Here is a 71551-nt window from a genome sequence, read left to right on the forward strand (position 1 = left end):
TCTAACCCAGCGGCCTGGGACGCATCCCTTTCAACTAGCCCCCAGCGGGGGGGGGAGGGTCCAGTGCTGGCATATTGCAGACTTGTCCCAAGGCTCTCGGTCATAAATGAGTAAACTGAGACCCAGAAAAGGGCAGCGCTGCCTGGGGTTACACCATAAAAGAGCGTGGCCGAGAGGGACTCTCACCCAGTGTTCCATCCCCTGGTCCGAGGTTCACAAACTCAAATGCCTCGGGGACTGGAAAAGCAGAGAAACGACTTCAGGCAGACCGCCTCAGTCTGCTTACCTTGCACGCTGCACATGGCAGGACCCAGCCTTCCTGCTCCCGAGTGCCAAGGCCAGAACAGGTCTCCCCCAGGCACAGCCGTACTGTGGCCAGTGGCCCAAGGAAACAGGCCGTACGTTCCGAATGGCGGCACGCAGAAGGCGGGCTTTTGCAACTGGCAAACTTGGGTGCCCATATCAGCTTCATATACTTTTGACTGGAGCCTCTCCCAGCCTCAGTTTCCCTCAATGTACAGTGGAGACCCCACAGAGACTTCACGCCCGTGGAATGAGATGCAGAAGCAGTTCCCTGATCCAAGGCCGTGGCTCAGCCCAGAGGGGCCCCTCTCCTGGTGTCCGCTCTCTGTGACTGTGCTCTCCACACCCTGCCCACTGCCAGGGGCTCTTACGTGCTGCACACACTGCCCACGGCCCATTTGGTACTAAGAGCCCTTTACACCAGCTGGATCGCCTCTCCCACCCCCGTCCTGATTTCCTGCTGCATTTTTCACTCAAGCTCTGGCTTTTTCTGGAGGGGCCGGACTCTGGAACAGCAGCCTCTCAGCCTACAGTGTAAGGACGGAAGGCAGATTTCATGTCACATACAAGCTCTGCTAGGTTGGAAGCGGCTGCCTGGAGCACTCTGGCCTGAGAGGAGCTCTGAGACAGGTTCCTATCCAGGGGGAGGAAGTGCGGCGATCGATTGGTGATGTCTGCCTTGGGCTCAGTAGTGGGGAGGGAGGGCTCATGTGCATGCTATTTACCACCCTTCGACCAGTTGCCCGGGCGGCAACCCTGGCAGCTCTTCACAAACCCTCGTTCTTATTCACTCACTCCTCAAAGCCACGCTGTGAGGTCGCAGGTCGTACCCCATGGGATAGATGAGAAAAGCAGAGACACGGGGAGGTGAGGTGACTCACCCAAAGTCCCCCGTAAGCACCAAACGTAGGACCAGAGCCGGCTTTGCCTGAGTTTCCTTCCCACGCTTTTCCTGCTGGCCTCATTTCTCCCCAGCCTGGAACGGCCAAGGTCCAGGGTCAGGAGGACATGTCACGGCATCCCCAGACATGCCCCGTGCAGCGTTTGGGTCCTCTCTCCCTAAGCTTGTCCACTCATATCTAGAGAGAGCGCAGGCCTTGGTGTCTCCAGACCAGCCTGCATGGCCCTGGGAAGCGTCTCTCCGTGTCTAGGCCTCAGTCTCCCCATTTAGCTGGTGTGGGAATTGTGTTTTCTATCAAATCAGTGGACTGGACGATGGGATCCAGCAGGAAGTGCTGGCCTCGCAGGAGACAGCTCATAGCTCTTACCCCTGTCTTCCTCCTCCCTCCCCTTCTCCAGCAGACCTGATCCCTGTGGCTCTCAGAGAAGGGCCTCTGACCCTTCTCCAGCCTCCCCCGGGGGCTGTGGCTCGTTCACAGGCCTGCAAACAGCCCCATGAGCAGCGTCCTGGTGGCCTGCAGGAACCTTACACCAGCTCACCCCCACCACCCTGAGACTCTGCCAAGGCCACCACCCCAGGACAACATTCCTGTGACTCAGGACAGCGGGGCCAGCCGCTGCTCTGTGCCGGTGTCCACAGTCAGACGCCTTTCCTGCATGCCCAGTGACTCAAACGGGTGCCTCTGCCTGGTGAGCCACAGAGGCTGGTGGCACCTGCCCGGAGCTGCGTCACCTGGCGGGAGAGTGGGATGAGGTCACGTCTGCACTGGGACTCAGCTGTGGTGAAAGAAAGCTCTTTGCACATGTGGCCGAGCCTTTGGTTATTTATTTATTTTTGTTTGCAGCTCTCAGCCCAGCTCAGCAAACCAGGTCATGAGGGGGAGAAGCTCGTGTCTTTCCTGCAGCCTGATTCCCATGAAAAGGTCCCAAGTTTACATTTCTGGGGTTCTCAAATAAAAGCACCACCCAGGTCGGGAACTCACGAAGCCGAAGAATGTCTTTGGACCAGCAAAGGTGATAAGCCACCCAAAGGAGTTGGAGGGTGTTCTAGGGACAAAGGATGAGATGGCAAGGGGAGAAACAGATCGTTAGTTTAGCACCTACTATGCCCTAGGCACTCTGCTAGACAGTGAGCTCATTTATTTTCCAAACAATCAGCGCGGGCTGGTGTGCTCAATCCCATCTGCACAGGGAACTTGTAAACATCGCCAGCGGTTCTGATTTAATGGTTCTGGGTGGGTCCCAGGCCTGGTATTTTTTAAAGCTCCCCAGAGGATTTTCATGTGTAGCCGGGAGTAAGAACGGTGGCCCAGTGCGAGGCTTCTCAAACTTCTCCGTGCACAGTAATGAGTCTTATGGACCCTGTTAAAATACAGACTCCAGTTCAGCAGCACCGGGACAGAGGTGTATTTCTGTTCGGCTCCTGGGGGTTGCTGCAGCTGCCGGTCCTTGGACCGCACTTTGAGTAACAAGAGCGTATACACTGTCAGGTCCGTGTTGGGTAAGACTTTCGTCTGTGACTCGCTGGATCCCAAGCACCACCAACAGCACTGGAGGAAGACAGCCACAGAATAAATATTTGTCAAAGGCATAAAGAACTGAACGAGAGTCGAAGGTGGGTGCTCTGTGGCCGCCCTTTTATGCAGCGAGAAAGCCAAGGTCGATGCAACGCCGGGAGTCAAATGGGCTTGGGCAGGGGCTGACCTGCACGAGCAGGTGCCTGCTGGGTGACAAGGGGCCCAGGGATGACAGAGCAAGGGCTCAGGCTCTGGGTGTTGCCTCCCTCGGGCACCCACCAGCACTGGCCCCAGGAGTGGGGGCTGAGCCGGGTTGGGTGACTGAGCACAAGCCACTCAATGTCGCATTCACTCCCTTTCTCATCTGAAAGGTGGGAACGATCATATTTTTAATTCCAAATAGTTATTTTGAAGATTCAATGAGATGATGCACAGACTGAACATTCGATGATATTAAGAATTATTGTTTACGCTTGTAGCTATGATAACAGCTCCTTCTCTTTCTTTCTTTCTTTCTTTCTTTCTTTCTTTCTTTCAAGTTTTGTATCCAGTAGCCACACACTCTGAGGTATTTATTTACAGGTGACATGACACTATGTCTAGGACTTGCTTTGGACATTCCAGCAGCGAGGGAAGGAAGGAAACAGAGAAGACGGAAAAGGAGGAAGAGGAAGAAAAGAGAGCCAGGAGGGATAGATGTTCAGTCATTAGGGAAGCTGGGTGAGGGCCCGGACTTCATTACCACCCTGTCTGTTTCTGATTGCCTTCGAACATTTCCACAATCAAAGGTTCCGAATAATAAATTAAAGAGTGATGAGGCAGGTCACATGCTTGGCTCGGCTGCTGATTCATAGCAAGTGTTCAGTGAACATCAGCTCTTGTTTCTCCAAGGTGAGCAGGGCTTGGAACACGAAGGTGAGGCAGCCGGTTGGGGGGGGGGGTGCCTAGCAGGTGTGTCCCCAACCCAGAGCCATGTGCCTGGCCGCCCTGTGTCAGCAGGAGCAAGACTGAGGTTTGAGAGCCAACCTTCAGCCCACAGGACCACACAGCTAGCAAAGCCGTGTAAGTTTGCTTCCAGAACAATTAGAATCAGAGGCGGTGGTAAAAATAATAGCCGAGAGAGGAGAGCCTGGGTGGCTCAGTCAGTTAAGGGTCTACTCTTGATTGCAGCTCAGGTCGTGATCTCATGGTTCGTGGGTTCGAGCCCCACTTCGGGCTCTGTGCTGACAGCATGGAGCCAGCCGGGATTCTCCGTTTCCCTCTCTCTCTGCCCCTCCCCTGCTCTCTCTGTCTCTTTCTAAAATAAAGAAACATTTAACAGATAAAATAAAATAAAATAAAATAAAATAAAATAAAATAAAATAAAATAAAACAAAATAAAATAAAATAAAATAAAATAAAACAAAACTAACAGCCACTATGGAGGACCAACTATGCCAGGGCTTTTGCATCCATTTATTTAATGCCCACAAAACCCTGAGAGGCGGATGGCATTCTTCCCGCTTCGCAGATGAACAAATGAACACCGGGCCAAGGACACATTGTCTGCCACTGGGCATGCCCAGCATGCAGGGGGGCAGTCCCTCTGTCCCCCTTTCTTCATCTGCATTGTGTGTTTTGTGGCTTACTTTGGCTCGAGCTGTCACCCCGGTCCCAGCTCCCATCGGCCCCTCCCGCCTTCCCTGCTCTCAGCTGTACCCAGCGCCTGCACACCCAGCGTCAACAGCTCTGACCCGCCTGCCAGGTCCCGGCAGGGGTGCCCAGGCACTCCAAAAGCACAAGCCCCTCTCCTCTCCCCCCCCCCCCCCAGTTCCCTGTCTGAACCTAACAGGGTGGGATTTCCTCCAGGTCCAGGGGCCTGGCTGTTGCAAGTGCAAGGCTGCCTGCTCCTCCTGGCTGCACGCTGCGTCCTGCTGCAAATGCCACCGTGGATGGCAGCCGTTCTTTGCCCAAACTCCAGCTCACCACCACTATGCAGCCTGGGAAGGGAGACCTCAGCCTTCCCCAGGCCTGTAAACACTGAAGCCACACACGCAGCAGGGCCCCCGCAGCCAATAAATCTTGGCCCCAGGGTTCTCTTAAAGAGGCAGAACGAGGGACAGAAGGCAGGCTGGGCCCCTAGGTAGCTGCGGTGGCACTTTTTGTAGCCAGCGCCCCCACCCGCCTCCCCTTATCCCAACCCCAGGAGGCAGAGAGAGAAAGCAAACGTTCATCTCGCACTTTCCGGCAAGACTTTTTGTCTTGCTTTATAACATTTAACTTTTTTTTTTTCCTCTGCTGCTCACCCTGGGGACAGGATACTGTGGAGACCTACCTGTGGGGATGAACACAGGGTTCGTTTTCCGGAAACTGGAGCCCCTGGGCTGGTGGAGGGAACCAGGTGGGAAAACAGAGGTCTTGGGCTTTGCACCTGGCCAGGCTCAGGGAAGCCGAGGCGGACAGTTGGGGTCAGACGGAGAAGCAAGCCCAGGACAGATATATGTTATCCAGAAGCAGCGTCTGTCCTGAGCAGGTACAGCGGTGGCTGGGGAGGACACGGAGGCCCACAGTGCTGGCAAATGACAGCTGGACGCGGACATAGGGACGGCACCTGTTCATTCCACCCTGGGAAAAGTGAGGCCAGTGAAATCCTAACAGGTGGGGCCAGGGCACAGCCTCGGCTAGTCGCTGCTTCTCCATTAGAGGTGATCTGGTTTGTCTGTTCTTGGCTATGAATATAGCTTGATGTGAGGGCTGATGTTTAATCACATTCCCCTAGACATGCCGTGTCCTGTTATTTCTGGAATCGGGTTCCCATGTGTCTACACACCCACTAGACAAAAACCTTCCCAGGACACCCAGCTCAGCATGGACCTCAGCAGCACGCAGCCTGGCAAGCAATCTGTGCGCCCTTCTCGGTCCGCACCTGGCACCACGTGCTGGGGAAGACGCGCTAAGGAAGTGCACGATCTGGTAGAAGCCGAGGGCTGTCAGCCCCACCCCGGCTCTGTGTCCTTTGATTATCTGTGTTGCGCACTGGGCAGACTTTCACTATTACCTACAGGCAGAGGACAGAGGGGCCAGGTGAGCGAGACAGAGCATAGAGGATGCTCTTCCCGAGAGGAGGGTGGCGGGCCTGGGGAGAATCTGGGATCGTTTGGATTTCAAGGATCCAAGCTGGAGGGCAGAACAAGAAGTCCCTGCAAAGCCAAAGAGCCAGAAAGCCCCAAGTGTGGGAGTTCTGAGGAAAGGGAGTATGAAGACTGTGCCCGAAGGGGAGAAGCAGAGAGGAGGTAGCCCGGTCCCACACTGCTTTTCCAGCCTTTGAATCCATCTGGGAGCAATGCCTTTTGTATAACTACCCTTAAATCCCAAACTCGCATTTTACAGATGAGCCAGCCGAGGCCACGGTGGACAAAGCGACTGCCCAAGGTCACCCGGGTAATTGGGGTCAATCCAGATCAGGAAACGTGCCCCTGAGCTTTGTCTTGGATGCGTGATTTTATTATCCCGGTATAGGCAACTGGTGAATGCGGAAATGGAGTGTGTTTGCTTGTGTTTTGAGGAAATGATTAACTTCTGACCTACTGACCCAGGTTACCCCGTTGCCAGAGTGCGATCCACCGGGCAGGTCACCTGGGCCAAGGAGGCCTTGAGAAAGGGCGAGAGCCTCTGTCCTGAGCCAGACTACCTGCTCGGGCCACCCTCTGTACCTTGGCACCATGGGAGCCCGTGAGGACACCCGTCCCTTGCTCGGGGAGAACATTAAGGCCCCGAGAGGGAAGGAGACCGGGCTGATGCCACACAGCTGATGGGAGACACGCACAGATGTCCCCGGACAACGGGACACACAGCATGTCCTGGAGAAGAGGAGAGATGTTCCCTCCAGCAAGTAGCACTGGCTCCCCAGCCTGGTGTGGGGGGAGGGGTGCCCGACACGGGAGGCTGTGACTGCATTGAGCACCCTGAACTCTGGTGCTGGGTTTTCATGCCTGACCCTGTTCATGCTTCACTACAGCCCTGCGAGGCAAGCATTGTCCGGCCCATTTTACAGATCAAGAAACCGAAGCTCAAAATTACAGAGAAAGGACACGCATGTTAACAATGTTACAGTTAAGGCTTCCAACCCAGTCACCCTGACTCTGGAGACCTGTTTCTTTTCTTTCTCCCTCCCCACATGGTCCCCGCCCCTAGGAGTTCTTCTTCCAACAAGAATGCCCCAATAGTGGGGAACTGGCCCCCTATTTAACTGCTTTCTAAAAGTCTGTGTTTGGGGCGGCTGGGTGGCTCAGTTGGTTAAGTGGCCTACTTCAGCTCAGGTCATGATTTCGCGGTCTGTGAGTTCGAGCCCCGTGTCGGGCTCTGTGCTGACATCTCAGAGCCTGGAGCTTGTTTCAGATTCTGTGTCTCCCTCTCTCTGACTCTCCCCTGTTCATGCTCTGTCTCTCCATCTCAAAAACCAATAAACGTTAAAAAAATTTTTAAAGGTCTGTGTTTTACAAGTTCTATGAGCAGGAAGACGTCCCATGGAGATGGGTGGCCAGGGGCTGGGGAAGGGGGGAGCAAAGCCACCTCTTCCCAGGCCTGGGGAGAAAGGAAGCCTTGAGAGCAAGTCAAAAATGGATGACTACAGGGTGGCCTCTGGGTTCTCATGCAAACAGAAGGTCCCCAGCTTTGTCTCCCTCATCCCGTGCCCCGTGTTCCTATTCTTACAAGAGACAGAAACGTCTGAGAAGGAGAAAAAAAAAGTGTCCTTAGACATGTACGATCCCCCATGCCCAGGGAATTTTCAGCTGTGACAACAGACGCCATCCAGGACCTTGCCAACGCTGGCAGTTTCTCCAGCGTCCAGCACGAATAACTTCCTCTCATGACCACACAGTGGACACCGGAGCCCTCGAGCGTACCGTCTCCCAAACCTCAGTCATCCTGTACGGCCCCCAGGGCTTGCTGTACCCAGCCTCTAGCCTTTACCTCCTGGCTGTTGCCGCCTGATTCGTTTCCATCAAGTGAATGTCATTTTAAGCTTCCAGAAATGCGTTTCAAATGCATTTCGTATCACCATCATCAAAGAGAAATGTGTCTTTTTCTAAAACATTAAAATAAGTATGAAGGTAAAAAAATAATTATGAAAATAACAAAATTTTTAAAAATATGAAACAGGGGCGTCTGGGTGGCTCAGTAGGTGACGCGACCGACTTCGGCTCAGGTCATGATCTCGCGATTTGTGAGTTCGAGCCCGGCGTCGGGGTCTGTGCTGACAGCTCAGAGCCTGGAGCCTGCTTTGGATTCCGTGTCGCCCTCTCTCTCTGCCTCTCCCCTGTTCACGCTCTGTGTCTCTCTGTCTCTCTCAAAAATAAATATTTAAAAAAATGAAAAAAAAAAAAAAAGAAAATATTTGAAACAGTGTCTGTGTACCTGCCCACACCACTTTGTTCAGCCTGGGAAAGCTGCTTCTGTTCGACCCTCCCCCACCACCCAGCCCCTCTGACGCGTCGGCTGCATCAGTGCTCAGGCACCCTCACGACAAGGACTCCATCACATATCTGTCCCCCTGTGGACCTGCCAGTCCTGGGCCAGAGCCTCCTCATGTCCTCTGCCCCACGGCTCCTCCTCAGGACCGTCTTCAGCACCAGCCAAGTTCAGCTGGGGGAGCACACCGCTGCTCACCACGTGGGGACCCCAGGGCCACAGACTGCGAGGACGGTGGGACGCAGTGCGAGCCACTTACTGCCCATGGCGCCACGCTCAGCCTGTCATGAGGATGCGTACAGCAGTTCGTCCCCTACAAACTTCTTTTTTTTTATGTTTATGTATTTATTTTGAGACACAGAGAGAGTAGGGGAGGGCAGTGAGAGGGAGAGGGAGAGAACCCCAAGCCGGCTCCACTGAGCTGTCAGTGCAGAGCCCGATGCAGGACTCGATCCCACGAACTATGAGATCATGACCTGAGTGGAAATCAAGAGTCGGCTGTGTAACTGACTGAGTCCCCCCGGGGAACCCCCTCTACAAACTTCTTAAGGATCCGGTTCCACCGCTTAGTTCCAACTCAGATGTTCTCCCTAAAGCGGCTCTAATGCGAGCTCTAGAATTCCCTCCACCATCTAGACTCCTGCAAGGTGATCCTCGGTAAGACTTTATTTGTTTCAGTTTGGGAAGCACAATTCCCTTCTCTCTGTCCTGCTTTCCTGAAGCACCAGCACCTTACCCTGCCGTCTCCTTCCCGTTCCCACTGTGCTTGGCAAGGGAAACTGGTGAAATGCTTGGGTGAATGAAGATGCCGTTGGGTGAGCCACCTCACCCCACATTCTTCCTATGGGCTGAGGCTTTTCTCACGCACGTTGTTCTGCCATGTCCCACGGCAATCTGGTCAGCTGGGCTTTCAAAATATTCCCAGACGCCTCTCCTTCCCACCAGCCACTCTGCTCCTTCCTGGTCCAAGCCACCATCACGCCCCTGGAGCAGAGCAACCTCTTCCTAAGGGGTCTCCCGCTTCCACCCTTGCCTCCCACACTGCCTGTCTTTACTCAACACAGCAGCAAGTGTCCCTGTTAAAATGTAAACGAGATCACGTCTCTCTTTGGTGTAACAAGCTTCCGTACCTCCCTATGCTGTTCAGAGAAAAGCCTAAACCCTAACAAAGCCCTACCTGGCTTGTCCCTCCCTGGTCTGCCTCACCATCTCACACCTTTCTGTTTTCACCTCCTGCTCCTCTCTGCCTCGCCCACTCCGTCCCAGACACAGGGGCTTCCTCGCTGTTACCGACACACTAGGCACATTTCTGCCTAAGGACTTTTCTGGTGCTGTTCCCTTTGCCTGGAGCCCTAATACCCCAGGAAGAGGCCAGGTAGACATGTGGCACCTCACCAATTCCTGTTCTGCCCAGATGGATCTTAGTGGCTCCTTCTCTGGACATCTTACCTGAAATGGCATCCCAACCCTGTCATTTCATATTCCCCTGCCCAGATGGAGTTTCTGTCGGAGTATTTAGCGCCATTTGATATTAATATGTAATTGACAGTTCAGTATCCATATCTCCCTACCATCTCCTCTTAGCCTGCCCCTCCCTATCAAAATATCAGCTCCCCAGGGGCAGGGATTTTTATTTGTTTTGTTCTCTGGGATATCCTCACATATGGTGACCCATTGAATCCAGGGATATGGGGACTAGGGTGCCTTTTTTTGTTTTTTTTTTTTTTGAGGAGTCCGAGGCTCAGAGAAGTTAAGAATGCTGTCCGAGATGATATGGCTGGGAAGGGTTGGAGCTGTTACAGACACTCTTATCTATCTATCTATCTGTCTTCCGTCCCACTCTCCCTCTCATACTCATGATGATGATTCTGCCAGACATGGTCTTGTGTGCTTCAGTCCCTTTGCAAAGCAGGAGAGGCAGTTGCAACCAGATTCCCCAGGACTTGTTGGTCTCCCCACATCATGGATTTCCAGGACAAGAGGCTCCTTAGAGGAAGCAACCGACAAGGGCCAATAATTCAATGCCAGCTGCTGGGAAAGTAAGGTTTTTTGGTTTTTTTTTTTTTTTTTTGCTCGTTTTGCAAGAAAAGAAAAATGCCATTTGGCCTCAGAAAGATGTTCTTGCTGCCAAACACATGATTTTTGCACATGGTGAGGATGTGTGATTTTTACATATGTATTTTTTTTCTTTTTTCTCTTTTAGTAAAAACAGATTCCTCTTTGGCAACAGGGTGAAAGAAAGGGAGTATAAGAAGATTGCCATAGAAAACCATTACTTTGCGATTGCAGAAACCAAGAGCCAAGAGTCTGGAATTGCCATGGATGAAAAGGAATAAAGAAAAAAAAAAAGAGGAAGTGAGGCAAAAGACTACCAGCGTTTATGAACCAAGAGCTAGATTTGGGAGTTGTGTCCATCCTAAAGCACCCCAGGTCTTCAAGAGTACTTAGATATTTCTAAATTCTGAGATGGCAAAGAAAGGGCAGAAGTGATGCCACTCTTCCCTTCTTTGCCCAGGGCAGACATTAGTAATCGATCACAGCATTCTTTCTCACTGAGCTGGGATGCAGACTCGAGACTCTAGGAAGCATCTACTGATTGATGAAGGTTGGCAAGTAAGATGAAACAAGGTTGCTCTTCTGCCCTAACCAACCCCTTCATTTTACATGAAGTGATTGAGACACAGAGAGAAGAAGCAAGCAGACAGAGGTTACACTGAATGTTCACATAAATAAGTCCTCTTTCGGCTTTGCTGCTGCCTCCCAGGCTAGGGCTTACTTCACAAAACTCCCCATCTCCCCATCTGCCAAGTCCCTTCACAGAGGGTGAGAAGTTCTAAGGCCCCTAAGAGAAGACTCAGAGAATTATGTCTGAGAGCTTAGGTTTCTCACCTCTCCGGACTCCCATCGGTATCCATGCAACAGGCCATTGCTCTCTGCACATCACCTCAGGTCAAGATGGATGCCCAGATGGATGAAAATCTCCGTTCAAGAAGCAAGGCTGGTCGCATATCTGTGAAGATCATTCTTAAAAGGGAACAGTTGATAACTAGGAAGGCTCAGCATTCCCCCAGGACACTGTCACCTCTCTGGAGACAGTTCTTGTATATTTTTCCTGAGTCTAAGGATAAAGTTTTCCATTAGATTAGCATTTCCAAAGTGTTTTATGGGAAGCACATTCTCAAGATGTTCTAGAAGATTTTCCACAAGATAGCATAAAACTAAAATACAAATAACATAAAATAGAAAAGACATGTGGCCAAGTATATTGGAGGATTTCAGCATACCAAACCCTCTGGTGGAAACATATTACATCTTAGACTCTAGAAGGCCCCAGACGTTCTTTAGTAAAGTCCTGTATATTGCATTTTTCAATATGTGTTTGTCCACAGAAATCTGTTTGCACGCAGAGTTTATTAAAGTTCTACTGGACCTTCTTTAATAAAGACTGATGTAGAGGCACCTGGGGTAGCTCAGTGGGTTGAGCATCTGATTCTTGATTTCAGCTCAGATCATGATCTCACGGTTCATGAGTTCAAGTCCAGCATCAGGAGTGCCGGGCATGGAGTCTGTTTAAGATTCTCTCTCTTCTTCTCCCTCTGCCCCTCCCCGCCCCGAAAAAAAAAAAAAAAGACCAGTATAGATGTAGCACAGTAGAGGGGAAAGAACAGAGGAGTCCGATTCAGAAGAACTACGTCTGAATCCTGGCTCTGTGTCTTTGATATTTTATTTTAAAGAGTTTGTACTTCAGTTTTTAGGTAATATAAAATCATCCAGATTTAGTTTAGATTTTTAAAATACATTTATTTGTTAGAGATAATATAGATTCATTATAGAGAATTTGGAGAACATAAAAATGTATAGGAGAAAATTAAAATTGCCCATAATTTCACCATCTAGAGATAAGCACTAGCTAAAATTTTTGATATATCCCTTCAAATCTCTTTAGTTTATTAAAAGAATCTGTAGACATTCACTTTTTAGAAAAACAAATCATATTATAATATGCATAATTTTATATTCCATTGGGTTTTACTTTTTGGTTTTCACGATAAGAAAAAAGCGTGATTAAGCAAAATATCCAACCATGTTCCGTGGGAGCATGAGCTTAAGTGATGTCGCAGAATTATATCCTATGGATAATGTCTGGAATCCTTGAGGCCAGATGTTTCAGAAAACATTATTATTTGGACTTGAGAAAGTTAAGACCAGGCAAAAATGATACATTATGAAGCACCTACAGTTGAACGTCAACAGCAGCCTGGAACCAAATGCACTATGTGAGTCTGAAAACATTTGAACAATCCCACTGAGATAAATAGTGTCTGTAACAAACAAAAATTCTCCTTCTATTTAGTCCAGGTCAGATTTCTGTCACCAATGAACTTGAAGCAAACTTACACAAACCTGTCAGCTCTTTGAGCTTTGTGGATTTCGAAATTGCACACATTGAAATGTAGGCCTGTGGTGTGACTGGCAATCAAGCCAACCCTTCATTGTTGACTGTTTTGGGTTGTGTCCAAGTTTTCATCATTGTAAGGAAGACTGCAAAGAGCAAGACTGTCTACAATTTTTTTTTTGCATATTCATGATTGCTTCCTCAGGATATGTTCCTGGAAATTGAACTCCTGGGTCACAAAGAAATAATACTTTCAAGGTTCTCAATGTATCTGCCAAACTGCTCTCCAGATAGTCGAACAATTTACGTGGCGAGCATCCTTGTATGAGATGGGCAATTTCACCACCCAATAGCCACACTGAGTATGATCACTGTTTGAGGAACGAACTCCACTTTGAAGAGCAGAAATTCCCATCTCTGTTTGAGTTGCATTCCCTTTACATTCCTCTTTTTATATTGTCTTTATATTTTCCATGCAAATCTTTTTTTTTAGATGTATTTGTTTTTGAGACACAGAGAGAAACAGAGCACAAGTGGGGGAGGGGCAGAGAGAGACTGAAACACAGAATCTGAAGTGGCCCCCAGGCTCTGAGCTGTCAGCATAGAGGCTGACGCGGGGCTCGAACTCCCGAACCATGAGATCATGACCTGAGCCAAAGTCGGATGCTTAGCCGACTGAGCCACCCAGGCACCCCTCCGTACGAATTTTTTTATTGAGATGTTCATATTTTCCCCTTTGCCTTTCAGAGCTGTTTGTAGATTAAGTATATTAAAACACAATGGAAATCACATATGTTATAATACTACCCTAGTTTTGTCATTTGAATTTTATCTATGCTGTTTTAACAATTCCCCAAATTTAAAAAATAAAACATATATACGTGTGAAATTGAATAACAAAATGCTTAACACCATGTAAGAATGTCAAACAAAAGACCTTACCTGAAACTCAGCCTCCCAGAAATAACCTTACTACTGTTTTAGCATAAAATTTCCTAATATGTTCTGCTTCTTTCAAACAGGGATGTATCATTTTGTGTATAGCTTAGCCTGGTTTGCTTTCACTTATTTTTATGAATTTTGTTTCTGGTTTAATAAATATTCTGTAACTCAATTTTTGTGAATACATAGCATTCCATTGCATCCAACCAGCACTTACTTAAATATTCCCTGGTTTCAGACATTCAGGTTGTTTCCAATTTTCATCATTATTTGTAATGCCCTGGTGAATACCTTTGTCCCATCATCTGTTCTCATGTCCCTAATAATGACTTTGTAATGAATTTCTATACTTTCTGGGACAAAGAGCAGGTATATTTTAAGTTCTTTTCATTGTTTTGTCAGTAATAGATATAGATTTTTTAAAATTTTAAGTAAAGTGGTTTTCCAAGAAAAGAATCATCAGGGTGCCTGGGTGGCTCAGTTGGTTAAACCTCTGACTTCAGCTCAGGTCATGATCTCGCGGTTCATGAGTTCAAGCCCCGCATCAGGCTCTGTGCTGACAGCTCGGAGCCTAGAGTCTGCTTCGGATTCTGTGTTTCCCTCTCTCTCTCCCGTCCCCCACTTCAACTCTCGGTCCCTCTCAAAAATAAACAAACATTAAAAAAAAAAAAAAGAAAAGAATCACGCATAATTTTTCCACCCAGAAGCAGGTACTATTGGAAGTGTTAAACTTCATCTATACCTTTTCATCTGTGCATGATGTTTGTATAAAAATAACAGGGATTATGCTGGACACACTGTCTTTTATAGAAAATCGTTCAACTTTGCTACATCGTCAACATCTTGAGTACAGATGTAATGTTCAACCAACATACTCTTACTGGTCACATTATGTTGTTTACACATTCTTTGATTTATTTCATCATCTTTCTTTAAGAGTTTCAGGGTTAAGGTGATTTGGGGGTTTTGTTTCCCAAATTCCTGAAGTTATCTGTGCACTGTGATAAACACCATTGTCGTATTCTGAATTATGTCCTCAGGACACATATTTACATACGGTCGCTTCCAGTGAGGTCAGTGAGTCAACAATATGTCCATTTTTGAGGACATTGATATATACTTGTAGATTGCATCATGGTCTTTGACCCGATTTATGCTCCGTTCCTCAGTGTGCAAGACTGTTTTCCAGAACCCTGACAACTATAGGGAATTATCTTTTAATTAAAAGTATTTGGTGAAATGTGGCATTTTACTGCTGTTTTAATGTGCATCATTTTTTTTTTAAACAACAACATCAAACAGTCTTTCATATGTTTACTGACCATTTGGCTTTCTCTTCTGTTAATTACTTATCACGTTTGCCCGTTAGAGTGTTCGTCTTTTTCTCATTGTTTTGCAAGCTTTCTTCATAAATTAAGCTTCTTAACACTTAATATGCTGTGGTTGTGGCGTATTTTTCTAGTTTTACATTTGCTTCTGATTTTTTTAGTATGTTGTTAGCATATAACAGGAGGAAACTTACATAGTCTGACCTACCAAACTAGTCTCTGTACCATCTTCTTTCAACATCTTCCTTAGAAAGACCCTCTCTGGTCCCAGCTTCTAAAAAGACTGACCTACATTTTCTTCTAGTGCCTTTGTGACTTTATTTTTATATACATATCTTTAATTCACCAGAAATTTATTTTAGTTTATCACGGAGCTAAGGATCAGAGTTAATTTTTTTCCAACATCATTTATTGAATAATCCATCCTTTCCACAAGGATTTGAAATGTCACCGTTATCACATACTAAATATTTATACATACTCCAGTCTGTCTCTGGGCTTGCAGTTCTGTCCCATCGATCTCTCTGTCTATTCTGGGGCTGAGGGGAGAGAGATTTCTGGGGTAGAACAGGCAGGACTTGATAAGTGATTACACTTGGGAGGAGCTGAAGAGGCCTTCAAGGTCTGAGACTGAATAACTGGACGGATGGTGTGGCCATTAATCAGGAAAATGGAGATGGGGGAGGGCTCGCTCTGTCCCAAGTCTCTCCTCTTTTCAATCCATCACTCACATTTCAGGGGGAATAAATTTTTTAATACATATTTATTTAATATCTTGGAAAAATAATGCATGCACGAGGTAAAAAATATTCAATCAGTACAAAAGGTTTACAGTGAAAAGTCTCCCTTACAACTCCCCTTAAATTCCCCTCCACAGAAGCAACGCTGTTAAGAAATTTTGCGTGTATCTTTACAGGATTGCTTTCCTTACATAAAGCCTAGATAGACAGACCCCTCCACGCATGCACGTTCACACACATCTTCTGGACAGATAGAACCATGCTACAAACGCCATGCAGCACCTCGATTGTTGTACCCTCAATGATTTATCTTGGAAATGGTATCATATGAGCACACCTCGTTGTTCTTAATCTCTACTTGAAGTTCTACTGAATGATGCACCATCATTTTTTTAACCCAGCCTCTTCAGAAGGACACTTTAGGAATTTGTTCCGATTAATTTTTCTTCTTGAGCATAGAGCTGACCATGTTTCTCTTCTGTGGAAAGTTCTCCCCGGCTCTTCCTTACCAACAAAACACAGCTGAGAGCTCTGGGTCTGAAAACTGGAATATTCACAACATGGCCTCCTTTCCTGTCGAAGCTCACCTCAAGCCATGTCTCACCTTGGCCCTCGGACTCACCACCTCAAACTTCTTGGAAGCCCCTCCAATTCTCTATGCTTTTTCATGTTCTATGGCCTTTTAGATGCAGTCTCTGTTGTCTTAAAACTCTGCTCTGCCTTGTCCAACTTGGTGGGGGGGGAGCTCTTACTTTTCCTTCAAAACTCTGCTCCATATCCACTTCCTCTGTGAAAACTCCTCTTAATTCCTCCTCACCTTTGTAAACATATGTACTTGTGCATTTGGGCACATACATGCACACACGTGTACCTGCACACACACACACACACACACACACACACATACACACATGGACCAAATGAGTTATGTCATCCTCGGTGCTCTCAGGGCATTTTCCTCATGCTCCTAATGCCCCAAACCTTGCTATGTTGTAACTACTATCATCCTTTGCAACAGGGGTACTTGGGTAGCTCAAGAGTTAGCTCTTCTGGGCAGACTCCCTTGAGCCCTCCCTTACCAGTGACCATTCTACCTCTCACTTCACTCTTCTACACCTATCACAGGATCCATGGAACTTCATTTCTAAAATTTTCATGGCCCTTTCTTTCCCTGTAGAGTAGAAGATTGTGAACTCCTAAAAAATACATCATTATCTCCTTGGTTGTTGCAGTTCCCATGGTCCAATGCCGTGTCTGTCAGGTGCCCAGCTGGGCACACTCAACTTTGATAGAGTAGGGAGGCCATGCTGTTGGTCATGTCAGTGCCTGTCCTGACTGGCCAGGTGCCCATGCCCCTGCCATTACTGGACACCACATTAGCACTCCATAAATGTTGATTGAACAGTAACCATTATTTATAGGTCTATAATTCTCATTAGACTGCCTCTGATTCAAAGGCAGGATGTGTCATGTTTGTTTTTAATTCCTCCAGGACCGATAGCAGTGCCTGACTTGTAGTAGATAGTCAGTCCGTGCCTGTTGAAAGACTTGAGCGGATGCATACGTATAGAAACAGAATTGCTTTGGGGTCATGCTAGCAACTAAGCATGGCTTCCCAGCCTCTTCAGTTACTGCTTACCACTGTCTTAGGAGAAGGGCAAAGTCCTTAAAGTGGCCTTCAAAGTCCTGCATGGTCTGGCTCCTGCCTGTCTCTATGAGTTAGGGTGGTGCTCAGCTGTGAGTGGTAGAAACTCCCAAATAGCTGTCACTTGAATATGACAGAAATGTCTTTCTCTCATCAACACGAAGAGACAAACGGTCGTCCGGGCAAGAAATGCAGGTCCTTGGTCGTCAGAGACCCAGACTTCTCTTTTGTCATTCTGCCATCCCTAATACATGATTCTACAGCGTGGTCTACGATGGCAGCTCGGGCTGCGGACATGATATTTGAGCTTCACCCAGAGGGAAGGAGTAACAAAGAACGTTACCTTTAAGAACATTTCCCAAAAGGTGCATGTAGTACATTCCATTGACTGGAGCTTATCTACATGCCCATGGCTAGCTGCAAAGGAGGCTGGGAAATGTAGTCTTTATTCCAGACTCTCTTGGGCCCAGTTGAAATAAAAGGCTCTCTAGTGAGAAATGAAGAGGAAACTATATCCTGGGGGACAAAGAGAAGTCTTTTCTATACTTCTCCACCCTGATCACAACCATGTTCCCTTCCATTTCTCTTCTCACCACCTCCTTCCTGCCACGCCCCCCGGTGACATGAGATGTCTGTTCATGTTGTTACCTCTCCCCCCTCCCACTTCAACCTAATTCACTTCAAATCATCCATCTGAATTCAATTAAACCTTTATCTGCATAAGAAACATCTTCACTAAGTCAAAACATCATTCATCAGATGTCAAAGGGGTCATGTACCTCCCCTTTAAAACACCTGTCATAATCCCAAGTTTACATGTAGCTGTGAGATTATTTCCCTAACATCCACCTTCCTCCCTAGACTGTAAGCCCCACTGGGCAGCCATCTTGTCTGTCAAGCACAGGGTCTTGTCCATATTCGGTTCTCGATAAATTAGCAGGGTATATTGATTAATTAATTGTGTGTATAGTGGGCCATTTGAGATACAGCTCTGGGGCCAGGGAAATATGTCAAGCTACAGACATTCTTGCACAGACATGCATAAAATTATGGGAATAGTTAAGGTTCTTCAGAGTAGAAGAGAAAGAGACAGAAGAAAACACATACCATTTATATGTATTCCATAGATATATATGGCAGAAAGCTAGAAAGAAAGAAAGAAAGAAAGAAAGAAAGAAAGAAAGAAAGAACAAGAAAAGAGAAGAAGAAAATGTTCATTTGCCATGCCTTGTGATGGGCTCATCATTTGAGGTCTTATTCTCCTTCGCGGCAGCCCTGAGACCTAGTTCTTGGTGCCCCGATGAAGAGGGACAGACCAAAGCTTAGATAAAAGGTAGTGTGACTTGTTCAGGATTTGGGCGAGGGCCATCTGACTCTAAGTCCATACCTCTTGATGGGGATTCGCCACTGAGAACTTGCTCCCGAGGAGAGAGAAGTTGAGGAGAGGCCAGTGTCTGAATAGCACAGGGTACAGAGTCCTAAAAGTCCAGAAGAATCGGAAGGGCCTCGAGCAGAGAGGCCAGTGGCTGGGCCCATTGGAAGTCACTGTGGAAAAGTGAGCCCAGAAAAGTTGTGACAGTCCCCCGAACGATGAAGGATGGGCAGCGCCCATGTGTGTGTCTCTGGGGTCTGTATCTTCTAGAACAATTTAGTAGTAAAAAGAGCAGATGGGGATGAGACTTCAGCTCTAAGGAGAGAATAACCAATGCTAGCTAATGCAGTAGAGGAACCCCGCATCTCAGTGGCTTATCCCAGCAGAGGTACACTGCGTTCCTTTTATAGTCTGATGACAATCCTGGCGGCTGTCCTGCACGGTCCTTTTACAAGTAGTGACTCAGTGACCCACGCTGCACCCACCTTGCAATTCCATCTCGGAGACCTCAGCGTCCAACTGCATGACAGGAGAAGGTGCTGGGTGAAGGCTTGCCTACTTGCTCTTAACTACCTCCCAGCAGAGGTGGGATCTCATTTCTGCTCATTTTCCGTCGGTGAGAATTAGACCTACAACTGCATGGGGTCTGGGAATACGCTCTAATCAGGTGTCCTGGGGGAAAAAAAAAGTGGCTCCTTAAATACACAGAATTGTCTCTGCCACTCAAAAGCTTTCTAGACTACAGGATAATTTGGCACCGTTATAAGCAGAGGTAGAGGGACTGGCAGAGAGGGAGGTATGAAGGCAGGAGAGAGTGGGTAGGGCCTGGTGAAGGGCTCTGGCTGGAAGAGAGGAAGGTCCCTTCCGAGATTGGAGGGTGGAGAAGGTCCAGGCCCTTCTCAGGAGCCTATTTGCATGGCAGGGAAGAGCTCAAGCTCTTGAGCCAGACTTTCCAGATGAAAATGTTCCCTTCACCATTTACCAGCTAAGTGACCTTGGGTAGGTCGCTTAACCTCACCATGCCTCGGTTTTGTCATCTGTGAAATGGGAACCTGTGCCGTATTTGTGTGGATAAAATAAGTTAAGTTACGGAGTATGGACTGGAGTACTAGACATATAATAATAGTTCCAGAAATACCCTAGATCCATACAGCCATTCATGTGTGATACATGCGCACACGTGCTTTGATCCAAAAGGGTGCACCCACAAATCCCGGGCATCTACTGCTTCCCGCTTGAGCCCCGCACGGTCACCCATCAGAACGCGTAGGTGGCCTTCCGGTGCACACATGCTCATCCTTCATTTAAACAGGCTCCTCCAATTGAGCACGTGGCGGTTTCCGGTCCTTAATGACGCTCATTGTGTAAACAGTGCTAGAGCGAGCATGCCAGGACTCATGCCTCGGAGTACATGGGAAGGTCGATCTGTTCTAGAGGTGGAATCGTGGGGTTCAAAAGTACATGTGCTTCACTCTAGAGACCACTGTCCCCAAACTGTCCTCCATGAGGTGGCACCTTCCTCAGTCCTCCCCGGAGCCCTCGATGAGGGTGCCTGCTCCCCTTGTGATAGATGTCTGTTTAATGAGTAAGCAGGGCTCTTTTAGCCACTTGACACCCTAAAGTCTATGAAAATCTTAGGGATATGGAAACACACACACACACACACTCCAAATTAAGAAAAGACCACTGCTAGCTCCAAGTGAGTATTTAATTCGCTCCCCAAACTGGGAGGTGGCTCTGTCCGGAGACAAAGAACAGAGGCTGGAAGAGGCTTGGGCTGCCCTTGTCCTCCTCTGTGCTCCGGCACCACGTGACCTGGGCAGGACGCCTAGGCTGCGTGAGCCTGAGACGCTGCCTCTCTAAGATGGAAATACAGACAAGTCCTAGTACGTGGGTACCTAGGACCATGCCTGACACATAAAACGTCCCCTATAATGTCATCTACTAACGTCTTATGTCAAGAAGGCACCTGCAGTCAAATATTGCATCGTTATGTATAAATTATATCTACTGTGGGATGCAGGTGCAACTTCATATCCTGCTGTGACGAGGGGCGGTCCCCCCGCAGGAAGGTAGTTCAAGCCCCCAAAATGGCTGTGTGGGTGAGTGAGGGAACAAACAAACCAATGGAAGTGGAGAGAAGATGACAGGTGCTTGGGGGCGGGGTAAGAGAACCCAATGTCCTGTGGCTCCTGCTGAATGCAAAGAAACCCAGCCATGTTCCCATCTAAAATAAGGGCAAAGACTAAAGCCACAAGGTCTGGGGAGAAGTTCCCACACGTGCAGACATACACGTGAGGAGCTCGAGGGCATGGCAGATGCTTCTGGTCACACTGAATCACATGTAGATAAAGTCACTGCATTTTCTGCTCTCTGCCAGTTCTCCTTCTCAATGTCTGTTCCCCTCTTAGGCAAGCTCCCCAAGGACACGGATTTCTGCCTGTTTGATTCCCTGGTGTGTCCTACGTGCTTAGGAGCGCCTGGCACATAGAAGGCTTTCAATAAACATTTGTCAAGTGTGATTCAACAAAATAGGAAGTTTCATTTGGTAGCTAATATGTCTCTAACACACCTCCAAGACTTTTGAACAAAGAGACAGAGGTTCTTGGGCTCAGAATCTTCCACAGCAAGAATTGAACCACCTTGCTTGGGGGTCATTGTGTTTATTATGGCTATCTGTCATGGTGGTCATGGGCTGCTCATGAATGTTCCAGCTCTCCTCCTAGGCTCATGGTGGGATTGCACCCCAGCCCACTTTAGATGCAGGCAGGCCAAGTGCCTTGCCTTGGCCAATGAGATATGCCCCAAGGTGACAGGTGTCACTCCCAGGCAGGACTTCCAAAGTCAGTGCCTGGTTTCCATCACCTTCCCTGCATGGGGGGCTCAGTGGCAGGGGAAGCAGGTGCCAGCCCGGGCTGGCTTCAGCCTGAATATCTAGGTGGCTTTGAGGAGTCAACCTCCCTCGCCTACCATGTTTGCATATATATCACTAGAAGGAAATGCCTTCTTGCCATCAGCTAGATTTTGAGGTCACTTACTGTCATAGCCCAATCCATCCTAGTTCTGGCCATCAATTCTGCTGAAGGACAGGGAATGCCCACGGAGTGGCCGAGCATGGAACCAGTGGAGGACACGCTGACACAGAAACAAGAGACTCAGGGGACCCAGAATGCCTCCCGATAGAGGGCAGAGAAGGTCCAGCTGAGGGTGGAAGCATGGGTAAGACTCCTCAGGGGAGGGAATCCAGCCTGGCCATCGCTGTAACCACCCTCCCTGAGGCTCCAAAGCAGAGCCTTGTCCTTACATGTGCCTAATACAGTTTGCTGGATAAATGATGGATAAATGGATTAATTTTAAGAAGCCCAATGCAGTGATTAGCATTTGGACCTCTGACAATGGACAGATCAGGGCTCCAAACCCAGCTCCATCACAAACTGCACATGTGACTGGGAACCAGCCCCTTAGGTGACCTGAGATCCAGTTTCCTCATCCCAACAACGGGGATGATCTTAACACCCAATAGTGATATGAAGCATCACACGCAAAGTGTTTTGCTTATAACACCTGCCAGTAGTGAACACCAACGGGTTTCAGCCCCGACAATGTGACCCCGGCCAGTGATGTCTTCTTCAAAGTCCCTTCATTGCTAAATGGACATAATGCTATCTAGTTCACAGGCTGGCCATGGGCATTGAATGCGGTGACATAAAGAACCTGGCACGGTACCAGGGATGGTCAGCCCTGACGTTCCCTCCCTCACACGTTCCTGGAGAATTCCATGGGATGCAGGCTTGGAAACAGGATCCTGCCACACCCACCAGGGTCCTGTTTCCAGGTCTCACGTCTCCAAAGTAGCAGCTCATTATGACAGATGAAGCCATCCAAGGCCATTAATGGAGGATAATGGGTTAATTTGTTACATCTCTTGGGGTCAAATCGAGAGTTGAACCCCACAGTCTAATGGCTTTGCTCGGGCTCTGTTAAGAGGCTGCGTGGCAGGATGGGGTACTTAAAGGTGATCTATCTCTCGGGGCTGTTGGAGCAAAGGTGACGGATTCTTCCTCGGTGCAGCAGCCCTGGGGATGCTGGCGTTCACAGGCAACAGTGAGCTCAGGGCTGGAGAATTCAGAACAGGCATGGGAGGTTCTCAAGCCTAAAGATCCCTCTCTTTACAGCTACAGAGCTCTACCCTCAGTCCCAGCCGGACCCTTCACCGACACACTATTCACCAGCCGTTATTGGTCCTGTCCCCCCCTCATCTAGAAGCTGCTCTCTTTTCCATTGACATTATTGAGCACCCACTGTATACCATGCCCGGCATGTTACCAATGGCCGTTTCATTCAGCCCTTCTAGAGACTGTGAGTTACACAGCGTTGACCTCATTTTCTAAACAAAGCACTGAGTTTGGGAAATGATCATTAAATGACCCCAAATCAAGGGAGGGAGATGACGCATGTTCTCATCCAACCTCAACATCAGTTCCTCTCCTATCTCATTACCATGCCTCTCCAGGCTCTAAAGTAAAGAAAGCCCGCAAGGATGACAAACCGCGTGTTCAACAAGGAGCATGGGGAGGGCCCAGGGGTGGCTCTGAGGAGGGGATCGAGGACACGGTCTGATGCCCACGGGAGGAGAGGTGCCGCCGAACAGATCTCTGCATCAGGGCTGCTGGGCTCGCCACGCTAGAGGTTTGAAAGCTTCAAGGCTGAACCCCCTCGTCATGAGAGCTCCTCTCCAGGAAAGAAAGTCTCTGCTGTGCGTGACAAGTGCAAGTGACACCTCAGAACTTGAAAGTATCAAGCTCTGGAGCCCAACCCTACAACTTCCGGGGGAGTCAGCAGTTTCCCCGAGGTGTCGAGCAGGCTGCTGGGAGAAGTCCTGGCCGCCCATCCTGGGCTGCCATGGGCCCTGCGGAGGCTGAATGGGATGGCCCCGTTCTGCCCCTCTGCCCTCTCTCGAAAGGGAGCATTCCCTGAGCGCCCCCGGTGGGGAAGGGGGCCCAGGCACTGCCCACTCCGGTCTCCCAGCACCAGCCTCTCCAGCCCAGTGCTTCACCCGGGATATGGTGGCAGGTGTGCTGGGAGGAGAGAGAGGCTCCAAATCTCCCCACTGTGAGGGTCTGTTCCACCGCAGTGCGCTTCCTTTCCATCCGTGCACTCCCCAGCACAGGGACGGCAGCGGGTTCCGTGTAAAACCCAGTAGCTTGGAGGCAGGTGTTAGGAAGGGCTGAGGCCACATCAGGGTTTGGCGGAGAGGAGCGCCATGATCCGTTCTCCAGGGCTGGGGACGGGAGAGCGCCTGTGCCGTGAGCTGAAGCAAACTGCAGGGTCCCGAGACCCCGGTCCTGCAGGCGGGTTCCAGGAGCAAACTGGGGAGCCTGCAGGGGGTCAGGCTCCATGTTCTCCAGCCGTGTGGGAGTATATAAATCCCATCTGTGGAGAAACATCCGCATTTCCCTCATAGGATCTGAATGCAGTTTACTAAGGTCAGGTGATCACGGGTTCGCAATTTACACAAGGTCAGTATCTTTCACACAAGGTCACAGGCGTCTTTACACAAGGTCAGTACGACTGGTGGACGGAGGCAAGAGCTTGGACCTTAGTGTCAGACTGACTTCATTTTAAGTTCCACTTCTGCCATTTCCTCCCTCTGACGTGTGCCCTCTGTACCTGCGAGATTCTCCCCTGTCAATAGGGCCCAGTGAGAGAACCCAGCCTACAGGTCAAGGCGGGGATCATGCGAATAACACAGGTCAATCACTTTGCCCAACGCCCGGTGGATGTAGTGTGCTACCAATGATCACTAATTACTACAGTTTTAACAAAATGCAGCCCCCACCCCCCACCCCGGGAGCCTGGGTGAGTGAAAGGGTGGTCATAACTTGTGATCGGCCCGTTAGCTGTGCCTCGGCAAGTGGCCACCTTCTCAAGAGTTCAAAATCACACGTTTAATGAAGCCACGGAAGCATCTTTCCTACAAACATGCTTGCACTGTGTGGCTTAACCGAGCTTCTCTTCAGAGGGGAAGGCGGTGCGGCCATCTGCTTACCTGCTAGGGGCCGGCCATGCCCACCGCCAGCCTTGGTTAACCGTGTCAAGGGGCTTCATTGTTATGCCCCTGAATCCAAACTCTGCCCCCCCAAATCACCCCTGAGACTGAATCCGGGACCCGAATCCAGGAGGTCCCCCCACTACTCTGAGCCCCAAAAGTGCGGCTGGTGGGAGATAGCCTACCTGTTCCACTTGGCAGCTTTGCCTGCTGAATACCAGAGCTGCTGGGAGCCAGTGAGTGGGAAAGGCACCTTTGAAGTCCTCTCTCATGCTGAGCTGCAGAAAGCGGCTTGTTGTCTTATGCAGAGAGCAGTTGAGGATATCAAAGGGAAGACGGTATGTTAAATTTTGAGTGATCAATGTTTAATAGTCGGACTTGTAAGCTGTCAGGAGTGATGCTGAAGGAGAGATTCCCTGTGAATTGCAGGGTTTGCAATGTGACGGCAGCGGGGGGGACCAGCCCTCAACAGTCCCCGCGTGTGAGCAGGGAGAGCCACAGAGCTGTGGTGGGGGCCCACACCCTACCACGCACGGACTTGCTCTGCGGGCTTGACCAGAGTGTGGGCATGATCGGGAACGAGGGGTGAGTGGGGGTATGGTCTCCATCTGCCCCAGACGCAGTCCTTCATGCACCGGTTCATTCATTCAGCAGATATTTAAATGCAGTGGAGGGGCGGGGGCGGGCTTCGTTGGTCACGTGCCCAAAAGAACCTAAAGATCTAGCACTTGCCAGGAAACATTAATTTGCTTTTTCACTGAAACTTCTCTGGAAAATCCCAGCCTGCCCTAAGGCATCAAGGGAAGAGGCAAGTGTCACCTCTGTGCTGAGGCAGGAGGCAGGTGGGTTCCAGAGATGGTGATGCTGGGATAGAGTTGGACCGTCAGCCTGCAGGTAAGCCCTGGCTCAGTAGGCTGGTTTTCCCCTGCCTTCTGGACATCCGAACATCCGGGGGTCTCTGTCATTTACCCAAACAGCTCGGAAGGCAGGAGAGAGCCTGCGTCCCCTTGCCTCGTTACCACCAAGCCCTAGCAGATCTGGAATATGTCTTCCCAAGACCACGAGAGAGGCCCTGTCCCGCCCTTGCTGGCTGCCATCACAGCCGAGAACATGAGAGCCTGAGTCCCAGGCTCAGCCCTATTCCCTCTGGAGCTCACTTTCTTGTCAGGGAGGCTGCGGAGCTCAGACAAGGCTGTGAGTGGGGAGGAGCTCTCCCTAAAAGCTTTTTTGGCTGGAGAGCAAGAGACAGGTCAGGGATCCCCCGCCGCAGCCTTCTTCTGTTCCCAAATTCGGGCATCCTGAGAGGATCTGGAGAGGCTCAGAGCGGGTTCCAGGAGATCCAGTTGAGGCCCGGGATGCGGAGGGAGTGAGTGGCATGACGGCGAGCCGGGGTCCCAGCCACCTGCATCAGGCAGCGTCGCCGGACCTCCGTGGGCCCCCACCGTCTCCTCCGCAAAACGCAATTTCACGACTCTGGGGGATTAAAGATTTTATTCACTTCTTTTCAAAAGCCTCGGAATTCTTCCTGAACATCAAATAACTGCTGGCAAACACATCCTGATGAGTAACGTGGAGTGAAATAGAAGCAGATGGGCCCGCTCGCTCTGGCCTGTGCTCTGGAGGAGGAAGGGAAAATCACATTTGGAGTGAGGCTGGGCTCCAGGCCACAGGAAGCCCATCAGCAGGGCGATGCAGATTTCCAGGAGGGAGGGGTCAAGGTCCCCTAGAACTTGCCAGGAGATGGGGCCGTGCCGCCTGCCATCTGGCCTTGTCAGGAGGAAAAATGAGGAAGGGTCCCGGCAGCTGTACTCGGGGGTACCGACCGTGCTGCAGTGGGAGCAATGACCCCGAGGGGCCCTGGCATCGGGACTGGGGTCGTGAGGCAGGGAGCCAGGGAGCCTCCCCCTTTTATTTATTCCCCGGATACGTTCAAATCAGCTAAAGCACAGCATTTCCCGGGCCTCTTTCAACTGGGGGATACCCTGAGACAGATATGGTCAATGAGAGCAGCAGGTATCTGAAAAGGGACGTCTGGAAAGCTTGTTTCCCTTCTTTAGACACCACCCCCTCCCCCTTGCCACTTCCTTGACCTCGAGGAGCACGGACTTGACCCCACACACCAAAGATGGTGGAACAGGAGGAAGAAGGTCAGACACCTTCTTCTGGAAGAGACACTTTCTCTTTCTGGAAAAAGTGTTGATTGAGAAAAATAAATTAATGTCCACCTAGGCAGATGTCCTTTGGATATTACATGACACCGTTGCAAAAGCAAACCCTACTCCTGGATCGGCGGCCCCTGCGATTTACAGGATTACAGGATCCCCCCACCTTTGCTGGTCTCCCCTCCCCTCCTGGAGCTCAGCTTCCCTCCCCAAGCCCTCTCCAGCTGCCAAGGCCCCGCTCCAGGCCCAGCTCCAACAGGAGGTGGCCCCTCTGCAGACACCGAGGCCTCAGGCCATCTCATTCCTACCCCACCTGAGACCTCGGGCCGTGACCTGCCACCCCACCTCCAAGACCATTCCACGCTAATGTCCTATCTCTTCAAGCAGAGCCCGGACGTTAGACTCATAGATCCTTGGATGTCAGGTAACAGCCACGCAGTTTATCTGGGAACGAGGGGTTTCAACATGGCATATTATGATGGAGAACATTGAGGGCAAACCGGGATGAGTTGGTTCCCCAAAGATGTCAGGGCCACACGACTGGCATGTCTAGGTACCCAGAGAGCCAAAAGCAGAGCCCAGAGTGGTAGCTGGGGTGCCTACTGCTCTAGGGTCTTGCCTCTCCACCACCAAAGCCGAGGTTGGACCGGTGCTTGTCCTTTCTTCTTGCACTGTTCCCTCCTCTCCTGCCTCCCCCAAAGTGCCCTTCATTTCCCCACCCAAATCATCTTTCTCAAAGATGGATCTAATGACCTGTCTCTCCCATTGAAAACACTTTTGCTGGCTTATCTCCATTTGACATTCAAGACTCTTGCCTGCTGGCTCTAACCTGACCTTCAGACTCATCTACCACTTCTGCCCTCCTGCGGACCCTCCACCTCCCCGTGTTTCACCCTCAGCTCCCTGGAGCTTTCCCCTTTCTCAGAGCGGGGGGGAGGGTGCCCCTTCATAATCCTGAGCCTGTGCACATGCTCCGTCCCCGCCCCTTTCCTCTGCACCCCTAACCTTGTCAGCCTAGCTATTGCTGCCCCTCCTGCCTCTCCCTCAAGGCCCAGGCCATTTACCATCTCCTCTGTGGAGACTTCTCTGACCGCCCCTTTCGTAGGCCGAGTGCCTGGGCCACCTGGTGTTGTGACACTGGGCCCACTGCCTGTCCCTGTTTACTTACCTGGTACCAACACCAGACCTAGGTTCCTGAAGAGCTGTCAACGTCATGTCCCCAACACCTGACTGTATCTGCACATAGTTGGCTTACGGCCTGTTGAATGAATGAATGGATGTATGGATGGATGGATGAATGAATGACTCGGTTTCCTCCAAGCAGGGCATGCACTATCTTGATTAAACAGCCAATAGTGTGCAACTGTCATATTTTGCTGCCCCCCTCCACATTCCCTCATTAGCAGCACCTTGATTTCCTTCTGGAATGTGCCTCTTCCCCACTGTGTGTGGTCTCGGTGGAGGGGAATTCGAGGCTGCTGCCTCCCATTACAAAAGTCAGCTCCTCGTGTCTCCCGGCCCACTCCAGGGAGTAAGCACGTGTCCCGAGCGCTCTTCTGGGACTTTGCATCTGGAGTGAGCGACGCAGAGCGTCAGCCAGGCTTATTGGTTGCTGACAACAGAATTCAGCTTGGTCAGATCAAAGCAGTAGGGCGAGGTGGGGGGCGTGGGTTTACTCGAAAAGGGGTGAGGTAGTCCACAGATTGGCCGGGAGTGCCAGGAACAGGCACAGGGATAGGCAGAGAGGCCAGGCCACAGCTGACCACAGCCAAAGTGTCCTCACGAAGCTAGTCCGATGAGGACACCGAGGCTGCATCACTGAGCGCAGGGGGCCACGCAGGGGGCACAGGTGGCGCCATTCTTATCAGCAGTGCCCTGCAAGGGGACTTTGCTGCTACATTTGCTGCCCCCAATCTCCCGCTGCCAGCAGAGATGCGCTTGGCCCCTGTTTCATGGCCTGGTTCGTTCCTAGCTCAATCTATGGGAGAGGGGCTTGGCAGCTGACCAACCCGGGCACGCACCCGGGCCCTAGCTGCAAAGGATGCTGGGACCGCACAGATCCACAGTGGGAGGCTGACTCTGTCGCTTCCCCCCAAGACTTTGAAGGTAGGGAATTTGCCAAGTCTAGGAAGGAGGGGGTCATCACATGATGGGCAACAGAAAAGAATGACAAAATCCACCGGGCCCAGGGACAGAGAAGAAGGTTGGAGGTCACGCATCTCAGCCGTGGTGGCATGGTACCCAGATGTTCCCCTCTACCAGGTGGTGGCTGTGGTTCCTAATTCGGGCCCTTGGGAGAGGCCTGGGCCACCCCCCCTCCCCGAGTCTGCTTCTCTGGGCTCCTGTCACTTCTGTGAGCTCCCGACATCCTGCCAATAAATTCCTTTTTGCTTAAGTTAACCAGTGTTAGTGTCTCCCGGCCGCAGCCAAGCAAGGCTAAGTGAAACCACATGTAAACACGAGTCCGTGCTGCTTGTAAAACACCAAGGCAGTCCCGATAAGGCCACAGGCCTTCTGACATCCCCCTCTCCAGCATGCTCCCCAGAGGGAACCACTGGTATGTGCTGGGTATGCCTGTCCCAGAGTTACTGGCCATGCTTCTGTACAAGAGTATGTGGCCCTCCTAAATACCTCCGGGAGATAAACTTCTATTTCGCAGTGCCTACGATCTCTCCAATTGTAAGATGTGCCATTATTTGACGGGCTACCAAGAAGGAAAAAAAAAATTGCCAATGAAACATGTTAAGATCTATCAGTTGTAAACTGCATCTTGATTGCTGGTGTAAGATGTGAAAAATATGTGTGCATTAGAGTAGGGGAAATACGGTCACAACAACAACTCACTTACCCCTTCCCACCTAGGCACTCAGGCAAGTACTTTGCTCGTGCTGACTCAGTGAATCGTTTATTCCACGCAATCGTTTCTTGAGGCCGAAATAGAATTCGCCATATTTTACAGGTGAGCAAACTGAGGTATAGAAAGGTTAGTTTATTTGCCCAAGGTTACCAGTCTAGTAAGTGGCGGGACCAGAATTCAGAGAGATGCCAAATGTAGAGATTGCTGGCTTAACAGCCAATGCGACGGCGTTCTGCCAGTGAGTGCCTGTGCGGATGTGCGTGCGTGTGCGTGCGCCTGTGGGTCTACGTGTGCACACGTGCGCATCGTGTGTGCCTGTGGTTGTGTGTGCATGTGCACGTGTACAGGCGTGTGTAGTTTTTAGTTAGGGAGTATCACATTGTGTGTACCTTCTGCACCTTACCTTGTTCATCCAATACTCTCCTGATGACCTTCCTGTATCATTACATAGGTGTCTTGCTAACGGCTGAGATACAGACAAGGCCATAAGGCCTTCGCCGTTCTCCTGTTGATGGGCATTAAGGCTGTTTCCGTTTCCGGCTCTGTGTAACAAGGCTTTAACAAAGGTCCTTGAACAGGCGTCCACGAGCCCATGTGTGAGTGTTTCTCTTGGGTAGATAATAGTGGGATTGTTGCATCATAAGGTACGTGCATTCTGAAGTTTAATAGATAAGCCACGCCCCCCCCACCAAAGCCACCCCCCTCATTTGTACTCCCGTGAGCAACCACCTCCAACCAGGGGGTGCCTGCATGTGATTTATATCCTAGACTTTTCCTTCCTCACCCTCAGGGGCAAGGGGCTGTCTCAGACCTCACCCTCCTTGGCATCTGAGGCTTTTACACTGCTGACCTCCTCCTCACCCCCAAAATCGCGCCCTCCCTTGGCGTCCAGAAAAATCCACCTCCTTGATTCTGCCGCTGTACATTGCACATCTCTGTCACCCGCTCCTCACTTCAGCTGGCTGGTGCCCGGCCTCACTGCCATGTTGCCTGAAAGTGAGCTGGCCCAGAGGAGGGGTGCTGGATGGTAAAAGGCATTCTGAGGCGGCAACAGAGGGCATCCGTTGTCAAATAGGTCTGGTGGACACTGGAAAAAGTAAGGTTGCTGCAGAACTTCTCAGGGCCTTTATCGGCGGGCCAATGTGCAATGGCAATCTCCACTGAATGCAGGAGAACTACAGACGAGCAGCCCCGACCGGCTCTATGTACCAGACAGCAGGCGCGTGTGCTGAGCCAGCCAGGAACGTGAGCCGTTCAGGGCTCTCCTTCTTCCTGCTTTCCACTGCAGCCCAGGCCCCCTGGGCTTCCACGGGACCCTGTCCTCTGCCCAGGTCTGCCTGTACCACATCCTACCCTCCACAATCCTCCCTGGGCAATGCAGAGGAAAGAGATTTGGCTAGGAGCAGAAGACTGGCCACCTGAAACCCTTGAACCGATTATTTAACTTTCACTGTTCCTCAATTCCCTCACCTGTAAAAGCGGGGGGGAATACAGTACCCACCTTAGGGGTCCTACTGTGTAGCTTAAGTGCCTTCATATGGAGAGCGAGAGCAGGTGGAAGGTGCTTTACACAGCGAAGAAATAAGACCTTTCCAGACAGCAGAACTGGATTCCCAGTCTGTCCATCTCCCACCGTCTGTTTGTCCCTGTACACACTGCCCTCTTCCTCGGGATCCTATTTCCTCGTTCATTCCTGGAGGCAGATGAGCCACACCAGAAGGTTGGGTAAGTCCCTACCTTCAAGGGCCCCCAACCTGTGTCTTGCTCAGTGCTGAGTCTCCCAGAGCCCAGCGTGGAAACTACCACAGAGCACTGCCCAGTGAGTGTGGGGTGAGCTGGACTGAACCAGGGGTCCCTAAAAGGAGGAGGAAGCACTGACCTGACAGATCAACAGGATAGTCACAGCACTAGGACAGACTCCAAGGGGGAGGGAGGGGTAGAGATGTGCCAGGCCAAGAGTCTACCTTGCATATGTTGAACGTTCAAGGATATTATTTAGATTTCTAGGAATCTAGGCAAGGAGGGAAGCATTCAGGAAAGGTCTCATGCAGAGGAGGGACTCAAGATCAGCCTGGCAAGATGGGTAAGCGTTTGCACGGCTTGGGGAACAAAATTGGATATTGCAAGAGGGATATTCACAGAGCAGTCACAAGTGGAGAGAGCAAAACAGGGGTAAGTTCTGGGTGGTGACAATTCAGGCATCTGCGTAGATGTCTGAGGATCTCCACTCTGCTCGGGGTGAGACAGACACAGCTTCCCTGCCAGGCATGTGCACAGATAAGATCTCCCCCCCGGTGAACAAAGCCAAGGTCTCCCACCCCGCCCCCCTCCAGGCTTGAAAAGCCCTCGGTGGGCAGCACTGTGGGCTTAACCATCCCCTAGAGAAAGAGGGAGTCTCGACAGAGACAAATGAGACGCGACATCCTCCTCGCTCAGCCGCCCAGGAGACCCAGACACCCCTCACGCCCATTATGAGCTCCCCTCCTCTTCTCCCTCATTATCTTCGCCGGGGTGTCCTCAGGCCAAAATAACGCACCCAACCCCTGCCTGTACCTGGGTATCATTATGATGACTCCCACTTGAAATTATTTGTTTTTCTCTATTGATCTTGGTTCGACACTGGAAAAATGTATTCTTTGTAAGGCATTCCCAAGGGCTTAATTTGTCCATGTTGGAAGCCTTTTTTAATAGGATTCTGCCCCATTGTTTATTCTGAACATTGAGTTCCGAGAGCTGAGATTCAGCTCTTTTAATAGAAACTCATTACCGGGGTCCCTCTGCATCAGAAAGCTGATACTGGCACTGCAAGGAGGAGACAAATTAGGAGGCTACCCAGGACCCGTCTGATCAGAAGGCCCCTCGGGAGGCAGAGTCACCATCTAACGCCCGCCACCCCCTCCTGTTAGGGAGACCTGGGGGTGACAGCCACCAGGTTGGTCAGAGAGCCCACAGGCCCGTAGCCTACACTGGAGCTCACTGGCGACACGGGCAGCCCCCTCTATCCCTGGCCGGTTTTGGCTTCCAGAAGTTCTTCCTATCTTGAGTGGACCCTAGGCTCCTAGAGCAGGGTTTCTCAAAGTATGACCTCAGGTACCCCTGCATCAGAATCCCCTGGGGTGCTGATGTAAATTCAGGTTCTCAGGTCTCCTCCAGACAGACTTGCCTGCCATGTGGCCCCCACCTCTGGGAGCTCTCTGCTTTAGAGGACCTTCCTTGTGCCCAGGCCTGGCTGGGCTCCCAGCGCCATCAAGGTGAGGAATCCCAATATTGGACCTGGTCCTGTGTGAATCCCGATTCCCATCTCTTCCTCTTTCGCAGAGACTATGTACCACTTCTACCTTGACCCCACAGCCTCCAAGGGTTGACCAGATGTCCTAAAGACCTCCAAGGACTGAAATCCATGGGATCATCCCAGGGCCCCGTGGTTGGACCTCTGTAGCAGGTAGGCAGCCTAGCCAGTGAGTTGCTCCCAGGGACCAGCAAGTATTTCTTTCATAAGATCATGTGAGATTGAGCCAGCAGAATGGTGCTCACGTGATTTTGGAGGGACTCTAAGTGTTTTGCCTCACCCACGAAACAAACAAACAAACAGACAAACAGGCAGTCTTGGCCTGGGGCCCCTGCCTGCCTTGGGGCCAACCCTGCCCCCAGACCGACGACATTAGAAGCATCGAGGACGAAGCCCAGGAATCTGTATTTTTGCAAACATCCCAAGGAATTCTGACACTCCCTGAAGTTGGGAAATCTACCGAAGTGCGGTGATAAAAAAGGGAAGGGAAGGGTTTTTAGAGTCACTCAGAACAGGGTTCAAGCTGTGGTTTGCAGCTAGCCAGCTGGGTGACTGTAGGCAAATTCCTCACCCTCTCTGGGTCCCACTTAGAGCTCATAAGGATTTTTGTTCCGGGATGGTTTCAAGAGGTCTTCTAGGGGCAAGGCAGCCTGCAAGCCATGCGTATATAAGGCTGGCCCCACGCGTATGGCTTCCCCAGTTCCAAACCCACCATATGGCAACAATCTAGGCAACGAGGCCTGGAATCAATCCATCAGTCAGTCAACAAATATCTACTGAAACCCTACTATGTGCCAAGCACTGTGCTCAGCACTGGTGAGACCAAAGCAGATGTGGTCCGTCGTCTCCATAGGGGAGGACAGATATTGAACAGATGAATGACAATTCATAATCATTATGAATGAGCAGCGTGGTGTGGAGAGCAGGGAACATCCCCATGCAGCTGTCCGAGGCAGGCAGGGAGGGCTCCTCTGAGGAGGTGGTCATTCCGCTGGGACCTAGAGGTGGGCTGGCCGGGCGAAGAGGTAGTTTCTGTTCTGCTTTCTGTGTTTCAGGGATGCTTTTTCTTGCCTATTATAGCTCTTTCTGGAGGGTAACTGAAGACGGTTGATTTGGTAGCTGCCCTACACAGAATCTGTTCGAACTCAGTGGGCTCGCAGTGGGCGGGCAGGCAGGCAGGAGGTATCCCGCAGGCCCGACTGTGTGCCAGACACCGCCCTAAGTACTTCCCCCTTGCCATCTCATCGGATGCCCACAGATGTGGATGCCCACAGTGGGTCCGCGTGTGGTTTCTATTTGTATCCCTTTTGAACAGATGAGGAAGACACAGAGGCTCGAAGAGGTTAACTTGTCACCTAAGTAAGGCCGCAAAGCTAATAAATGCTGGACCCAGGACCCAAGCCCGGGCAATGTGACCTATCAGGCCCCTAGGCTAAGGCCTCCACGCCCCTCCTGCGACACTGTCTTTAGAGCCCATTCAGGGGAATCGCCTTTTCCATGGAGAGAGGGACCCAGCACACTGGAAAGTGACCTAAGACAGAGTTCACTTGAATGCTTTGACGAGCAATAACCCAAGAGGGTTCGAGGGCGACAGAGCTGAGGTCCTGTCCCCACAGCAACCAGGATGACTTCAGGCCTCCGCAGCCCCGTTCTGCAGGATGAAGAGCTGAGAGCAGGAAAGTGGTGCTCCCAGTATGTGCCTCGCAGCTCTGGGCTCCCCCAGACGTGCCCTGGGGTCGCCTTGGGTGGGTACAGGGCCATCCACTCCTGCCAGCCACCCCCAGATAAACACTGGGCCCCCCAGAAACAGCTGTTGGAAGGCAGTCTCTGTGGCCATGAGAGCCGCGACAAGCTTTCTTTTCTAGCATCCTCCTTAAGTCCGTCTATATTTGTGAAGCACACATCGTGCTCTGCATGGAGGATCAAGGCAGCTCCCTGCCCTTGAGGAGGCGTCCAGGGTCACTGCTCTGAGTAACTAGGTGTCATGGGTGGCAAGGTAGGTCTTTCCCAGCTTGGGCAGGAGCTCAGGAAAAGGCAGACGCCAAGCCGACATTTGAACCCAGGATTCTTGGCACTCAGGGCCATGTTTTCTTACCCCCCCCCCTCCACCCGCATCAAATAAATTGACTTAGGCATCAATAGAATGGCCATTTACTCGTGTAAAAAGCTCCGGGTAGAGTCTCGGGAGGAGAGTGGGGCTACAGGGACAAAGGCCCAGGGAAGGCAGGAGTCGAGTCTTCTGACCAAGGCAGAGGATCAGGGAAGAATCTTCAGCCAAGATGGGTTTGAACAAGACTGTCTTGTTTAAAGGTCTGACTGTCATGGTCAAGGGTCTGCTGCTGAGGAAGGCAGGGTGCTGGGGTCTTCTACTTGTCTAGCATCGTACCAGTCCTCCCCCTCATGATCATTAATATTTATTGAGAACCCCGCCGGCCAGGAGGGTCTGAGCTGTGTTGCAGCACAACCACAAGTAGGTCCCAAATCTCAGGGGCTTAACACAACAAAGATTTGTTTCTTCCTCACCCAGGACCCATCGCAGATCCCGGCAGGTCTGCGGGGTGGGTGACCACCACGTAGGGCCTCACCCACCCGGTTGACAGGTCCTCCGCCGTCCAAAGCTGCCCCGTCTGCAGCATGTGACCCACTCAGTCACCATGGCCGCAGGGAAGATTGGAGAATGGAGCACTGGCTTTCACGACCTAGTTCAGAAGTGACACATGTCACTTCTGCTCAGATTCCGTTAGCCTGAACCCGGAACTTGGTCCACTCGGCCTCAAGGTGGAGTGGGACGGGAAGGACTGTCTTCCGTGTGGTTGGAAAAGCAAGACACAGTAGCTGAGTGCTAGCGATATCTACGAGTGCTGATTCTCTGCCAGGCATGGATCAAACACCTTACCCAGATTATGTCACTGACTCTGTACAGCAACCCTTGTTACTTGTTACATCGGGGGAAACTGGGGCCCAGAAAGAATGAACAGAAAGAACCTACCCAAAGCCACCCAGCTAGGAAGGAAAGACTGATACTTCACACTCAAGGGGCTGGGACTTAATCCTCACTCTTCCTCCTCCTAGACTCTCAGAGGTTGTCGGTGCAACAGGACTTCAGAGACGGGCAACTTATCTTCAGCATGCAGTCCTTCAACTGGCCCAGTGAAGGCATCCGTGTCCTCTTGGCATTAGAGAGATGGGGAGAGAGACACCATTTTTCCCAGTGGCCTGGGACGATCTCCAGCCTCCTGGGATGAGAAGTTACCAGACTAAAATATTTCCCCGTGAGGGAAGGAGGGAAGTGCATGGGATTGCAAGTCTGCCCTGAGTGGCTTCTGATGCGATGAGAGAGAGAGCACGTGGGCTTCCTGGGAACTCTGCAGCTTGTTCAAGGACTCTTCAATCACAGACGCCAAGTGCAGGGAGCAATAAACAAGATCGCGACTATGGCCCAATCCGTGCGCTGGGGGGTCCGAGATTTCCATTTCAGGGCAGGGGATATAATAAGTAACCATTGACTCGCATATCCAGGTTCATTGACTTGAAAGGTCATATATTGATGGACACAAAGCCAAGGTCAATATTTGATTTTGAGGAACCATAAATCTTGATATCCATGGAAAGAGGCCATCAGTGCAGGTGTTGCTGGGTAGGGACAGGGACACATTCACGACGAGGTAATCCTGCCTCCTCTGCGATGGGTTAAGGACGCCCCTGTGCAGAATATTGGGAAGGAGGCCTGGGTGTGGTTATCAGTGTCAAGGTAGCTCTGGGTAGCCGCCTACTTTGAAGAAAGTCCACAAAAAAGAGGAGCCGGGACTGCCAGAGTGGAGCCGTTTCTTGCCCCCGTTCACACAGATGAAAAGAAATACCTGCCCTGCACCTTCTCCCTGCTCCCTGTTCCTCCTCCCCGCCCGTGGTTGGGGTTTACTCCCACTCTTACTGAGACGGGAGGCGGATGGAATTTCCCCATATCTGCTCTCCAACCCCCTACTCCCTTCTCCTTCAGTGCCCTTTTCATCATCTCCCCATGCGGACTTGGGTGCATTCCCAAAGAAAGGCATGCCAGTGGAACCAGAACTGAGGCAAAGATGCCAACATCTGCCCGTTGCAGTCCCTGCTCCGGGCCCTGCCCCCACCTCAGCACCCCATTCACAGCAGGGCCACCCAGACTGCTTCCCATCCCCACACAGTCGGGCATCTCAGGCCCTTGTGCGTTTTTCTTACGCGGCAGCCACTGCCAGAAATCTCCCTGCCCTCCCTCCCTCTGTCCATACACCTCCGCCCGGGGAGACCTCACGAATCCCCAAACGCCTCCTTTGACACTGTCTCCTTTGTGAAGCCCTCTGCACCTCCTCCATCTGCCCCCGTAGCCACTCCGTCCCTGGTCTAACACCCGCTTCATCCCTTAAGCCGTTTTTTGCCTGAGTGGCCATTGGTTTTCATTTTCCCATGATTGAATTCTTGAAGGACGGGGCTGCTCCTTACTTCACTCTCCGTCCCCACTGCCTGACCGTGGCAAACAGTATGTTTGCAGAACGGATGGCTGAACAGCAGGAAGGACAAATACGCCAGGGAAGGGCCTCGGCATGCAGTCTGGGCGGAAGGAGGGAGGGGAGAGGGCGACCTGCAGGACGAGGCAGGGGAGAGGCAGTGAGCACGGGAGGCGGGGGTGCTGTGAAGCATCATCCTCTCTGGTTCCTCATCCTCACAGGCAGCTGCCCTGACGGTATTAATCAAGGCCCGAGTGCGTGGAAATATCAGTCCACTCTGTTCTATTCAAGTTCCCTGGAACTAAATTATGTTGTCAGGACTGGACAGAGCAGGAATGGAAAAGACCAGGCTGGATGACACGGGGCTGTTAAAAGGAGATGAATGAGCCCAGTGGTTTCCATTCAATTTTTCAAGGTTTCCCAAGGCAAGTCTGACAAATACCACCTTATAATTTCCAGGCACCCTGCACGGTCCCCTCCACAGACTCATTTTTTTATTCCTGCCCGTCAGATTAGAAGGACAAGGGATCCTTCTTGCTGTCTTGCAAATGGGGCAATGGAGGAACTGGGGTGAGGGAAGCACTTTGACCAGGGTCAAGGTCGGGCCAAGGTCAGGGCATAAATCAGTGACACAATCAGCAGGAGGATGTAGAACTCTGAGTTCAAAGAGGAGTGCCCTCTCCATCACCCCGCCTATTCAGCTTCTTCTGCAAAATGGAGCTGGCCAGACCCATCTCTCAGGGCTGCTACAAGGTGTCAGGGTGAAAATGCACCTGAAAACCCTTGAAACGGGAACGACGCTATTCATTCATTCATTCATTCATTCAACCGGCGTTTACAGAGTACGTGAGTACGTACCATGGGCCAAGCCATGCTAGTTCTTCCTATTTAATGTCTACACTCGTAAAGATCTAGAAAGAGGCTGAGAACTAGAGACGGACACAGCTGGGTTGAATATCTGTCTTGCCACTTGGTAGCTGTGTGATATTGGGTCAGACGTGAGCCTTCTCTGATCTTCTGCGCAGGGCGACTGTCAGGACAAATCACTTCAAAATAAGACAGCGCCCAGCACAATCCCCTACTGGGGATAAGTTGTAAATAAGAACTGCCGCATCTGAATGTGCCCTCCCCCCAAAAAGCAGGCGACTCGTCCCTCTGCGCGGGAAGAGCATCCCTGCAAAATGGATGCGTGTGCCTGGCTTCCGGCCCCTCAGTGTGCTGCAGTCGAGCGCATCTCGCAGCCCAGTGGTGAGTGAGCCTCAGCTGTAAACAAAGGACTAATTAAATTAGCATAAATGATTTTATGTAAATTAAAGACCCACGTTATGACTGCTTATTGGCAGCAGCATCAAATCTTGCCACAGCACATGCTTGTTTAAAATTAATGTGCATAAATGCTCCAAATATCATATTATTAATAATGATAATAATGGTGATGAGGATGATGATAAAAAACACATTCTATAACAGTGCCTCCTGGCTGGCTCTAAAATCTCAGCAGGGAGTGTGCTGAGTGTCACGTTCCTCAGGGAAGCCGCCAGATTACGCAGCTCCTGCCCAGCCTCCCAGCCCGCACTTACGGTGCCATTTTGGTGTCTCCTGTCGGGTTCAGCTAACCTCTGGCCTCTTCAGATCCTGTCCATCTTTCAAGGCTTACTCAAGGCCACTTCATCTATGAACAAGCCCAACCCACAGGAACTGCAGAGATCTCTCCTTCCTTTTGATCTTTTAAACATTTTCTCCCCAACAATCTTTCCATCTATTGTCTCCTTGGATGCACCTCAAATCTGTCAGGTGGGTGGCAGGTATATTTACGATTCCCATTTTATAGATAGACTAATAGAAATCAGAGAATAGAAGTTCCCCAAGGTAACCTTGCTAGGAAATCACAAAGCTGAACTAAGCTTCCTATGGCTTGTGTGTGTGTATATATATATATATATATATATGTGTGTGTGTGTGTGTGTGTGTATATGTGTGTGTGTGTGTGTGTGTGTGTGTGTGTGTGTATCTCCCTGAAATAAGAGACCTAAATAAGAGGCTGGCATATAGCAGGTAATTAATGAACATTTTTAGGAGGGAAGATGTGAATGAACAAATGAGTGAATGGAAAGTTTGCAGAGTGCAGTCTTTATAATCCCTCAGTGTAATAATGGTCTTCCTCTTTCTTATTACCTATCCGGGAGTCAATCCATCAATGCCCCTGTAAATGTTTGAGGGACAGACCATACATCAGTAAGTACCCATCAAGTCTAAGTCCAAATATAGGCTCGTCCACGTTGCTGAAGAGAAGACATACCCAGACTTTCCCTAGCCCACAGAGCATTTTGCGAGAATTTTATTTATTTATTTATTTATTTATTTTTGTGAAACTTTTCATTTTTTTAAGTTTATTTATTTTCAGAGAGAGAGCGAAAGAGGAAGTGGCAGAGAGAGAGAGAGAGAGAGAGAGAGAGGGAAAGAATCTCAAGCAGTCTCCATGTTGTCAGCACAGAGTCTGACATGGGGCTTAAACGCACAAGCAATGAGATCATAACCTGAGCCAAAATCAAGAGTCAGATGCTTAACTGACTGAGCCACACATGTGTCCCAATTGTGAAGCTTTTACAAAGGCATCCCAGCCTCCAACACAAGCAGGCTTGGTAGCTGAGCTAGAGTTCACTTCACCCTTTGGGCCAGGTGCCAGCCATATGTGGTGGCTTTGCATTGATCAAGGACTTCAGAAGGTTAAGGGATTGGACATCCCTGCCTCCCCAAGAGTTCCATGGCACTTATCTCCTCATGATAGCACTAGGCAGGGACTGTCTGCCTAGAAGGGTGTGTGTGAGTGTGTGAGTGTGTGTGTGTGTGTGTGTGTGTTCCACTAGGCTGTGAGATTTCTCAAGTACCAGACATCAAGGGTTGTAGGACAAATGCTGGTTTCTGAAACAGACCAACTTGGGTTGGAATTCTACCCCTATCAGCATCATGAACGCACTTCTGGGGGCCCATGAACTTGGATGGAAAAAATGACACGCTTTGGTTACAAATGGAGGCAACAAGCCACAGTAGTATTTGCAAATATCTGAGATTTTTGTCACCGGTAGAAACCACACGTCTCTGCCTGTTCCATTAAAGTTGTTGCAGATGTTTCAAAATATTGAAGACAACAGGGGTCAGCAAACTTTTTCTGTAAAGGTCCAGAGAGTAAATATTTTAGGCATGATAGGCCGTTCTTTCTCTGTTACAACTACCGCTCTGCTCTTGTCGCTCTAAAGCAGTCTTAGACAAGAGAACCTTGAAAGGGTGGGGCTGAGTTCAAATAAAACTTTATTTACAAAAACAAGCGATGATCCAGATGATAGTTTGCTGATTCCTGATATATGCAAGTCATTACCTTAAAGCTGCAATAGTTATTAAAATCTTGTTGTCTAAATTTAAATTTAAAAAATTGTTAATGTTTATTTATTTCTTGAGAGAGAGACAGAGACAGAGCATGAGCAGGGGAGGAGCAGAGAGAGAGGGAGACACAGAATCTGAAGAGGGCTCCAGGCTCCGAGCTGTCAGCACAGAGCCTGATGCGGGGCTCGAACCCACGGACCGTGAGATCATGACACTTAACTGACTGAGCCACTCGGGCGCCCTAGAATCTTGTTGTTTAATGCCTCGATAAAGAGGCACATAAATTGCTATATCAGACTTTTAAAATGTTTGGAAAACTGCATTTCAATATCATTAGTTGCCCTTATGAACCCAGGCATTTTGTTTGACGCATTTAAAAATGTATTCTGAGCTGGATTGCATAGACTTCACCAGGCTACCAGGGGGTCCTTGACCCGCTGAATGTGAAGGACCCTTGTTATTTAATTTCTCTCAGCTTTAGTTCCACCCCCCCCCCACCCCACACAGATTGGCAAAGCTAGTAATAATAATATCCAAGGCAGAGGGTTTTGAAAGGACGCAAGGCCGTTTTGAATATAGAACTAGCTTAACTAGAAAGTACTAGAGAAATTTAAGATATGAACATTTTCATTTCTCCAGTGGTGCCCACTACAGCCCTCGGTACATAGCAGGTACTGAATCAATGTCTGTGGCCATCACGTGAGTTGAGCCAAGGGCCTGGCATCCGTCTCTCCAGAAAGATCCTTGAACAATATGAGAGAGAGAGAGAGAAAGGGACAGAGAGACCGGAGAATGCTGGCGGCTCTGAGCATTATTTCACAATTGTCTATGCAAAAGTCCTACCCATCACGTCTATTTAGAAGTTGCACTGGGGATATAAACAGGAAGGGGGGTGGGGGGGAGATGGCGAGTTTCGAGCAGACACTTCCTGCTGACAAGGCAGGTTTTAAGAGCACTATTTGTGCAGTTTGTGAAAGCACATGAACCTTGAAATAGAAATATGGACCTCTTAATTCATCTCTCCCTTATTTGATAAAGTATAAAGTAAATGAATGCAGAACATTTTCCCTTTAATTACACAAGGAGAAATGGGTAGGGGTGCGCGGCAGGGGGAGCAGAGGATGGCGGGCCAGAGGCCACAGGGAAGCACTGTGCTACCACAGCAATCGCAATGCGTGGAGGCTACGTTGCGGCTTTGCTGAGATTTCTGTCGCGCAGAAAGAGGTTGAAGCTACGGGTCATGATCAGATGTACCCAGTGCCAAGTGCCTTCCAACTGGGATTCTGAGATAGGCACTTGGACGAGGGGGTCTCTTCTGTCAAAGGGCTTACCGTTCAGTTAAGGAAACAAGTCTGCAATGCACAAAGCAGGCATCGGGATGGCCGGGCAGTTATGACCCTGCATTCCTGAGCGGGAGACTGGGCCTCCGAGCAGCCCTGTGCAGTTGCTACTGATGTGCACTAAATAGTTCCAGTTCTGCCCTTATGGAGCTGACATCTGGCACGGAGATGGAAAATACAAATAAACCCCTTGAATAAACACGTCAGACATCGAGCCTCCGCTCCTAACCCTCCTCACCTCTGGATTCTTCTGCTATCTGTCCCCTTCGAAACGCTACAGTTGTCTGTCCCAGTGAGCGTGAGCCCCAGGCACAACCAATTTACGTAGAGGCAGTTTAGAGTCAGGGTGCCACAGTATTCAATCATTTCAAGTTGGAATAGTTCCTCCCAGGCTGCCAAGAACCCATATTTTATTCAGTTTGATTATGATTTTGTCAAATTAAAAATTGTTCAGGTTCACAAGAGGATGACCAAGGGTTAGAAGATCAGAGTTTGTTGGGAGTTGAATTGTGTCCCCCCCCAAATTTATATGTTGAGTCTCAGGTCCAAACACCTGAGAATGTGACCCTATTTGGAAAAAGAGTCACTGCAGATATAATTAAGAGTAGGCAGGCCCCTGATCCAAAATAACCGGTGTCCTTTTTAAAAGGGGGACTTTTATGGGGCGCCTGGGGGGCTCAGTCCGTTAAGCTTCCGACTTGATTTCGGCTCAGGTCGTGATCTCACAGTTTGTGAGTTCGAACCCTGCATCAGGCTCTGCACTTGGGATTCTCTCTCCTTCTCCGTCCCTCCCCTGCTCATGCTCTCTCTCTCTGAAAATAAATAAATACACTTGAAAAGAGAGGGGGACTTAGATATAGAAGACACACGGGCACGTGGAGAACTCCACGCGAAGAGGAAGGCAGAGACTCGGGTGATGCGTCCGCAAGCCAAGAAGTGTCAAAGGTGGCTGGCCCACCGCCACAAGCTATCGGGACGGCGTGGAGCAGATTCTCCCTCACAGCTTCAGGAGGAGCCAGCCTGGCCCACACCTTGCTCTTGGACTTCTGGCCTCTTCTGGAAAGAATAGACTTCTGTTTATGTTCTGCGGTATTTTGTTACAGCAGCCTTAGCCAACTAATACAGTGTTCTCATTTGGCTTTCCAGCTGCCGGATGACCCGGGCAAATGACTTCTCTGGACCTGCGCTGGAGAGGCAGCAAAAGGCAGCGGTCCAGAGTGGGGGCCGGGCGCCTGCCTGCCTGCCCGGCCTTGAATCCCTGCTCTGCCGTTTACTAGCTGTGTCATCTCAGACAGGGCCCTGAGCCTGCCTGTACCTAAGTTTCCTGCCCTATAACAGGACGGGAGAGACTAGCTGGTCTCCAGGTGGCCTCCCATCCTAATTCTTGACAAGTCTAACGCATGCACTTTTAAAAAATCATTGCGAGTTAGCAGGAGAGGCCACTTCTGAGATGCGAGGGCCATCCTAACAGGCCCCCAAGAAGAAATGGCCCCGTGGCAGAAGACAAAAATGGAGGAACACGCCAGGCAGAGCCAAAAGATGTTTCTACTGTAGGGAGGATGTTTTTGGACCGCTTGAGTTACTGGGCCTTCTCTGAGTAGAAACCCCAGGGTGGGTGAGCACAGCTCCCAGTGTGGGACTGTCAGGACACGGTGGGAACGAGCGTGATTGCCACGGGAAGCCAAGGATGGACGGTCTCTTGACTGACCACGTGGTAATGAGTTTGACCAACACCTCTGAGTCCAGAGGCACAGGAAAGACACGGCAATGTGACCATTCCAAATGTCTTCTTGCCCAGGGAATTTTGGTTAATGACTAATATTTTTTAAAAAATGCTTTGTTATGCTAAATATTCAGAGTCTGTCCTGAAATCAAGAAGTGGCTTAGAATTCAGGCCCTTGAAGGGCCCAGGAGCGTACCCCACTCCCCCCACCGCTGCCCCTCTGCAGTGCTTTCCAGGGAGGTCTCCAAAGGAGCCAGCTCCCTACAGACCTGATGGCCACGCACAATTAAAACCTTGGCGGGTTTCTCGCAATGTTTACCGCTAACTCACCGAGGGGCTTGTTGAGACAGATTCTTAGTGTTGCATGAGAACAGGATGTTCCTATTTCTCTGTCGGGAAGAAAAAAAAAAAAGGCAAGGGAGATAGGAGACAGAAATGAATCCCACGACAGCACAACCTGCACAGCAAAAATGCCAGCTGTTCCTGGCACGACGCTGCAAGATCCCTCAGCCGTCAGCTGTCTGGTGCCCAGACCCAGACCAAACGCCGTGTGGGTGGCAGAAGAGACAGAGATCACTGCGGGTGTCCCCTGGACATTCCCGCCTGGGCAATGCTCAGGCCGTGATTTCAGCAAAGAACAGAGGAAAGCTGACGGCTCCAGGGAGACGACGGACTTCCCGAAAAGCACCAGCTGATTCACAGGTAATAACTGTGCGGTCACGACGCATCGGGTAAAATGCCAGGTACCGTTGGCCCTCCGCACATCACGGGTGACATTGTTTCAGGGGCGCCGGGTCCCTGACTGGAACCACAGAGATCATAACCCCAGGTTTTGGTGAATAAATAACAGATTGAGCACCCACTCTGTGCCAGGCAGAGTTAGGGGAGTTGGGGACACAACAGTAAATCGGTAAATACAACAGCCAATAAGTGACCCCCGCTCTAGCAGAGCAAGGGTGACAGGCGACAATGCGGTCTGCAGAGCATGCAGAATTGTTGTGAGGACTGCAGCTTACAACGTGACTTGCAACGTCATCGTCCCTCTTCTGGGCTTCCGTGCGCTCCTCTGTAAACTGGGACAGAGAGGCCGACGTTCTCCTATGAAGACACTGGCGGTTTCTTGTTCGGGCTTCATTCTGTCACTAGCTGTGTGACTTGGGGCAAGTCACTGAACCTCGTGGAGCCACGGAGACTGTCAGAGGAGTGTTGGGGAAACAGTCGGGTTAGTGTAGGTCGATGGCTTTGCCCCGCACCAGGTATGAATCCGGGCTCTGCCCCTTAAGAGCCGTGTGACCTTGGGCCAGTTATTTAGCTGCTCCTGAAGGCTAACAAGGGCAGAGAGCTCACAGGGCTGGTGGCAGGGGTGGGACCGTGAGGAAAGGGCCAATACCTATTGGCAGTGGTGATAATGAGCTTCTCACAAAGCTCACAGCAGAGAAGAAAAGAGATGTGTTGTCCTCTGACATGACCGAGCACTCTGTCCCACTCCAGGAAGAAGACAGCCAACCCCCGGGAAGGCCTGGGGCATCCTGATGAGCATTTTCATTAACAGCCTGAATAAGGACATGGAAGGCCAGCTTATCAAATTTGAGTCTGACATGAATTTGAAAGGAAAGATAAATGAATCAAATGAAGTTCTGATCCAAAAATCTTTCAACAGGTAGGAATGATAAGTGGTAGCCAACCAGATGGAACTGAAAAGAAGAACCTAAGTCTTGTGCTTGATCCCCCAAAAGCTGACTGCACATGCTTAATGAGGGACACAAGATTTGACAGCCACAAGGCTTAGAAAAGATGTGGAGTTCTAACCAAGAGTGGGTTTAGAAAGGTCAACAGTGTGGCCTGGCTGTAAAAATGTTATTGCTAAAGTGGGCCACGTTAATAAATGTATAGGGTCTACTGTAAGGGAGGTGACAATCTCCTAACCTACTGGGGAAAGTCAGAGTTCAGTTTCTATTTTAGAAACCATTGGTCAAAAGACATACCGATAATCTACAACATGACCAGAAAGCAGACATCAGAGATCTTAAAATCATGTGTAAGAGCAATTTGCCAGGAAACAGACTCTAAGATGGAGATTTCTGTATAGGGAGTTTAGTAGGGAGTGCTGTCAGGAACACACCTGTGAGGGAGTAGAGCAAGCATCTTTGGGCGGAGGGAGAACCGTGTTGTGGTTGCAGTGAAAGCCCCAGCAGAGTCTCCGGTGCTGGCATGGCCCTTCAGAGTTTCTGAACTGGGAATGAACCTCTGTACCCCATATCAACCAACCATTGGATGTGGGCTGCTCCCACACGGGAGGCAGGGTAGCTCCTTTTGGCCAAGGGTAGTTCCTGAGAAGGGACTTGGGAAACAGCACTCCTGGCAGCTGGGAGTGAGTGCTCAGTCCTAGAGCAGGCTCCAGGCACTGTAGCATCACACCACCCACTACAGTCCACCCCTTGCAATACACACAGCCACCTGTTTTATATCACAGCTTCTTGGAGCAAATTATCCTGTCTCCTGCATTCTGGTTGTCTCTTTTCCTGGGAAAACTTGAACAAGAGGAAGTTTAGTGAGACCCACTGTAGACATCATGGCTGCAGGTGGTACTCATAATCTCCTTCCCGGGCTACCTATTCTAGATTCCCTTCACGAGCATCTAGCACCTATGCTCACTCTGTGGCTCATCTGGTTTCATGAACCAGACTCTCACCCCTGAAGGGTCTGAATCTCCGGTTGCCATCCCTTTCTCAGGCCTCTCTGTGTTGCATTATAGGCTATTGTGGTTCTCAGTTTACCATCAAAATTGGGCAGGAAAGAACAAGAGACTCCCCAGTGTCTTGAGGCCAAGCATACTCTTTCCTGCCCTTTGTTTGGTTCAGCAACATCTCTACTTCTTCCCAATGATCAAATTTTCTTAACCCTGCTAGGGTAGCGACTTTGTCCCTTATTTACCAGTCTTTCAACTTAAATAAGCAGCCCCAACAGACCGGGTGACACCACAGCCTAAAGTTTAATGTGACTTCCTCTGTCCCCTAGTGGAGACATTTCCCCCCTGGAAACCAGGATTTCTAGGTCCACAAGAGCCTAGTGGTGTGGAGACAGGAAGCACAGATTTCCTCAAGCGGGTCCCTGGGAATTATGGTAAGTAGAGACACTCCTGTTTTTACTTCTTGGTCCCCACACCCATTCATTCTCTCTACTAGGAACATAGCATCATTAAGTGGTCATTGACTTAGGGTACATGCTGTTCCCTGCAGGATATCCCAGGCTCACAGGCATCATCTCCAAACTGGTGCCTGAGCAGCACTTTCAAAGGTTATTCCTTCACTCTCTCAGGTGGCAGTGTCTGAGAATGCAGTATGTGATAAACCCAAAGGATCCTAAGGTCTGTCACCCACTGTCATACTTCCGTGGCTGTAAAGTGATTCTCTTGAATCATGTGATTCAACGTTATATGGGATCCATAAGCCACCAGATATGTATGGTACAAGCTGAGGTCCAGCAGGTGGGAAGAGTAAACCTACATCTAGAATTTATGCCAATTCCGACCAAAATGAATCACTTCCCCTTCCAGAATGAAAGGGGGACCAATGCAAGCCACTTAGGTTCTACTCCACGCCTTTTCTCTTTCTCCACAGAATTGATGGCCAAGGACACTGCCTGGGGCTCTGCCTGCTGGGAGGCTTTATCCTCTCTGCTGTCTTTCAGGGGCATCCTTGTGTGGGACTATAGGGTAGTGGTGGTTCATTTCCAGCTTGTACCTATGTATCAAGCCAACACATCCATGAATAGAGCTTGTTTTTTATTGTTTGCTACTTTGTCAGTTAGTCTTAAGGGACCTCACCCACGGAGCCACTGGTGGGACCTGAACAACAGTGGTGGGTGACATGGGGGGTTGTGTCTCCTTCTTGGGCAGCTTCCTGGTGTCATCCGGTCCCATCATGCCTGATCCCAGGTGTACCACTTCTAAGCTACAATAATCTCATGACTCGGTGTTTGTATATGAACCCAGGTCACGATGAACAATATTGGCTTCGTGGTCACTTAACGTCTCATGGTCACTGGCTCCATTTGTACCCGTGCCCAGAAGCATGCTAAGAGCTGTTTTTTGAATGTCTGAGTCTCCACTGCAGATGACGTGGCCTTGTTCCAGAACCCTGAGCGTCTACACGGTAATTTTCCTTTTGGAACTCACTATAACTCCACATAGTTTCCTTTCCTACTACAAATAGCTGTAATACCTTAGAGTCTGCCCAGTCATGTAGCTCACGCAGCAGGGCTGCTTGCACAGCAACCTGCATCGGCTACAGGACTCCTGCCCACCGAGGCAGGGGTCCTCGGTGTCCCGCAATAAATGGGTTGGAGCAGCTTTTCCTAGTGTGGAGTGTACTGCCTGCAGAATCCAAGGAGACCCACGAGGTGTGTGCTTCCTTCTTAGTGCTGGAAACTTTGAGATGCGATCGTTTGCCTTTACTTTGGAAGAGAGTCCTGGCCCCAGAACACCCACCTCTAACAACGTCACGGAGGAGGTGACTCCCCACATCTTTGTAGGGTTTAACTCCCTCTCGCTGGAGTACAAGTGACTTACCAAGGCCCCCAACTCCCTCGCCAACTCTTGCTCTCCTGGTTTGATTGATGTGATCTCACCAATTAACCAGATCAGTGAGATGTTATACAGTTTGTCTGGACAGTTCGAGGTCTTTGGGACTATGTTGTGATGGAGGACAGAAGCAGCAAACCATGGTAAAAGACCTTAAGGGTGAACAGATTTGCACCCCATGAGAGTGTGAACTGCCCTGGGCCTCTTTCCTGATAGGGATCTGTGCACACACACCCTGCAGTGCTCAGAGCTATCTTCTGTGCTCTGGTACAATCACAGCGCCTCCAACTGGGGTCAACAACCTGCTCAAATTATCGTGGCCCACTCTCGTCCTCCAAGACCCAGCTCATCTTTGGAGGCTCCTGCTGGTGAATGAAATGGTAAAATGGTGGGGACCAACCACTCCTGCATTCTTTAGGACTAAAGGTGGCCCCAGTCTCTGCTGTTTCCCAGCTGGGAGGCAAGATTGTTTTTCATTTTCTGTCTTAAGCGGGGGTAGGGATGGAAGAGTTTCAAGGCTTCTACTTGGCCTTTCCCGCTAGGACACCTTGTGGGACACTGGGTGACACTTCCCCAGTGTGGCTCAGGGGATGCTCTGGACCCATGTGAGTCAGTTCTGTGTCAGGAGCATCTGTATAAGCTGACCCCATACACATCCCACTCTAACAGAGGCCATGATGACTGCAGGGGCCCGTTTACCAATGTTAATCAACTCTGGGCATTTGCCCTTCTTCAGTACATGAGCCCTAAAAGGACGGGGGCAGTCATCACTGACCCCAGTTGCTGTGGCGATGCAGGTCCTTCCCTACGGGGACCTACCCTCTTCTTTAGTCAGTACATTCTGGGCCTGCAAAATGGCTCAGATTCAGAAACTGGACAAGGGATCACAGGGTTTTTGTGTGGTTTTCTGTTTGTATTTTTTTTTTTTTTTTGCTTTTTATTTTTGTTTTTGTTTAAACTGGGACAGCCGCTTTTAGCCTCCTGATCATCTGTCTTTAATTTTTTTTTTAATTTTGTATTTATTGAGCAATACTCTTCTGAGCTGCCCTGAGGGCAAGGTGACCAATTTATCTTAGTCTGAGCAGGACTTCCGTGGCGTTAGCGCCGAAAGTTCCTTGTCCTAGAAACCCCCTGCATCCTGACGGTCACCCTACTTCAGGGACATGGTGTTCTGTGGCCTCATCCATCAATCTGCAGGCCAGGCCCACCTGGCCACCGCTCTGACCTCACTGCTCGCTGCGATAGTTGTCCCCACCTTGCTTCTGACAGGTAAGCACCGCCACCTGCCTCTGCCCTTTCCTAAGATCCCAACTGCTAGCTGGGAGCCCAGGTTTGTGACATATGACATCACCTACAGCCATGCCTAGTCTACAGACAACACCCCCAGTGCCCTCCCCCCACTGCTGGTACCCCCTCACCAGCATAGCTGTCCCTGCTTTGGTAAGTGACCTGTCATCCAGGCCCTTCTGTAGCTGCTAGGCTTTTCAGCCTTACACAGAATAGCCACTCTAGCACGCTTCCTCCTCCGACTTGCGGATCCCCTCTCCTGCCATGTGCCACTGCAACTATGACATTTCTACCTTACATAGCGTGGGCCATATCTCCTTCCAAGCTTCGAAGAACCACATGAGCAGCACGTTAACATCGGCTTCCAAGGTCCTTGTCAGGGTGTGAAATCCTACACCAAGGGAGTTGCCCCCATACTGATAGCTACTGCCTTCCACCCCCCATTCAGCGCCCCCGATTTCTCATGCATGCGCCCCTGGGCCCTGCCAGTGGCCCTGCTACTAGCCCTGCTAGTGACTTAGCCCCAGTGTCGGTCCAGTGTCCCAGAGGGGGACGGAGGTAGGTCCTGAGCCGGCAGATGCCGTGGGAGGTGGAGGCCTCCGCATCATCCGTAAGCAAGGGGTGGGGAGCGCTAGACTTCAAGGTCACGGAGAGGGCCACTTCGGCAGGCCAGGGGCTCAGCAGGTCTGGGGTTCAAAGTTCTCAAGTTATTGACCCAGATACTCCCATCACAAGTCCGAAGGTCCCATGCAGGGCCATGACCTTGGCATAGCCAACTGACTCAAGGTGAGAGGTCAGAATGGCCTCTTGTCTGGGCTCCACTTAGGGTCCAGAACCTCAGCGCTCTCCTGTCTCCAGCTGCTGGAGAAGTGACTTTCTTTCTATGTAACCAGGGAGGCCCACGGACTACGACACGTTGCCTTCAACTGGTAATTAATCACATATAGCCTTTTATTGGTTTGTTGTTGTTGTTGTTGTTGTTGTTTTTCTGGTCTGGGGATTGCACTCAGCACAAGCCAGACACTCCCATCGTCTTTATAATTACTAATTTCCCCAGCCTCCTGAAATGTGCCACCTGCCAGGCATTCCCTTCCACCAGGACCCGTCCCACCAGTTTCTCCAGGTGGGCGGGAGGGAGTCCCTACAATTGGACCATCATCCCCCCAGGCTGGGAGCCCTCAGTCAGGCATCCACCACCAGTGATAACATCCTTCCTGTCTGCTGGCTAGCAGAGGTCCCATTCCACAGTCCTATTTGGAGTCTCTTCCTCAGCCCACTCCTGCCTCGACCGTCTTTGGTCCAGTTCCTGGGACTCTGCCACAGAGATCGCGTGCGGGACGTTATCGGAGAGGATCCCTGGATCGACTCCCGTGGGAACTGAAAAACGCAAGATTGGGCAGAGGGGGAGGCTGAATTGCGTGCGGAGGAGCAGACCCTTAACCCCCCACATGGGGGTTCTAGAACCGGAAATGACTTTTCAGAGATTCATCTCCTAGTCATTGGCCGTGGCTGTCCCCGGCGAGGGCACAACCTGGGGCAGCCCAGTCCCTTCTGCCCAGGGCAATGCCTGAGGAGGGACTCAGCTGCCAGCCAGCGGCAGGCAGCAACCTCGGCTTCACGAGAATGAGCTCCTTGGTGCTGAAGGAGAGTTTGGGCGTTGCACGTCTGGACCCACCACGCAAGCCGGGTGACGGAACGCTAAAGGGACAAAGATATGGGCAGAGGTTTCAGGGATGTGAGGTCGTGTTCAGAGCTCTGAACGGCTTCCCTGCGCTCGCTCTGTGGGGCTTCGTCAACAGCGGGTGACAATCGTAAGACAAATTTTGCCTCAATCGAGGGAAGACCCTTGGGCGGTCCTGACTCTCAGCAGCGAGGGTGGGGCAAACTCTGGGAGTAGTGAGCTCCCCGTCTCTAAGGTATGCAAGCAGACACTATTCCACCAACTAGGGAGGCTGTTGCGGAAAAGATTTGAGCACCAGAGTGAGACAAAACCCAACAATCTTCATGAGCACTTCATTCCGATCTTGACCTTTGGAGACTCAGGGACAATTACTTCCTGAAGAGTATGGCAAATAAATCCTGAGCAGCCCTGCTCTTAAGCATCTGCGGCAATGCCCCGCATCTGAGCCTTACTTTCTTTCAGGGGTTCCAAGTGAGACGCTGGCTGGGTCTGAAGAGGGAGACAACAGGGTGGGTGGATTTGATGCCTGTGCAGCGAGCCGCGGAGTCCATGGGGACGTGGGCCGTCCTCCAGAAGGAACCCTGCGCCTTCGCCGCGCCAAGCCTCCCGGCTGTCACCGCGTGCCCCTCCAGCTGGAACGCGCGTCCGCCAAATCTGTGCCCGAAAGGGTGCACGTCCCTCTGTGTGTACACAGACACGCACACAAGCTCTTCCCAACACAAATATATATTTAAGATTTACTGTTCTGGAAAACCTAGTGAATAATGTAAATGATGAAAGCCTGCGTCTGGCAGAAAATATTGTTCAGGCTGCCTCATTGAAATTCAGCCTCTCATGCACACTTGGAAATACACACGCCGTATGAATTATGGATTCCGGGCTTTATCTCTCACACGACACATGAATGTTTGATAAAGATTGTTTCCAATATTATATTTTGTCAAAGCGCTCATCTAAAATTCAGGCAGAAATGCTTTCCGGTAATTATGCGCTGACTTCACGGGGAGCAGGGAAGGGAAGGTAGAGCGTGCCCCTCGGTGGGGTCGCGGCTGTGTGTGCGCGCGTGAGTCTGTGGGTGCGTGTGGCTTCTCTCGCCCTGGGTGTTTTCGCTTAAGGGGAGAAGGGACACGGACGGCGTTGGCCCTGAAGTTCTTTCTTCCTCCCGCACACCCTCATTACGGAAGCGGCTGCGAAAAGGTCTATCCCGAGCCCTGCAAACACCTGATAGCTGCTTCCTTCCTCGGATGCATTTAAACTCGCTACCGGCTCACTGGCAACATGGCCCGAGTCTGGCCTCCCAGCGACTCGTGCTCCCTGGAGCCTCGCGCTAATCTTCTCCAACGCGCTTTCTTGAGCCCCCCAAGTCCCACACTCCACCTTCCTTCGGTGGCACTTTTGCGGAAGAGGGCACATCCCCGGCGCCCGGACTGCCTGCGCGACTCCTGCCGCCCGCCTCCCATCGCTAGCAATCGCGACGCTCCCTGCGGACTCCACCTCGGGATCCTTCTTGACACGCGGTTCAGGCGACCACCACCAGTCAGATGGCGACGGTGTCCAGAAGGCACTCTATCGGTCATCACTATACTGCAAGGTAAAGTTCAACCTCTGGAGCGTGGCCGTTTATGACATTACCCTAGCCGGTCTTCCGACGTCATCTCCGGCCATTCCTGCCCCACCCTTTCCAGGTTCTCTAGTCCCCATGTTATGCCTTTGTTCTGGCTTTGCCATCTGTCCCCAGGGCTCTCCATCCCCCTGCCTCCTTGGCGAACTCTTACGCATACCTCAAGACCTCTTTAAAGCCTTCTTTCCCTCCCCCAGGTGTGGAAACTGTGTCTTCTGTGATTTCCGGCCCCCTCTCTATTTATCTGTCTCCAAATAATCATACAGTGTGAAACCCCCAGGGAAGTTTACTAACGGGGAGTACTCATGCTGCCTAACCCAGTCCCCGCGAGTGACCTAGCAGGTGCATGGGAGTCACGGTGCAAAGGACATGTAGGTTCTGTGCTCACAAATGGCCCTGGCCTTCCTGTATCATAACACAGACACTGGAAAGGTTTCCCCTTACCTTCCCCAGTACTGAGGAAATCATTATGTGTTTGGTAGCTACGGATTTCAGAAAAAGCAAGAAAGGAGATCATCAGGGGAAGTGTCAGAACGGACCCCACCGTCATCACCGAAGTGTTTCTTTTGTCTGGGGGCCAGCGCCCCAACCCCCACCCCCTCCAGTGCCGGCCTCGATGCTTCCCTCTCCCTGCGCTCACTACGCACCACGAATGGGAAGTCCACAACCCAGACACCCTCTGAATCTGTCCCATTTCTCTGCATCCCCGCAGCCCCAGGGTGCAGCAGGCTGCCAACATCGGTCCTCAGGAAGCCTGGCACAGGCCCCCGGCCCCGAGGTCTCCCTGCCTCCTTCAGCCTCCTCCGGCCCATTCTCCATCCCGAGCCGGCATCGGCTTTCTAAACCCAAATCTGATCCTCTTTCTCCTTGCAAAGAACCATTTGATGTTTCTCCATTTCTCTCAGGCCGAAGTCCAAAGTTCCTTCTGTGGCTGGAAGGGAAGGCCGGTGTTCGTAATACTGAATGATCCGTGAGGCCTGGGGGTCCACCCATCAGAAAAGATGCAGGGAAAACAGCCACGAAGGCCCAGGCACTGAGGATTAGCGGGAGATGAGTGGGAGCAGAAGGTCTGGGACCGGGTCCCGTGCTGACCACGTGCTGCACCCCATCTCCCTCCCCCACCCTCGCTCCCCGCCCTCCAGCCCCCTCACTCTGTCCCCCCACCGTCCACGCCTTTGCCCCGCTATCAGGTTTTCCGTCGTCCCTCACCACCCGGCAGAGAGCTGGGCGCAAAATAGGCGTTTTAAAAATATGTCCTGGATTTAATGGAAGGCCAGGAAAAGCATCGGCCCCAGGGGTCCATCGGGAAAGGCTGCTGCGGCAGCCAGGCCTGTGCTGTGAGCCGGGTCTGACGAATGCGGCATCGGGGATGCGGTACCCTGTGAGGAGGGGCGCTGACAGCTCCTGAGCCAAATGCTGAACAAACACTGTTCTCTGGCCATTGCATATTTCAATAGAACTCTGGTGTAAGAATTACAGCCCCGGATTTCAGCTGCTCCCAGGGGAGCTGGGAGCAGAGAGTACGCCAACAGGGAAAATCCCTGTGAGAATCCCCGGATATGTTTGTTGTGTGGTGTGTGTGTGTGTCTACTGCCTTCCTCTCTCCCTTCCACAAACACCGCCCGCCTGCCGACGCTGCCCGGCACCGTGCTGGGAACTGGGTGGGCTGGGGGTGGGGTGGGGGCTCAAATGAAGACGACAGGCCTGAGCTTCAAAGCTCCCTGGCTCTCACCTTCTGGTGGGCTAGCCAGGCTAGCAAGCAGGCGGGGGGCTGAGGGGCAGGAGAGACGGCCGGGCCGGGCTAAGAGCCCACGGGCGGAGACCCTAATCAAGATGGGACTCGTCAGGAAAGCTTCTACAAGGAGGGGCACGAGAGCTAAGTCCTTAAGGACAAGTAGGAGTTGGCTGCTAGAAGAGGGTCAAGAGGAATTTCGGGCATCAAGAGCAACATCGGGGTGTGGAGAAACCTGCAGGACGTTCAACAAGGCCAAAGCCAGAGGCCGTTTGAAAGGCTTCATGTGGTGAACTTAGACAGGAAGTTAGACATCGCCCTGAGGTTCCGAGAGGGCAGCCTGCGTACAAATCACAGCGGGAATCCAAGCCAGAGCTGGACCTTGAACTAGGTGCCTGCTGTGCAACTGCTGCTCGTCTCGTCCTCAAGACGGCGGCCCATTGTTGTGCATGTCACCACCCTAAAGACAGACAGAATTCCTCTACTCTCTCCTTGAATCTAGGTGGCCTGTGGCCTCTTTGACCAATGGAATCAAGTGGAAGTGAAGCTCTGCCAGGTCAAACCTTCAAAACAGCTGGAAGTTTCCACTCCTGCTTGGCACACTTGTTCAGAGGCACGCCGGCCAGCGTGTAAGGAGTCTGGCTACCGTGAGACGGCCATGCTGCGAGGTAGCCCCCGCCAGCCACGTGAAGAGGTCTCGTGGGGAGGGGATAATGCCAGGCAGAGCTGGCACAGCTTAAGCACAGACGTATCATCAAAGGAGCCATTTCGGACGGTCTAACCCCAGAGCACTTCACAGAGGCCCTGGACAACTGGCTTCACGGTCAACTTGTCACGGCCGTTGCCTGCCGAAGCCCCAGACATGGAGAAGAGGTGAGGAACTTCTGCTGTGCCCGGGCAGGATTCCTGACCCAAAAGATCATGAACATAATGCAATGGGTGTGGTTTTGTGTCTTATGTTCTAGGTTTCAGAGTGGTTTGTTATCTGCAGTAGATACCTGAATTGCCAACCCAGTTGGAATAGTGGGAATGGGTTCGGTGGCAAGGAACAGAAAACCCATGTGCAATGGTTTCAACAAACAAATAGGGAACATCTCCTTGCACACGCAAAAAAACAAAAACAAAAACAAATACGCAGAGGAAGGTGGCTACTTAAAGTCTCCATGAAATCAGAGCCAGCATCTTTAAAATTCTCCTGGCTTTTCCCTCAAGGTGACAAGATAGCTGCCGCAGCTCCAGGCATCGTGTTCTCGTTCCAAACAGGAAGAAGGCAGAGGGGGAGGGGCTAAGCCAGCCATTTTCACCCCTTTTTATTAAGACAGCCAAAGCTTTCTCAGAACCATCACCAGCAGACTTCAGCTTAGGTATCTTTGGACTTAGGTCACATGGACTCTCCCAGCTGCGAAAGAGGCAGAGAGAGAGGGGGGCGGGTAATGGGATTAATCCGAGTGGCATAGACTACAGTTCATTTACACTGCCACCCCAAACCAAAGTGGGGTTCCATTAAGCTAAAGAAAGGGAGAACAAATATCGGACAGGCAGGCAGCCAAGTTTGTCTTATCAGTGACTTCTTTTCCTTTAAATGCTTTATTGAGGTTTCATTGACATACAATAAACTATATGCCGTATTTAAGGTGTGTGATTTGATAAGCTTTGACGTACGTTTAACTCATGAAGCCATTACCACAATCAAGACAGCAAACGTACCCTTCATGCCCGAAGTTTTCCTGCCCCCTTTTTCAATTCCTCCCTCCTGTCCCTCGACTCTGTCCCTAGGAAAGCACTGATGTGCTTTCTGTCACTGCAGATCAGCTTTCCTTGTCTACAACTGGGTCACACTGAGCACATCCTCTTTCGTCTGGTTTCTTTCGCTCCGCAGAATTCTTTGGAGATGCACCAGCGTTTTTGCGAATGTCAGTCATTCATTCCTTTTTATCGATGCTTTTTTATCGATGCCTTCACCGATCGATGGGCATGTGAATGTTGGTTTATTACAGAAATAGCTGCTGAGAACACTTGTGCACAAGTCTCTGTGTGGACACACACTTTCTTTTTTCTTGGGTAAATACCTAGGAGTGGACAGGCTGGGTCACATGACACGTGTATGTTCCCATCTTGGTTAAGCTGCCGGACTGTTTTCCAAGGTGGTTGTACCATCTGACGGCCCCAGAGAGTATTCCCGAAGTGTGTAAGAACTTAGCTCCTCCTCATCTTTGCCGGTACTTGGTGTGGTCGTTGTTTCCCAGCACCTTAATTCCCATCAGGGCTTTGGTCCAGGCTACGTCTGAAGAAATCCTCTGCTGCCCCCATGCCATGAAAACACTGGGGAAAGGAAAAGAAACAAATGCATTTCAAAAAAAAATCTAACTTCCGTGTGGAAGGGACTTTCAGGTGTATTACCTCGTTCAATCCTAGCAACAACCCGTGGTGGTCGTTCCTTTTGTCCCCTGCCTTACAAATGAGGAGCGGGCTCGGAGGAGCCTGGGATCATGCCTCTAGGTCTGTCCCAACTCCAGAGCCCTTTCGTCTCTCCTATTTTTCTATGGCTCGGACCCACTCCCTCTCTGAAGTTGACTTCCTTCTGGAAGGCAAAAGAGAGGTGGCCGTCAGGATACAGCGAGAGAAGGAGAGCTTGGGTTGGGGATAGGAGGCCTCCCGCAAATGAGCAAAATCAGACCAGGGTGGAGGTCAGGAATGACTTCCCAAAGTGGGTAAATGTTAAGCCAACTTTTCAGGAAGCAGGAAGGAAAGTCAAGAAAGCGAGTCCAGGAAGTAGAAGCAACATAGGAAATCTCCAGAGACATGGAACATGGTAACGTGTTCAAGGAAACCCAAGTCATGTGGTGACTAGAGCAAAGATGTGCACAGGCAGGACCAGCGGTGGTGTGTGGGAGGCTGGCAAGGTCCAGAGCGTGAGGGTCACACGAAAAAAGCCAAGGTAGCTGACCTTGATCCTAAAAGCCACAGGAAGCCATTAAAGGTGTTAAGCAGAAGGAAACGGCATGCCTGTGGTTTAGAACACTCCCTGGAGAGGATATATTGGAAGGGGCTCTCTTAGGGCAGGCTGACCAGGAGACCACGGAGTGGGACATTTCAAATTTCAAGGGATGAACAGAGACTGATAGCATCCAGAACTGAAATTCCTGTGGGACACCCAAGAGAACACGCCTGGAAAGCAGGAATGGAGGTCTGCCCTGAGCTGCAGGGAGTATGAGGACTCCTCAGCATATGAGGGGTCACTTACGCCACATGGGTGCCGAGGTCACCAAGAACCTTGCATAACATTGACGAGTATTAGGTAAGCAGAAGAAGAGATATTTGCGAAGTTCCCTGGGAAGAAATGGTGGGAGAACAGGAGGCAGCAGTGGAGAGAGGGTGCCAGAAGGACGGGCCAAGGTCACAAACAGTCAGGAGAGGTAAGCAGAGGTGAGTGCCCATTGCTTTGGCTCTGAGGATGGTCGCAAAGGGCCTCGACGAGAGCACTTCAAGTGCGTCGTCAAGGTGAGAGCGTCGTGTGGTCCCTGAAGAGCAATCCTGTGGTCTGGACACCAGGAACGCACTCCCAGGAAGCCTTAGAAAATAAAGACATCACTCATATGCTGGGAGTGGGGGGATCTTGAGCTAGGAGACTTCAAGGTGGAAGAAACTGGAGAATGAGTATAAGCTGTTAGGAAAGACACAAATGAGCAGAGGGGGGTAGAAAAAAAACAGGACACAGGGAGGATGGGACACGGGGCACCTTTCCGGAGAAGGAGGGGAGGGGAGCCCCGAGGGAGAGGTGGTGGGATCAGCCTTTAGAAGGAGGGGAGGTGAATGGGAGGCAAAGGGCAGTGGCTTTTGATGGAAACACATTTGTATGGGGTTGGGCAAAAAGTAAACTAGATAAACCACTAGCTAACCCAATCAAGAAACAAGACACAAAAACTCATAATTAGAAATGAGGATGAAGAAATCACCACACACAGGAGACATTAAAAGAATTCTAACAGATTACTCAGTCCGATGTTTTGAAAATAAATTTGAACACATGGACAAAACGGGTGATTTTCTAGAAACATAAATGATGCAAATTCACCTCGGAAAAGATAGGAAATCGAAACAGTCCGATTACCAGGCAGGAAACTGAGAATGCTGTCCAAGAGACATTATCCATTCAGGTACCAGACCCAGACAGTGTCCCAGGTAAAATCTATCACAATTCCAAGAAGTGTGTCACCGCAGTGCCATTGAAACGGCTCCTGCACCTGGCAGGGAAGGGGGAGGAGGACTTGAAAATGAATCTAAGAATCCAGCGTAACAGCGAAAGCAAAATCCCAAAAAGAAAGAACGGTAACAGCAAACCTACAGTCCTATCTGCAAGACTATGTAAGTGCAAAATTCTAAATAAGAGACTGGCAAGTAGAAGACAGACGTATTTTTAAAGGATAATATGCTACCACCATGTGGGGTTTATTCCAGTAAGGCAAGGATAGTTCTCTATGAAGAAATCAATTAATGTAATTTGTACATCAAAAAATCAATTGTAATTTGTACATCAAAATACCAATAGAAGACTTTAGAATTCTTCATTATATACTAGAAAGCAGTTGGTGAACACGCAGCTTTGATTCTTGATTTAAAACTCTTAATAAGATAGGACCCACAGAATTTCCTTAATATGAATTAATATATAGATACCTCTCATAGGTCAAGCCAAAACTCGGTCGTTTCGGATGGCAAGCCGCTGGACTCCTTCCCGTAAGAATCGAGAACAAGCAAAAGAATGATGTTGCAATTCACAGCATTGTGCAAGCCTTCACCCCTCCCTGTGCTCGTGTCATTTACCACGTGATTTTTGCAGTTTCTACTCCTAAAGACAGGGCATCCCTCCCACCCCGTCGCAGTTTAGCTTGACTGTGGGATCTGTTTTGGCTGGTGGAGAGTGGGAGGAAATGACGGTGTGCCAGTTCTGCGCACGGACTTAAGAATCACCGTGTGTTTTTACAGACCACACTTGGGTTTCCATCACCACTGTAGGAAAGGGCACAACCCTTGGCTAGCTGGTCAGGGAGGATGAGAGACAGGTGGAGCGGACCTGGGGCCAGTCAAGCCCAACCTGGATCTGCCCACCTGCAGCTGACCTGCAGACACATGAACAAGGAAAATGATTGTTTTCAACCACAGAGCTTTGAGCCATCTGCTATGGAGCATTATTGTAGCGATAGGTCCCTCATACACCCAGTGTTAGGACTCCTGTTCAACATTGTTATTGACCTACTAGCCGATGCAAGTAAATAAGAGGAAGAATTAAGAGGTGGGGCATTGAAAAGAGGATGCAAAATTATCATCATATATCAATCATATCTGATTGTATGCTTTTAAAACACAGGAGACGGGCACCTGGGTGGCTCAGTCGGTTAAGCGACTGATTTTGGCTCAGGTCATGATCTCACGGTTCATGGGTTCGAGCCCCACATCGGGCTGTGTGCTGACAGCTCAGACCCTGGAGCCTGCTTTGGATTCTGTGTCTCCCTCTCTCTCTGCTTCTCCCCCACTCATGCTCTGTTTCTCTGTCTCTCAAAAAACAAAAAAAAATTGATATACTGACCAAATGAACAGAATATGAGGTCCAGAAATAGACCATAAACCTCTGGAGGACGTATCAGGAATGATTGTTAGCATTTATTGAGCACCTACTCTGTGCCAGGCACTGTCCTACATACTTGTAATTATCTCATTAGCACTTACAACAACACTAAGTTATTACGCTCATTTTACAAATCCGGTAACCAAGGTACATAGACATTTCTGCAACTCATATATAATAAAGTTGACATTTTAGTTCATTAGGAGAAAGAGGCATCACTCAATAAATAATTTGAGGCTAGCTAGCCATCTGGAAAAATAATGTGGGCTTCTACTTCTTACACTAAAATTAACTCCACATAAATCAAATGCGAAAGAAAAAAATTAAGCAATAAAAGAAAATATAAGAAAATGTTTGAAAACGTTGGAGTAGAGGTGGCTTTTCTGAGGAAGGCACAAAATGCAGAATCCATTCGAATATTGATAACAGTGATTACATTTACACCCAACATTTCACCCCGGCAGGGGAGGGGAGTGGACACAAACCCAGATTACAGTAATTGCAGCCAAGATGACAACGGGCTTATGTATGTAAAGAAATCTTGTAAATCAATAAGAAAGCCAACAAACAATCCAGTGTAAAGAAAGGACAAGGGCATTAACACTTCACAGGAAAAAAAAATACAAATGACTTATAATTCCTCATACTTTCACCTATTGAGAGTAAAACAACAATGTGGCAAATGTTTCACTTATCAAATTGATAAAGACCAAAAAGCTTGATAATGTATATTGCTAAGCAGCTCACGAGGAAGTGGGCGTGTCCCTCTGTTATGGAGTAATTGACATGTGAGGAAATCTTTCCAATAAACGTTGGAAAATATACACACCTTCAGAACCCGCAGTTGACTTACAGAAATTTATCCTGTAGACACACATCTGCATGGACATAAATAGGTTTGTTCCTAAGGATTGTGGTAACATTGTAACAGCCAAAGCCTGGAAAACAACCTAAATGTCCATCACCAGGGAACTTGGTTCAACAACTAACAGATAATGATATACGGTAATGATAAGGAATTATCATTATCAAAGATAAGGTAGAAGCATTGCCATTAAGACTAAATAGTTTTTAGAAATCAAGATGCACAGCACAGTATCTATCCAGCAGAACTTTCTGTGACGATGGACTGTTCTAGATCTGTGCTGTCCAGTATGGTAGTCACCAGCCACGTGCAGCTAGTGATGCTTGATGCTTGAGTGTGGTCGTGGGACTGAGCAACTGAATTTCTAATGTTCATCTTAATTAGTGTTACTCTAAATTGAAATACGCCCCTGTGACTGTGGTGCTGGATATCACAGGCTAGAAAATGCTTCTGTTTATGCATATGAACAATTACCATTTCTGAAAAATCTAGAGAAGCTGGCAGTAGTCATCGCCCCTGCCCAGGAGAACTGGCCTATCAGGTGTCTCCGGGGACAAGAAGAGTCCTTTGTAAGCTTGCATTTTTAGTATTTGAGTTGTTTATGGGGTGTGGCATGGCATAGTCGATATTAAACTAACTAATGAAAGTTCAAGCAGGAAAGGTGAGGAGGGCTTGAGCGAGGCTCAGTGTTTTTCCTTGAAATGAAAGCAGGAGTCGCCCGTGAGGGAACTGGAGGGCTCGCGGGCCATGGAGAGCCTGGAGAGACTTGGGAGTGTGGGCCAGAGGTTGAGGGGCAGGGAGGGGGTGCTGAGTAACCACAAACGAAGGAGTCCTGGGCTATGGGGAGCATACTGTCGCATTGGGAGGCCGGCATTCATGAGGGACAGAGGCCACACAGCTGAATGATTTTTGAGAGCAGCTTGAGTGTAGACACTAAATCAAGCCATTAGATTAATCCCAAGACACATGTAAATAGAAGAGCTGAGGAGAAAGGGATGGACTGGATTAGGAGATATGAAAAAGGTAGAATCGACAGAATCTGGCAGCCAGTTCTGATATGGGGACTGAGTGACAGGGACAAGCTTCGGATAGCTCCCAACTCTTGGCTTGATTGACTGAACTGATATGAGGGCCACTGGGGAAATAAGGTTTATGGGAGGAGCAGGTGTGGGGGAAAGTTTCATTCAGTTCAGTGTTGGCGGTTGACCCAGGTGGAAGTTTCTAGAAGCTTCTAGATAGTTAGGTCTGAAGCTCATCGGGGAGGACTAGGCTGGATGGGTGATCACTGAAGCCAAGACAACTGGCAGACTCCCCCGGAGAAGAGGTGTGGTGAGGGACGGGGCCCCTGAGTGCACACGGGCTAAAGCAAAGGGCTAGAGAAGAGAAGCCAGCAAAGGACACCGAGAATAGCACAGAGGGAGGCATGAGGGAGAACCCGGGAGAAGGGCCAGGGAGGCGGTAGTCTCAAGAAACAGGAAATGGTCTATAAGGTCAGATGCCACGGAGAGGTGAGGGCAGATGGGGCCCTGAAAAGCCTGGTGCACTTGGCAATTAGGAGGTCATTCAGTGGCCTTGGTGAGAGCCATGTCAGGGAAGCACTAATGAGGAGGAACACATGATTCTAGTGGGTTGAAGGTTAATGGGAGAGGACAGTGGAGATCGTGAGGGGCGGCTCTTGTTTCGTCTGGACACTTGGCTGTGAAAGGAAGCAGACAAAGGAGCGGTATCTAGAGGACAGGCTGAGTGGAGGGCTGCTATTTTTTAATGTTTGTTTTGTTGCTTTAAGAGGAGAGAGAGTGGGATTATAGACAGTGGCAAAGGGTCTCTAAAGAAACCAGACGTAATGAATGAAGCGGGGTCCCTTGGGGAGGCAGGGGAAGGTGGGCTCTGTGATACTCGGGTGGCTACGACCTGATCCGGAGATCTCTGAGAAGGAGAGGAAGGGGGTCCGACCGGAAACCAGGGGTTTGTGCTTTGGTGGCCTCCGTTTTCTCAGGGACGTCAGAGTTGTGGTCACGAGGATAGGGGAGGGCGAAGAGTGGCCGTAGGTAGAGTAGTGTGGGGCTGAGTCCAGTAAAGATGACTGGCTTTGCTGAGGGCTCAGCAGAGGCCCGGGAGTGTGGAGGGAAAAGTCTGGCCTCCCCAGCCGTTCACAGCAGCCTCAGACTACTGCCGACATTGACTCATGCCTGCCGAGGGGAGCCTGTTGCGGCCAGAGGAGCTGGGGAGAATATTGGCTAGCGGTGTGGGTTTGGAGTCAGACAGACACATCGAGTCCACTTACAGCTATGCAACTTTCCACAAATTCCTTTACCTCTCTGAGCCTCATTGGAGAAACGGGATTGATGTTTTCCACTTCGAAGGTAAAGGCACTTAGCCTAGACCTCAACACTAAAGGTCAGCTGTATCACAGTTAAAAGTACGGGTGTAACGATGCTGAGGGGCCTGGAGAGAGGGGTGGAAGCAATATTCCATGGAGTCTAGATAAGATAGCAAAGGGAAGGCAAGAGGAACGATGGGCAAGGGGCAATGCTTGGGCCCGAATTCACCGCACTGCCTGCTATTGTCAATAAAGTTTTATTAGACACAACCATGCCCCTTCTTTACGCCTTGCCTCTGGCTGACTTTTGTGGCACAAGGACAGAGTTGAGTAATTGAGTGATCACAACAGAGGCTGTATGTCCTGCAAAGCCTAAAATATTTGCCATCCGGCTCTTTCAGTATAAATTTGCAACGCTTGAGGATAGGAGGGCTGGATAGAGTCAAGCAAAGTAACCAACGAGAACAAAAACCAGGAGGAGGCAGTGAAAACGTTTAAGCCGAAGAATGAGACTAGAGAGAGGGCTCCTGTGGTGGTGTTGCGTCGGGAGATGGGCAAGGGACTGTGTGCCTACGGCACAGGCTGGGTGAGGGCCATGGAACTCTGGCCAAACCGGGAATTACTAGGCTCTCATGTTCAATCCATGAGTCAAGGGATTGCTGTGTCAATTGATAGACTTACCCACGTGGATCAACAACAGAGACAATAGAGGCAAGATCAACAATAGAGACTTTCAGTCACAAAACATGGTGCCCGGAAACTCACCAGAACTGACTTCCCAAAAGCCATCCTTCCGTTCTTTGCCATCAAAACTTCAGTTTTGTTCCGAGCGACAATGTGCTTGACTCCTAGGGATGACTCTTGATTTGTCTGGGCCAATCAAGTAATCGCATTCCCTTTTGGCTGATCTTTACTTCTCCAGACTGCCTTGTAGCTAGAAGTGGTCACATAATGAGTTCTGGCCAAATAAGACATCTCAGAAAATCAGCTCAGGGCTTCTGGGAAAGCTTCTGCTTTTCTGACGGGAGAGGGGAGATTTAATGGTACTGACCTCCTCCTTTCCTTGCCTTGACACAGAGTTAATGCTTGGGGCTATGGCAGTCGTTTTGTGGCCATGAGGCAATAAATATGATGGCATAAGTGCAGGATGCTAAGGATGTTAGAACAGAAAGAGCCTGGCCTTGAGACCATGATTAAGGGCTTGTCTACCTCCGGACTGTTTAGATGAGACACGGAAATGGCTTTATTGCTGAAGACATTCTTTCTTGTACTCAAAAGCACTTTTAATTGAAAGAAGGAAGAGACAGAAGTCCCGACAGTTGGGAGCTGGGAGAATGGCATGCCATGGGGGGAGGGAGAGGAAGCATATCGGCTGATATCAGTAGAGTACATTTGCTCATACATACACTCACTATGTTTGAGTTTAGAGGAGACTGGGAAATGGGTGGTTAAGAGCAGACTGGAAGGGGGTGCCACCAGGGGGGCTCAGTCAGTTAAGTGTCCAGCTCTTGATTTCAGCTCAGGTCGTGATCTCACCGTTCTTGAGATGGAACCCCACGTCGGGCTCTGCACTTGGGATTTTCTCTCTCTCCCTCCCTCTCTCTTTCTCTCTCTCAAAGATACATAAATAAACTTAAAAAAAAAAAAAAGAACAGACAGGAGGAGGCTTTGGATGCTGGGTTGAGGAGTTCAGGGTCTTTTCTGTAGTCGATGGGAAAACTCACGCAAATGTCTTTGCAATCATATAGATCCTAAGCTTGCTGTAATTAATAGTTCCTAATTTCTGTACCTTCAAATGTTCTTGAGACATTTACTTTTCTGTACTTTCTTTAAAAGAAAAAAGTGGCAATGAATTTGCATTATTCTTATGGTTTTATCTTTTTTCTAATTATAAAAGTGAAGTATATTTAGACAGTTTAGGAAGCGGATAAGCAAATAGAAAAAAAAACAAAACTATTTTAGGTCTTTGCCTGGAGGGCTGATATTTCAGAAAACGAAGTGGAAGCAGAATGGGTTGATTGAAATTTGAGACCGCACACAAAAAGATTCATACCTTGCCTGAGCCTCAGTTTTCCCATCTGTAAAATGAGCAGGTGGGACTACAGCTAGGGAAGTCTCCATCCAGCCTGGAGGTAGCTCAGGGATGCCTGAGGCGAGCCGCTTCCCTGGGCTGTTAACACACGCCCTACAGACGCCCTGGGTCATGGTGAGAGTCACTGTGGTCAGTAAGTCCAACTCTCACCCATCGATCTTCTCCGGGTTCACACAGGTGGATCCCTCACTTCACAGATGTGTATGATGGGCTTGGAGGGGACACGGTGATGACTGCAGCCCAGGACCGTCACGTCTCAGAGGTCACAATCCACATCCAGGGCTCACTTCTACTGTACCGGCCGTGGCCAGGCACCATTAACCCCCCCGGTGCTGGGCTGTCTGTCTCCCCTAATCACCAAGAGCAGCTTTGGCAGGGAAGCTGCCCGGGGCTTCTCCAGGAGGGAAGACTTCAGACGTGCGAGTGTAAACCTCCCACTGCCCTCCAGAGGTGGGTACGTGGGTTAGGGGCTCTGGCTGAGTGGGTCAGTCGATTCACACCCGGGGAACAAACTGCTACAGATTACTCATCACTGTCCCCCCTCCCCTGGGCGCACTGCCCCAGCTCACCCGCTCTCGGCCACTTTGCTCCCCCATAAAACATCCCACCCCTGTCCGTAGACCCAGAGCGCTCCAGAGGGGGGAGACGTCAGCGCCAGAGACAAAGCCGTTCAAGTGTTTGACTCTCACTGCTGGAACCGTCCTCAATACTTTTTACGTCCTGGCTTATTGGATGCCCACGGCAACCTCGTGAGACAGCTGCTCTTACTGTGCCATCGCAAAGGCAAGGAAACTGAGGCACGGGGCAGGGGTGAGAAGGTCAAGCAATTTGCATACTTGAGTGGCAACATGGGCGGTCTAACTCAGGCCTGGGCTCTGATCTTGACCTTTTAACTACTCTACTGCTCCCACCCACTCCGTGGCCCCTCCACTTTTGCCTCATCTTGCAGATGGGAAACTGAGACCCGAGAATCAGCTCGAGGTTACCGAGCTACACAGTCCTGGGTGAGGCTCGGGCCATGGGCTGCCATCCAAGGCTCCTCCCACTGCCCCATGATGTCACTTGCTTTTCTCAGGGATCTCTTCTAGAACAGCCAAACCATACAGATTTGGAGTAACAGTCCAGGTGTAGTCAGAGCCCCGGGGCCCCCAAAGCTCCACGAGCCTCGTAGGTTCGAACTGACATCCCCGGACCTCCAGCTTCACAAAATGTCGGCAAGAAGAAACGTGCGTGCACTTCACAGTTTACGAAGCACCCAACTCATCATGTACCACCTAATGCTCATGACCATCCTGTAAGGTGAGTCTGACTGTGGTCTCACTTTACAGCACAGGAAACCGAGATCTCTGTGGGACAAGAACGGGCACGTCCCTGCCACGGACCAAAGGCAGGTCACGTGCCATCCCACGCAACTTCTGCCAGCGACACCGTCCCTAAACCAGCTTGAGAAATTGTCAAGGTTCATCCTTAGAACCCTGCAAAGACCCCTAATAGCTCAGATGCTTGCCAGCTTCAAGCAAGAGGACGATGAGACACAAGTCATTGTCCCCAACCAGCAGAGCTTGCTCTGAGCACCTTCTGCTCACCCTTCCCAAATCCTGAGAGTCTTTGGATAGCTCCCTGAGCTCAGAGATCAGATCTCTTAGGTATTTGAATCCCCCCCCCCAGAGCCCTTATCTCAGGGCTTGCTGAGTAACCTAAAGAGAAAGGAAGGGGTGGAGGACGAGAGAGGCCTTTCGCTCAACATCCACTGGTTCAGACCAGCCACCCAAGCAGGTATGTGCTGTTGGAATTTTTATTTATAACTACAATGCCACCAAGCAGCTGTGTGACCTTCTGCAGGTGCATTACCCTCTCCGGGCCTCAATGTCTCCATCCATAAAAGGAGGTAGCTGGATGCGCTCTCAGATAGAAATTGTGCAGCCTGTACCTCCATCTGCCCCTGCAAGGCTGCAGACATCACGAATCAATCCCAGCGTGTCTCCCACAGGTTGGTGGAGCGGGAGCGTGTCCTCAGAATCTGAACGAGACAAATGTACGTTTTCTTTTCGGCTCCCAGCATCCCCAAACGCTTTCCACCGAGAGAATCCCAAAGCATACAAGGCACAGGGCTTCCAATCCCTCATCTTGTCCGGTGGGTGGGAATTTCTTTTCCCAGATTCTAGGACAGGAGAACGGGATTTAGAATTGACCAACAGGATGTTCCCATTCAGGGCTCCGAGCATGAATCAGGTGACCCAGGAACATAGGCCTTGCTGGAGACTTCTCAAGGTGGTGCAGCAGGGCTATCAAAGACCCAGAGACAGTGACAGGTGACCAGCAGTGGCCAGATCAGTGGCGCCGTTCCAAAAACCCTTCTCGCGGTGTGAGCTGTTTCTGGCTACCAGCCTGCTCCCCGTCCGTTTTGCGGTAGTCAAGGTGAAGAGTGTGGCCCGATGGTTGAGGCTACAGCTTTGAAGCCAGATAGATACACGGCTGAATCGTTTGTGCCAGTTACGGGCGACATGCCCGTATGTAAGTTACATACCCTCATGGAATACTATTCTCTCCTCCATGAAGCAGAAACACCCGTAAATACTTCGTAAGGGTTGTTGTGGGGCTCACGTAAGATAATATGAGTGGTGTTCCTAGCCTGGCACCCAGAAGGGGCTGAATAAATGGAGGCTACATTACTGAGGAGGGAGAGGGAAGAGGACCCAGAACGGGTGGCTGAATCCAGGGCAGGTACACGTAGCTGTAAACAGCCAGAACAGCTGTCCTGATGTACCACAGCCAGGGAGGGCCCATCGCAGTGGGTGTTCCCTACAGGGAACTGAACGTCTCGGGGGGAGCTGACCTTTCTCTCCTCGATGCTACCTAATCACGGAAGCTCGGAGGAAGCTCGGAGGTGTAATAGGCCGCTGCCCGCGTGACAGCGGAGACCCTGAGAGGCATCGGGCACTGTCCGCAGTGAGTTAGAGGACGGGCCCCAGCTGATGCCGATCCCCCCCAGATGGAGCCCAGGGCTGGCTTCTGGTCTCGGCGAGTGCCAGGCTGGGTGAGCAGGCGTGCCAAGAGCCTGCTCCTCCGAGGTGTATGCCAGGACCAGGGGCCAGATGCTCCCTCCAAAACCTTCCATCAGCAATGGCATCTGCTGTTCTCCCAGACCGGTCCAGCTGCCGCCCAGGCGGGAGGCTCGTTCCCCAGCCCAGACCCTTCTTTCCGCCACCACCCACACCCCAGGCCTTTCCTTGGGGTCTCAGATTGTTGTCTTTCCTGCGTAGCCTCTCGCTGCCCTGCCTCTTTTCTGGCTGTCTTTGGTTCCGACTGGAATTTAATTGGGAGCTTGAAAAACTCTGATTGTTTGATAATTATAAGGCAGGGAAATTACCAGGGCATCAAAGGTTGCTCCCAATTGCTATATTAATTGTCCTTCGTTATCTCTCGGTATAAAAGACCACTTGATAGAGACAAAAGCCAGCCAGCTTTTATTTCTCGGCCGTCTGACGAGAGGATGAGGGGTCGTTGCTGGCTCCCATCCATTTCTTCCCAGACAGAAACCTTGCTGCTCCCTGCCCAGCACAGCCCCCCACCCCCCGCCACCTCGAGACCCTCAGCAAAGCACAGCACCCTCCGGCCACGACCAGCCCGAGACCCTGGTGGTGTCCTGACCCAGTGGTTCACAAAAGGAAAAAGCCCAAGTTCTTGGTTGCGTGTTCAGATGCGCTTTTCCTCGAGTGCTGGTGTGTGAGTGCATGTGGGGACCCTGTGGGAGGGAGAGCCGGCATTGACTGAGGACGTCCTGTGCGTTTGGTGCTGCGTCCAGTGGTTCACAAGCCTCTCTTAACAATAGCTACGCCTGTGCTGTTTCTTTCCATTTTGCAGCTAGGGCTCTGGGTAACTTTGCCCAAGGTCACACGGCACAGGCTGGCACCAGGAGCAAACCCTGGGCTCCTGGACGGAGCTCTCCGTCACCCTGCAGGACTGCCGAGTACCTGCGTGTGCAGGACGTATGTGTGAGCGTGGGTGCGTGTGGGCGTGCGCGCAAGTGTCTGCGAATTGCTGGGGGTCCAGGTAAAGGACAGTATCTAAGCAGTGGGCTCAGCAGAAAAAGAACTAAGCAAAAGGCATGAATGAGGCCATTGTCAAAGCGTACCCGTACATTTGATGTGTTTATTTTTAAGGGACCCAGCCATGCCTTGATTAAAACCACTGGGGTCTGGAGGTAAATGAACTCGTGTTTGAATGTTCCGTTCCCTTGAGCGCCTATTGGTGCCAGGCCTGTGCTGTCTGCTGTGAGAGGTCTGGAGACAGTCAGGCACGGTGTCTGCCCCGTGGGCTCCCCGTGGGCTCCCTGCCTGGTTCCCAGCCACAGACACGGGGCAGGGCTGGAGCCGTCCCTCCAGCGCCATGATCATCCCGCATGTGAAGCCTCTGCTTCTGCTGGGGGGGGGGGGGGGGGTGGCGTGGAAGGCTGTGCAGGGCTGCCTGAAGGCCATTAATTTTTTAAAGCCTTTTGCCAGCATGCCCAAACGTCACCCGCCTGGCCGAGATCTAGGTTTAACCAACAATTGATTATCCTTGGAACCACCACGGCTATATATCATTAATTCATAACTTGGCTTCTGTTCTGCAACCGTGGCTACATTCATTAATAAAAAGAAGAACCACGTGTGGAGCCCTTTTATGGCCAGGTCCCCGATGGAGCCTCGACCTCGATGTCAACAGCAGCCATCCAGAAAGAGATCCCGATCCCGTGTTACGGGCGAGGAAACTCGCCCAAGAGGTGAACTCACGATTTGCCTCCATAATACAGCGTGTAACGGGCCAATCACGGCAGGGGCCAGGCTACGGCCAATGGGCAGTCGTAACATCCTCAGATGCTCCGTCTTTACCAACGACATACATGGATTTTTTTTTTTTTTTTTTTTTTTTTTTGCAAGTCGTGACTTTCAACTGAGAAAAACCAAAGGAAGCAAACATCGGTGCCTGGAGCAGGGCCAGACCAGCCGCTACAGCTTGTTCCTGGGCCCTCTCGCCAGCCTCTGAGCAGAGCCCAGGCCTTGGGAGATAGAGCAGGGACGCGGTTCACTGGCAAGGATTCCAAATCTGCAGGTAAAACTACCGTTTCCGGCAAAGTCTATTTCCATCTCCCCAGGGCTGTTCCAAAGGAACCTTTCAGACGCAGCCTGTCTTGGCCAGTGGCCAAGGACCATGAGGATGTCTCAGGAGCATCCGAACAGACCAGGAAAATAAGGGACAGGGCATCCAAGCCTTCAGTGACAAGTGTCTAAGTTTAGGACAGCGTTACCTTTTGTTGTTATAATGTATCTCGGTACGTATCTCATGACAGAGTTTTGTACTTCTCTTTATGTAGATATAATATACCTAACATATATCATCTGTATGTTATTTACATACACCACCAACAAGGCCCTCATTCTGATCCTTGAATCTACCGGTCTTATCCTCAGCCCCAACCTCTGCACTGCTGCTTCCTCCTCTGGAAATGCTCTCCCTCCGGAACTCTGCATGGCTGGCCCTTGCTCATCATCCAAATCTCTGCTTCAACGTCACTTCCTCAAAAAAGTTCTTTACCACTCCACCTAAACTGGTCTGTGGCCGCTCCCTGTCATGTTTTCATCCCAGCTTTAATCTCTCCTGTCCAGAAATAAATATTGTTTTACTTCTCTAATGTGGTGTACCTCCTGTAAGAGTGTAAGCTCCATGAGGGCAGATGGAGCTCCTCACGGCGTGCCCAGCACCTGCCGGGAGCCCAACGATGTTTCGGTGAGTGAAAGTATCAATGCATGGAAAAACTCCCCGGTAACCTTGCTGTGGAGCTCTGCACCCCTAAGTCAACGTGATCCAAAGGCAGGGAATATGCTCC

General features: G+C 50.4%; 2 long non-coding RNA genes across 2 annotated transcripts; one reads left to right on the forward strand and one right to left on the reverse strand.

Annotated features, from left to right (window-relative positions):
* Window positions 1-26117: 26117 nt before the first annotated feature.
* LOC122231819 lies at window positions 26118-30250 on the reverse strand. The gene is made up of 2 exons (XR_006209072.1): window positions 30066-30250; window positions 26118-26259 (listed from the first exon to the last, which is right to left on the reverse strand). It is a non-coding gene; the product is annotated as an uncharacterized LOC122231819 (long non-coding RNA).
* A 109-nt stretch (window positions 30251-30359) lies between these two features.
* LOC122232074 lies at window positions 30360-36505 on the forward strand. The gene is made up of 3 exons (XR_006209406.1): window positions 30360-31387; window positions 32981-33104; window positions 36024-36505. It is a non-coding gene; the product is annotated as an uncharacterized LOC122232074 (long non-coding RNA).
* Window positions 36506-71551: the final 35046 nt, after the last annotated feature.

The sequence above is a fragment of the Panthera tigris genome, chromosome D2, assembly GCF_018350195.1.
Source record: "Panthera tigris isolate Pti1 chromosome D2, P.tigris_Pti1_mat1.1, whole genome shotgun sequence".
Classification (NCBI taxonomy): Eukaryota; Metazoa; Chordata; class Mammalia; order Carnivora; family Felidae; genus Panthera; species Panthera tigris.